Source organism: Drosophila teissieri, chromosome 2L (assembly GCF_016746235.2).
Source record: "Drosophila teissieri strain GT53w chromosome 2L, Prin_Dtei_1.1, whole genome shotgun sequence".
NCBI classification, from domain to species: Eukaryota; Metazoa; Arthropoda; class Insecta; order Diptera; family Drosophilidae; genus Drosophila; species Drosophila teissieri.
This window is the reverse complement of record NC_053029.1, coordinates 28131986-28204074: the sequence shown is the minus strand read 5'-3', so window position 1 is coordinate 28204074 and position 72089 is coordinate 28131986. Positions and strand designations below refer to the sequence as shown.

At 41.9% G+C, this 72089-nt stretch overlaps 1 protein-coding gene across 2 annotated transcripts; it reads left to right on the top strand.

Annotated features, from left to right (window-relative positions):
* Window positions 1-35556: 35556 nt before the first annotated feature.
* Window positions 35557-37572, top strand: LOC122616323 (splicing factor 45). Of its 2 annotated transcripts, none has more exons than XM_043791739.1 (3): window positions 35557-35813; window positions 35870-36863; window positions 36921-37572. In XM_043791739.1, exons 1-3 carry the CDS (start codon window positions 35697-35699, stop codon window positions 37013-37015), a joined length of 1206 nt encoding a protein of 401 aa, XP_043647674.1. In that variant the 5' UTR covers window positions 35557-35696; the 3' UTR covers window positions 37016-37572. The 2 variants fall into 2 exon arrangements, with proteins under 2 accessions (XP_043647674.1, XP_043647681.1); XM_043791746.1 differs by having other exon boundaries at window positions 35750-35813; window positions 35913-36863.
* Window positions 37573-72089: the final 34517 nt, after the last annotated feature.

Below are 72089 nucleotides of genomic sequence, written 5' to 3'. Positions count from 1 at the left end.
ACGGCTCAGACTCGGCCACCAGGACGCAGCCGGCGACCTCATCACATCCGCATCATGGTCGGGACGCAAACCCACCCCCGCGCCATAACCAAGGAGTCACCTCCACACGAACACCATGGGTTGACGAACCAACCGCCTCGAGCTGGGCCGACGTATTGCCAGCCCCGGACGCAGCCGTCGTTCGGCGGAACCCTTTTCGCAAGGCCGAAAAGAGAGTCCGATTACAGGACCCGGAATCGCCGACGCCCATGAGCAGCCCGTCCTGCGGAACCCCGGACGCCGAATACGATTCGAAGGAGGAGCCGCGACCAAGCGAAACCCCCGTGCGTTACCCGGAGCCGTGGATTGGATCCTTCCATTAGCGAGAACTACCTCGGTTCGACAACCTGGCCGGCGTGTCTTACATCGCAGAGAATTTCATAATCATGAGGAATGATAGGCCCCTCAAACAAAGGTATCATCCGAGGAGCCCCGCCATGAGGGCCGTCATCGATCGCCAGATTGACGAACAGGAACAAGTCTTTCAAGCCTTAAAGTACCTACTCACCGAAGCACCGGTTCTCCCATGTCCCGACTTCGAAGAGACATTTATATTGCAGACGGACGCCAGTGACTACGGCATTGGTGCCGTACTCACCCAAACCATAGAGAGACAGGAACGTGTCATCGCATACGCCATCCGCCGGCTGAATATGGCAATAGTTTGGGCAGTCCACAAAATGCGCTGTTACCTCGAAGGATATCGGTTCGAGGTCATCACTGACCACCACTCGCTCAAGTGGCTAAATTCTTTTAACAACCCCACGGGTCGGATCGCTCGGTGGGCCCTAGAGTTGCAGCAGTTCCAATATGACGTCAAGTACCGACGCGGGACGCAGAATCTGGTCGCCGACGCGCTGTCACGCCAACTGCTGGCCACTGTACGACAGGCACAGATGCAGGACAACTCCTGTAAAAGGATTAACAAGATGCTGCGGAAAATCCACCAGGAACCGACGAAGTATCTAGACTTTCGGGAAGAGAACGGACACCTGTACCGATGCATAGGACTCCGGCGGAGGAGGACTACACCCCGTGGAAGTTGTGCGTGGGCACCAACCATCGAGGACGGGTATTGGAAGAATGCAACATGTGTACGCGGGTGGCCCAAAAATACTACTGACCCGGATTGTTCCGGGAGGTAGCGCTCTACGTACGACGGTGCCGCAGCTGCCAGAGGTATAAGGTAAACCCAGAGAAGCCTTTCCAAATACTCTGCGCCGATTTCGTGGGACCCCTCCCAAGTTCGAAACAAGGGATCACAGTCCTCCTAGTGTTCCTTGACTCCTTCAGTAAATGGGTCGAACTCATCCCCATGCGTAGGGCCACCGTCCCCTACCTGGAACGACCCTTTCGGGAACGGATCCTCAGCCGATTCGGTGTCCCGAGAACGGAGCGCAATTCACGAGCCGCGGATTCCAGGCATTCTGCAAGTCTTTGGGGATGGAATTACAGCATACCGCGCCCTACACGCCTCGGCTGAATCCCACGGAGCGGGCCAACCGAACCGTGAAGACCATGATAGCGCAGTATCTTGGGGAAACGCCACATAACACGTGGGATCAGCTGTTACCGGAGATCTCGCTCGCGGTCAACAGTAGTGTATCGGACAAAACCGTGTTCAGCCCCGCCTTCCTTGTTCAAGGACGAGAGCCGCTCTTGCCCAACGCGCTCTATGACAAGGTAACGCCGGGACGAGGAACGGCCTTCGTTTCCCCTGAGGAGAAGAGCCGGCAGCTCCACAACATTTTTTAAGTCGCCCGCGACAACGCAGAACGCCCCACCGCCGAGCAAGGCCGGCACTATAATCTCAGGCGACGAGAATGGAGACCAGCGCTCGGCTTTTCAAATGCGGCCGAAGGATTCACCTCGAAGCTGGCCGCAAAATACGACGGACCCTATCGGGTCGTAAAATTCCTCTCGAAAATAGTCACACTACAGGACACTAGGTGCCGCCGCCGTGGCTCCACGGGCATGCATCATCTGAAGCCCTATCATCAGGACGGCGGCGAAGCCCAACCGATGGAACAGGAAGAGGCCGTCACAAGTGAGGAGTAGGATGACCACGGCGCTCGAACCGTGGTCGAAGGTACCAGAGTGTCACAGGGGCCACTTGATGCTGGGCGCGCTCAACCAACGTCCCCACCCCCCTTGGGGGGAAAGAACACTAACCTGGTTTCCCCTCGAGCAAGGGACCGCCACATCGGACTCCTTCCAACAACCATCGGGTCAGCAAGGAGCTACCGGAACAATGGGCGTCCCGCGCCGCCACCGTTCGTCTAAACATTGGCGCTCTCATAGTTCTCAGCTTGGGACAGGCGCCCTACGCCACCATCTGGCCTTACCAACGTTGGCACTATCGGCCTGTGACAGAGGCACGCACCGCTATCGATAAACCACCGCTGACACCAAGTCACAGCAGACAGCTTTTCAGTGTGACCGCGCGAGGTTACACGAACTATCGCGGTCGAAGCGATAGCCGTCATCGATAACTTATCGATCATTCGACTACTCGATCGCCGAGGGTGGTCCGATCGCGACGGTGGGTCATCACTTTGAATCTGATAGCCGAGCAGCGCGGACGTGAGAAACAAGAACAAAAAAATATATATAAAGATGGCCAATCGCAATGATCCCCGATGGCGGTCATCACTGCCACCCTTAGTGCGGATTGGAGCGCGCGCGTCCGCAGTCCCAACAACCCCACCGGGAGTAGCCCCAGCAACCCCACCGGGAGGACCCCCAGAAACCCCACCGGGAGTACCCCCAACCACCCCACCGGGAGTACCCCCAGCAACCCCACCGGGAGGACCATCAGCAGTAGACAGCATCTCTCCCATACTCAGCCCCTCATGGTGGGAGGGGATTGAGCTCGGGGACATCTTGGAGGCCATCCGGGAGGAAGAGGAGGTGCCGACCGACGCCCGGTTCGGCAGGATCCAGGCCGAGGCGACGCTATCACGCCCCGTTTTCGAGGACATCTCGGATGGGCGCTGGTGCCGGTCCGGGCGACGGTGGTGGCACCCATTGTCATTTCCGAGCGGCCTACCTCCGACACCACCTTGTCGTCATGCCGCTTCGCGCCGATCAACCCACCCCGGAGGGGGACGTGGCAGTCATCCCCCTGCGCACCATCGACCAGCGCACCTCTGGCGGCAACCAACCGGTCACCCCCGAAGGTCCGACAACTTTGGCCGCCGCAAGGGCACGAGCCTTGGCGCGTGCCGCCGTGGACGGACCCGCCCCTTCGAGCCCCGTTCGGGAGCCGCACGGACTCGCGCCGAAGGGCCCCGCCCGATCGCCGTCACCACCGGACACGCTGGCAGTCCTGGCCGAAAGGGTCGAAGTAGTGGAGCGCCCGGTGGCCAAAGTGAAGCCACTGCCCGAGGAGTCCCACTACCAACCCCAAACGAGGAAGGTCACCTGCCGGGCGCCAATCGCCACCCATCGGTTTCCCCATCTAGGACGACCTGGTCCCCGAGGAGGAAGAGGCCGCCGACGACCAGGACCAGGGCCAAATGGTGCCGGCCCGGAGGGATGGGTTAGCACGGAGGGGAGGATACCCGCAGCATTGGGACCCTTTTGGGCCCCTCACCCTATGGTCAATAGGATTAGTTGGTAGGATTAGTGCTAGGGTTAATTGATAGGGATAGTGTTAGGACTAATTGTTATGATAATTAGGATATGATTTGTGATTAAGGGTATCATATAAGCTAGAATAAGAAAATAGAGAAAGACCCATGAAGGGCACCTAGATGAAGAACCCCCAACACACACACACTGCGCAACCACATCAGGACCAGACCCACACACCCACACGCGCGCCCGCGCAACAACATCAGGACCTCACCGACACACCCACCTGCGCGCCAGCGCAATAACATCTCGGCAGAGCCCACAGCGCCAGAGCCACCCGACGCAACGCACGACATTATCGGCAGAGCCGGCAGCAGCTGAGCCAAAGCAACGCAACATTATCGGCAGAGCCCACAGCGGCAGACCCACAGCGAAGCAACCAGCCGAGCCACGATCGGCCGATGCACATGGTAGCCGGCAAGCCGAAGCCCGACGCCGCCGCGTGGTTTTCCACCTCGTGTCGGCCGAAGGCGACAACGCTTGTGCGGGCAGAGCGATCGGAGGCAGAGACGAGTTGCTACTCGGGGAGTTGATTTTTTATCGCCGAGCTAAACGGATGACCGCAGGACCTAACATTTTCGGAGATACCAGTGGCCACGTGAACAGGAGTGGACGCCGACCCCCCAGACAGGAAGATTACAGGAGGATCAGGACGAAGGACACCTGAGACTGGCAGCCATCATGGATAGGCTGGCCACCATCCCAGAGACCTCCTGGCGGGGAAATGTGAGTGTTGGGAAACTATCCGCGAATTAATTCTAGGAGTTAACAAGATAGAACGCTATAGTCGAGTTCCCCGACTATCTGATACCCGTTACTCAGATGGTGAAAGTGCGCAGGAGAGTCTTCAACACTGACAGTATTTGGCGGTTTGTGGGCGTTAGAGTGGGCGTGGCAAAAAGTTTTTTGACAAATCGATAGAAATTTACTAGACTAATATAAAAATGAAAAAATATCAAAACATTTTTCAAAAGTGTGGGCGTGGCAGCTTTGGGCGGTTTGTGGGCGTTAGAGTGGACGTGGCAAAAAGTTTTTTGGCAAATCGTTAGAAATTTACAAGACAAATACAAAAATTAAAAAATATCAAAACCTTTTTCAAAATTGTGGGCGTGGCAGTTTTAGGCGGTTTGTGGGCGTGGCAACATGAATCGACAAACTTGCGCTGCGTCTATGTCTCTGGAGTTTGTATGCTTATTCTCAACTTTCTAGCTTTTATAGTTCCTGAGATCTCGACGTTCATACGGACGGACAGACAGACGGACAGACAGACGGACAGACAGACGGCCAGACAGACAGACGGACGGACAGACGGACATGGTCAGATCGACTCGGCTACTGATCCTGATCAAGAATATATATACTTTATGTGGTCGGAAACGCTTCTTTCTGCCTGTTACATACTTTTCAACGAATCTAGTATACCCTTTTACTCTACGAGTAACGGGTATAAAAATATAAATAAAGTATTGTGAATTAATGAGACCGAAAACCGGACAGTTTCAATACTTTCTTTCCCAACTTTCCTTTCCCCTCGAGCACCGTTCGGGAGCGGCCCCGCGCATCGCAGCCGTTTTCCGGACGAGACTTCTTTTCCCCTCGAGCCCCGTTCGGGAGCGGCCCCGCGCATCGCAGCCGTTTTCCGGACGAGACTCCTTTCCCCCCTCGAGCCCTGTTCGGAAGAGGCCCCGCGCATCGCAGCCGTTTTCCGGACGAAACTCCTTTCCCCCCTTCGAGCCCCGAGAGACTGTTTCCTCTTCACCCCGTTCGGGAAAAGGCCCCGCGCATCGCAGCCGTTCTCCTGGGCGAGACTTTTCCCTCTTCGCCCCGTTCGATAAAAGGCCCCGCGTACCGCAGCCGTTTTCCTGGGTGGCACAACAACTTTGCAACGCCCCAGCGGCAACCGCATCTCCTACAATCTTCCCGATCTTTATATTAAAACCTTGGCCAGCAGGCCCCTTTTAGCCCGCCTGTCTCACAAATAAATATTTCTGTGAAGGATCCTAGGCTGCCTGGCTATATTTCCTTACACCATATTTTTGGAAAGTACCCTAATGAAATAAAGTTAATGAAGTTAAAAAGCAGCACTGTATGGCAGATCAATAATCACCTTAGGAGGTATAAGATCACAGCCTGGGGATTATTTCGGATGTGGTACTTCATCGTCGGTAATATAAACGAATTTGTAGCAGGGTTCGGCTAATTTTGAAGGTGCGTGGCAAATGTGGTAGCTCTGTCTTTGTCGTTTCTGGTCCATCCAGCTGCGAAATGTCCAAAAGGTATGATAGTTTCCGCTGATGTGGTTAAACTGGGATAAGCTTTCAATGGTGACTTTTTACTGCTTGACGATGATAGTTGCGATATAGCGACGTTGGCCGTTTCGGCGCATTTGATAGTGTACTAGAAGCACTTTTTAATCTTTGCTTTGCGATTGGCGATCTTTCGACTTGCCAGCTTAATGACGAGTCGCTCGATTTCTATGTTTGCCATCCTAGGGCTACGTGGTGCTCTTTCAATTTGTGGTTTAGATATGCGAGCAGCTGCAGCTAAGACAATCTCCAGTGTGTTTGCCGCAGATTCTATAATGGAATCAGAGTTGAACAGTTCAATGTGTAAGCATATATGTTTTCTATATTAGGCACAGTTTTTTCTCTTTGATGTTAATATTGTAGTTTGCATTGTAGTATCAGGACTGGCGAAAGGTCAGATGATAGACCCGCTAGAGATTCGACACTAATGATCTATTTATGATTTGGTGTCCTGCTTGTAGATGCTTGCATACTCGCTTTGATAGTGGTGCCTAATGCGATTTCTAATCAAGATACCTGTTCCACTGGATGATTTGTTCCGTAGATCATAACTGGGTGATTTGGAAGTTGTATCTAGCAGTAAGATGTATAATTGTCATAAATGAATATAGTTATTTCTTATTTTTAAATGTTTTTACCGTGAAACGCCGTTCTGCATAAGGCATGAACGACATGAATTCAATGATATGCCGCTGGAGAGTACGCATTATGGTTTCAATACTGCTTTGTTTTCGCGTCGATTAATTTGGGCAGCATGTAGAGCTGTTGTTGTAGAGCTAGTTTCTGTACGTCCCGATTGCAGGACATTTGCGAAAGTCAAATTTTGGGAGATTATCACAGGGCCAAATCAGGACCTCTCTGCGGTTGAAAAAAAGACTTCTGGAGTTGTTTCTAAGGGGATAAGTGTATTCTGCACATTTTGGGGACGTGCAGACGTTTGTAGGGGATGAATCCGCCTTTTGAGTTCTTTAATAACTGGACAGCCTCTATAGTTTGCTACACCACGGCCGCATTTGCGAGAATATAGACGCGATGTAGAAAAAAGTACAGAAACGGGGAAATGTGAAAATATTAGTAAGATCTAATTATAAGTGAACTACGTATTGTGCACTCCAAACAGGTGAATCGGACGGACTCACGAAATAAATAAGGTTTTGGTCATGTAATTATCATCAAATTCCTTTGATCAAGTCTTTATAATACATGGTCTGAAAATTTTAGTTTAGGGTGCAGAAGAACATTAAAATCATCAACCCGTGTTATTCTGTCCAAAATTCACGCACTCAGAGTATAAGTCGCATGTTTCGGGTTGACACAACAGAAGTTATTTACCCTTGGAGCCATTTAAGTTTAGTACGTTATTACGACACCATATTTGAAAGCTAACTAGATTGATTGCAAGTCCAATTGGCAAGAAATATCTTAAGACTGCAGGCATAATTTACCATCTTCTACGTAAATAAGTACACGCGAATATTTCATTACTAAGGAAAGGTCATTAATCAATAAGGTAAGAAGCAGTGGATCACGGTGGCTCCCTATTGGGACACCGGGTGGGACTCGGAGAATACAAGAACATTTTTAAAGAGGACCCGTTGGGTCCTGCCATTTAGATAACTTAAAATCCAATTTAGAAGATCAACAGGGAAATAAATCAAGTTTTCTTACTAGAAGGGAATAATTAACAGAGTCAAATGCTTTACTAAAGTCAGTGGATGACATCTGTTTGAAGATTATTTTTGAAGCCCTGTATTAGCAGGGTAGTTAGCTCCAAAAGATTAGTGGTATTTGATCTGCGTTTTATAAAATCATGCTGCCATGGTGATATAATTGACCTATAAAGTTGGTGCAAATGAGGAGTGAAACCATTTTAATTAAGCTTAGGGATAGTTGACCATTTAGAGATTCCTCTATAATTGCCTGCATCCAATTTGTTACCTTTTTTATGGAGATGGATCATAAAGGCCTCCTTCTATATATTGGGGAACTGCGAAGATTCCAGAAATAAGGTAAACAGATAAGGTAAGAGGCTTCCGCAATGAATCTAAGAACACAGCCAGGGATCCGTCGGAACCTATGCGAACACGCTGAAGATCGTAAAGCAGAGAGCTTTCGTTAGGAGGGTTACACCTTATTAAATTCGATTTTGATACCGCGTAAGAGTAGGGCAAGTGGCAAATGTTAGCTTAATAAAGCTAATGAAGATCAAAGCCGCGTAACAAATAAACCCAAATAAACCCAATTCACAAAAATTCAATTTCTGGATTTACTAAGGTAGACACTAACTATTTGATCGTGGATATCGTGGATATTGTGGGCGGACGTAGCTTTTTAAAAAAGGGTTGGCGGGCTAAACCGCCACACGAGTCCCTGATGGCTATATGCGTCCATCACAGGCTTTTTGATGGCTTGTAGGCAGTCCCTGGAAAGTAAATTTGCTGCCCCCACAAAGGTGTTTCCATTGTCCGAATGGACCCGCTGAGGACAACTGCGACTCGCTACGAAACAAGCAAAGGCCGCTAGGAATTTCACCGGATTCTTGACTTGAGGAATCCAATACTTCGATTCAATTTTTTCAAAATTTTGGGCAAACAAAAAAACAGCAGTTTAGCGACGGACGATATAAGTGAATGTGGATTTGTGGAGGTAATATATATATATATATACGCTTGGACACCAGCGGATCACAATGAGACGGAGTAGGGGGCCGATATTGGCAAAATGCTTATGGTTTAAAAAAAGGAAATACTTCACGGCGGCTGGGAATGTATATATGTATATATATAGTAACATATGCGATCAACACCAACAACTCCCCAACCACACACACAATTGTAAAAACTCACACACTCACATTAATGTCTAAACAAAAAATAATCAAAGATCGAGAGCCCGTCGATTAAGCTTAGTTGTTATTTACGCACAGCGTCATGTTCCAAAGTCTAGACTCTGTGCGACCCTCAGGATTCTCCAATTACTCATATTATTCGGGAGCTCCGCTCTCCACGGGAGAATGGACGTTTATAAATTTATTCTCTTAAACTTCCCTCTTCGCTATCCCAATCTGCCTATATAAAGGCAAACATGCCTCCATGGGTAAGTTGCAGTCGGTAAGATGAAAAGGAAAAATTGTGCGACTTGTTCACAAATATCAATCTAGTAATAAAAGTTCTTTGTACGACCAAGCGCATCTTTTAAGATTGAACCACGCGAATCGGCGCTAAAGTGAACATAAATCGTAATACAATTAACTCTATTTTATCCGCAAAAGAACTACGAATAATCGGTGGTTGACACCCAAGAGTCAAACCTACTGCATACGATCAATAAAAGTGTAAAAAGAAAAAACACAAAAATCAAATACTCTGCTACAACAACTAGACAACTACCTGCATTCAGTGGTAATACCCAAGAGCTCAGTGCCTTTATCCGAGGGATCGAGTTAAACTTCACCCATCAACCGACAGCATACAAAAACATGTGCTTTCTAGCGCAATTGAGATGCAACTTGCAGGAGATGCTCAACGAGTATCCCAGTTATCCGGAGCAACATCCTGGCCAACCCTAATAGCGCGTTCATTAGTGAATTTAAAACCCAAACACCATGTGAGGAACTATTCCGTCGCCCTTACAACACGCCTTTCGTCGAAGAATTAGAAATTAAATCATTCACATTATCAAATAAGCTTATGTTATCTTCTAGCTTCAAAGCGAACGGTCGTGTTTTTTTTCTGCGCTCCGAATTTATTTTTGTTTTGCTAAATCCAGCGGTGGAATTTAACAAATTATTTAATAATTCAATTTCATAATCCGTACTAGTTAAAGTGCCGTTCGCTTCGCGAGTGAATCTTTTGTGATATGTGTATTATTTTAATAAATTAATTCAATCTGTTCTCTTTCTGTCTTTGCGTTTTGTTTACTCTCTTTTTCGTGCGTTGTCCGTAGTGCTGTTTGGTGTTGTTTTTGTACTTAACTGCACGGTGCACCCGGTCTCTCGCTCTCCCACACAAAATCTTAAAGTGCACACTGCGCTCTTGCGGTACATTTTCTGATTTTGTCTTTTGGTACAGTGGTCAAATCCCAATTAAACATGGAAACCAATGTTGTCTGCTTCCATAACAAATGCCGTCAGGTAATAAAGCCTGATCAGTCAAAAATGACCTGTTGGCTATGTGATAGAATGGTGCACACTAAGTGCGCTGGTTTTAACGGCCGAACAAGTGATGACCTAGCTAAAGGCCCTAATCTAAAATACTGTTGTGATACTTGCCTAGGAGTTGCGAATGAAATGCAACTCTTTATGCGCCAAACTAAAGGTGGCTTGAAAGGACTGATCAGCAGTTTTGGCGTGGCTAGAGATAGTTTTCGTCGAGCTGATGATCTTCTTTTTGCGCTTGATTCACAATTTAATAGCCTCAAACTATTAGAAGAATCTCCAAAGCGCAAGAAAGCCGCTGGTGGTAGGCTGCCTAAGGGGAATGCCCCGCAACCTTCGGCGAGTGATCAACAGAACTCCACAGCTGATCAGTTGACGATCGCAGCAAACCCTCAAATGTTGCTTAGATCGGCAGCTAAAAAAGATTCGGTGCAATCCGATCAATCGGTTGTGGAGGGAGTCCAGCCTGGGATTGCTACAGATTCCGCTTTGTCCGCACTGGTTTCTCAACCGGTGATTCCACCCGTCCCGAATTGTTTACCACCACAAAGGAATATTGAGTCCGGACTACCGGCACAAGTTGGCACTTCAGAAATACAACCTGCAGTGCCAAAACCCCTCTCGGTGGTTCCACTAAAGAAACAAATTTTTGTTTCTCGGCTTTCCCCTGATCAAACATCATCTGATGTACTGTCTTATATACAAGACAAAACAAAAGCCGATAACATAAAAGTGGAAAAATTTAACTTTTCTTATGCTAGGGCCATCTCATCTTTCAAGATAACTGTCCCAAATGAGCTATTCTCAACCATATGTTCTGGTGATTTTTGGCCGGAAAGTATGATTGTGAAAGAGTTTGAAGCTAAGATTAAAAATAGGATAAAAAGACCCGTGGGAATTAAACTTCCCACAAGTAGCCAGATCACTGCCCTATCCTCCTCTACTACTTCTACTTCTTTATCTTCAAAAAACTAAAATCTAGTCTCACTATCTGTTATCAAAATGTAAGAGGCTTGTGTAGTAAGCTAACTAATTTGTATTCTAATAGTCTTTGCTTTGCATCCCATATTATTGTGTTTACAGAGACTTGGTTAAAACCGGAGATACTTAACTCCGAAGTTCTCCCAGGTATGTACACAGTATACAGGCATGATCGTCCCTCCAGGCGGGGAGGTGGAGTCCTAATTGCTGTTAGGTCTACCCTCACGTCAGAGGAGGTACTTTTTGACGAGTTCCGTAACATAGAATTCTTATGCGTAAAGCTGTCATTTTCTGATAGCTATGTTTATATTACGTGCTCGTACATTCCGCCGTCTTCTGAATTTCCTGAATATATTAACCATTTGTCCGCTATCCAATCCGTTACAAACAGACTGTCCGATAGGGACCAACTAGTTGTCCTAGGTGACTTTAATATACCAGGCACTAAGTGGTCCACAGAGGAACAGTCAAATATTCTCCTGCCTATAGCACAGCATGACTTTATTGACGGCTTGCTTGACATATCGTTGTCGCAAGTTAATTATATTCAAAATTCTCTTGGTCGTTTATTGGATCTATGTTTTGTTTCAAGTCCTGAAAGTGTGTTTCTGACTAGAGTAGCACCTCTTAGTCAACCAGAAGATCCATACCATCCTACTTTCGAGGTGACAATTGACACAGGTACCGTAATAAAAGAGAGGCCAGAAAAGTCAACCAAACGAATTCATTGTTTTCGTAAGGCAAACTTTCAGAGGTTAAATCTTTTTATATCTGGCTTTAATTGGTCCGATCTATATTCTTGCAACATAATGGCCGATGCCTTAGATATTTTTTATACTGCAATTAAATCATTTTTTAACTCTTGTGATCCGATGTACTATCCGTCTACTTCTAACAAACCTCCTTGGTTTAATAAAGAGTTGTCACACCTGTCCAGACTTTATATAAAATTTAAAAATACCGGTTCTCAATCTATATTTTCTAAATATGTAAGTGCTCGCTCGGTTAAATTTTACCGTGCCTAATGATCAGTGTTATAAGAATTATTTAAACCGTTGTAAGTTCCAGTTCGCACAGTTTTATAATTTCGTTAACACTAAGCGCAAAACAACTAGTTACCCTTCCTCGCTATTTTTTGAAAATACTTCAGTAACATCGGATCAGGCAATAGCCGATCTATTTGCCAAGTTTTTTCAAACCACATATTCTACGTTACCTCATTCCGAACGACCTTACTCTTACGCGGTATCAAAGTCAAATTTAATATTCTGTCCCACTTTAAACGAAAGCTCACTGCTTTATGATCTTCTGCGAATTAAGCCTGTCTATTCGCCAGGTCCCGACGGAATTCCTGGCTGTGTGCTTAGATTCTGTGCGGAAGCCTTGTGCAAACCTCTACTAAAACTGTTCACCTTATCTCTAGAATCTTCACAGTTCCCCCAAATATGGAAGGAGTCCTTTGTGATCCCTCTCCATAAAAAAGGTAGCAAATCGGATGCAAGCAATTACAGAGGAATCTCCAAATTGTCTGCTATCCCTAAGCTTTTTGAAAACGTTATCACTCCTCATTTGCAGCACCTTTGTAGGTCAATTATTTCACCATGTCAGCATGGTTTCATGAAACGCAGATCAACAACTACTAACCTTCTGGAGCTAACCTCCTTCGTAGTACAGGGTTTCAAAAATAGTCTTCAAACAGATGTCATTTATACGGATTTTAGTAAAGCATTCGACTCTGTTAATCATTTACTTTTAATAAAAAAACTTGATTTATTAGGTTTCCCTGTTGATCTCCTAAATTGGATTCTAAGTTATCTGAATGGCAGGACGCAACGGGTCCTCTTTAAAAATTCTCTTTCTTGTATTCTCCGAGTCACATCCGGCGTCCCACAAGGGAGCCACCTAGGTCCGCTCCTTTTTACCTTATTTATTAACGACCTTCCCTTAATAATAAATCATTCGCGTGTACTAATGTACGCTGATGATGTAAAATTATGCTTGCAATATAAGGACATTTCTCGCCATTTGGACTTACAATCCGATCTAGATTGCTTTCAAACATGGTGCCGTGATAACGTATTAAACTTAAATGGCTCTAAGTGTAAAGTTATGACCTTTTGTCGTGCCAACTCAATGCACGCAACTTACACTTTAAGTGGGTGCTCTTTGGACAGAATAACACATGTTGATGATCTTGGTGTTCTTCTGGACCCTAAACTTAAATTTTCAGACCATATTTCGTCTATTGTCAATAAGGCCAGGGGTGTGCTTGGTTTTATAAAACGGTGGTCAAAGGAATTTGATGATCCTTACATGACCAAAACATTATTTATTTCTCTAGTCCGTCCGATCCTCGAGTATGGATCACCTGTTTGGAGTCCACAATATGAAGTTTACTCGGACCGCATTGAATCGGTTCAAAAGAACTTCTTACTTTTTGCCTTACGGCGCCTTAATTGGGATGCAAACCGTAGATTACCTCCTTATTCGAGTAGATTAATGTTAATTAACTTACCCTCCTTAGCTAACCGTAGAACGATGCTTGGAACAGTCTTTATTTTTAACCTTATTCGTGGTGAGGTGGATAGTCCCGACTTGGTAAGTCGGCTAAACTTCACTGTTCCAAGCAGATTTACTAGAAATTACGTACCTCTAATTCTAAATCAGTGTAGATCTAACTATAAGTTGCATGATCCCTACAGAGTATTATGTTCTGACTATAATAGATTCTATCCTATTATCTCTAATTCTGACTCTCTGCCGTTTTTAAAGCGATCAATACTAACGTACTTAACGAATTCTTAGATATTACTACTAGCATACATATATTTCCTCGTCCTTTACTGTCTTCTATATCGCGTCTATCTTCCCGCGATTCGAGCCGTACGATACACGGCAGGGCCCAAATGCATTAAACAATACAGTTAAAGATGCAATCATGAGAAAATTGCCCGATAGGTTATTTATGACTCTGGCTAGACATGACATTATGACAGTATCTAAACTTAAACAAATAGCACAGCAAGAAGGTGTTTACGAAATAAATTTCAATGACCAAACAAAAACCCAAAATAAAAACCAACTCTAACACAACCTCACCCCAAACCTCTAAAAATTAAGGGAAACTATCACAATTTCGTGAACAATGCTATGCATAATACAAATAAATCAAATCAAAACACTAATTGAAATCCTGCCGAATCAAATCCGAAGTAAGCGAATGAATTCAAACAAAGCATAAATCAAGGTAGAGCACAATGGGGAAATGTGAAAATATTAGTAAGATCTAATTATAAGTGAACTACGTATTGTGCACTCCAAACAGGTGAATCGGACGGACTCACGAAATAAATAAGGTTTTGGTCATGTAATTATCATCAAATTCCTTTGATCAAGTCTTTATAATACATGGTCTGAAAATTTTAGTTTAGGGTGCAGAAGAACATTAAAATCATCAACCCGTGTTATTCTGTCCAAAATTCACGCACTCAGAGTATAAGTCGCATGTTTCGGGTTGACACAACAGAAGTTATTTACCCTTGGAGCCATTTAAGTTTAGTACGTTATTACGACACCATATTTGAAAGCTAACTAGATTGATTGCAAGTCCAATTGGCAAGAAATATCTTAAGACTGCAGGCATAATTTACCATCTTCTACGTAAATAAGTACACGCGAATATTTCATTACTAAGGAAAGGTCATTAATCAATAAGGTAAGAAGCAGTGGATCACGGTGGCTCCCTATTGGGACACCGGGTGGGACTCGGAGAATACAAGAACATTTTTAAAGAGGACCCGTTGCGTCCTGCCATTTAGATAACTTAAAATCCAATTTAGAAGATCAACAGGGAAATAAATCAAGTTTTCTTACTAGAAGGGAATAATTAACAGAGTCAAATGCTTTACTAAAGTCAGTGGATGACATCTGTTTGAAGATTATTTTTGAAGCCCTGTATTAGCAGGGTAGTTAGCTCCAAAAGATTAGTGGTATTTGATCTGCGTTTTATAAAATCATGCTGCCATGGTGATATAATTGACCTATAAAGTTGGTGCAAATGAGGAGTGAAACCATTTTAATTAAGCTTAGGGATAGTTGACCATTTAGAGATTCCTCTATAATTGCCTGCATCCAATTTGTTACCTTTTTTATGGAGATGGATCATAAAGGCCTCCTTCTATATATTGGGGAACTGCGAAGATTCCAGAAATAAGGTAAACAGATAAGGTAAGAGGCTTCCGCAATGAATCTAAGAACACAGCCAGGGATCCGTCGGAACCTATGCGAACACGCTGAAGATCGTAAAGCAGAGAGCTTTCGTTAGGAGGGTTACACCTTATTAAATTCGATTTTGATACCGCGTAAGAGTAGGGCAAGTGGCAAATGTTAGCTTAATAAAGCTAATGAAGATCAAAGCCGCGTAACAAATAAACCCAAATAAACCCAATTCACAAAAATTCAATTTCTGGATTTACTAAGGTAGACACTAACTATTTGATCGTGGATATCGTGGATATTGTGGGCGGACGTAGCTTTTTAAAAAAGGGTTGGCGGGCTAAACCGCCACACGAGTCCCTGATGGCTATATGCGTCCATCACAGGCTTTTTGATGGCTTGTAGGCAGTCCCTGGAAAGTAAATTTGCTGCCCCCACAAAGGTGTTTCCATTGTCCGAATGGACCCGCTGAGGACAACTGCGACTCGCTACGAAACAAGCAAAGGCCGCTAGGAATTTCACCGGATTCTTGACTTGAGGAATCCAATACTTCGATTCAATTTTTTCAAAATTTTGGGCAAACAAAAAAACAGCAGTTTAGCGACGGACGATATAAGTGAATGTGGATTTGTGGAGGTAATATATATATATATATATACGCTTGGACACCAGCGGATCACAATGAGACGGAGTAGGGGGCCGATATTGGCAAAATGCTTATGGTTTAAAAAAAGGAAATACTTCACGGCGGCTGGGCGAATGTATATATGTATATATATAGTAACATATGCGATCAACACCAACAACTCCCCAACCACACACACAATTGTAAAAACTCACACACTCACATTAATGTCTAAACAAAATGTAATCAAAGATCGAGAGCCCGTCGATTAAGCTTAGTTGTTATTTACGCACAGCGTCATGTTCCAAAGTCTAGACTCTGTGCGACCCTCAGGATTCTCCAATTACTCATATTATTCGGGAGCTCCGCTCTCCACGGGAGAATGGACGTTTATAAATTTATTCTCTTAAACTTCCCTCTTCGCTATCCCAATCTGCCTATATAAAGGCAAACATGCCTCCATGGGTAAGTTGCAGTCGGTAAGATGAAAAGGAAAAATTGTGCGACTTGTTCACAAATATCAATCTAGTAATAAAAGTTCTTTGTACGACCAAGCGCATCTTTTAAGATTGAACCACGCGAATCGGCGCTAAAGTGAACATAAATCGTAATACAATTAACTCTATTTTATCCGCAAAAGAACTACGAATAATCGGTGGTTGACACCCAAGAGTCAAACCTACTGCATACGATCAATAAAAGTGTAAAAAGAAAAAACACAAAAATCAAATACTCTGCTACAACAACTAGACAACTACCTGCATTCAGTGGTAATACCCAAGAGCTCAGTGCCTTTATCCGAGGGATCGAGTTAAACTTCACCCATCAACCGACACCATACAAAAACATGTGCTTTCTAGCGCAATTGAGATGCAACTTGCAGGAGATGCTCAACGAGTATCCCAGTTATCCGGAGCAACATCCTGGCCAACCCTAATAGCGCGTTCATTAGTGAATTTAAAACCCAAACACCATGTGAGGAACTATTCCGTCGCCCTTACAACACGCCTTTCGTCGAAGAATTAGAAATTAAATCATTCACATTATCAAATAAGCTTATGTTATCTTCTAGCTTCAAAGCGAACGGTCGTGTTTTTTTTCTGCGCTCCGAATTTATTTTTGTTTTGCTAAATCCAGCGGTGGAATTTAACAAATTATTTAATAATTCAATTTCATAATCCGTACTAGTTAAAGTGCCGTTCGCTTCGCGAGTGAATCTTTTGTGATATGTGCATTATTTTAATAAATTAATTCAATCTGTTCTCTTTCTGTCTTTGCGTTTTGTTTACTCTCTTTTTCGTGCGTTGTCCGTAGTGCTGTTTGGTGTTGTTTTTGTACTTAACTGCACGGTGCACCCGGTCTCTCGCTCTCCCACACAAAATCTTAAAGTGCACATTGCGCTCTTGCGGTACATTTTCTGATTTTGTCTTTTGGTACAGTGGTCAAATCCCAATTAAACATGGAAACCAATGTTGTCTGCTTCCATAACAAATGCCGTCAGGTAATAAAGCCTGATCAGTCAAAAATGACCTGTTGGCTATGTGATAGAATGGTGCACACTAAGTGCGCTGGTTTTAACGGCCGAACAAGTGATGACCTAGCTAAAGGCCCTAATCTAAAATACTGTTGTGATACTTGCCTAGGAGTTGCGAATGAAATGCACCTCTTTATGCGCCAAACTAAAGGTGGCTTGAAAGGACTGATCAGCAGTTTTGGCGTGGCTAGAGATAGTTTTCGTCGAGCTGATGATCTTCTTTTTGCGCTTGATTCACAATTTAATAGCCTCAAACTATTAGAAGAATCTCCAAAGCGCAAGAAAGCCGCTGGTGGTAGGCTGCCTAAGGGGAATGCCCCGCAACCTTCGGCGAGTGATCAACAGGACTCCACAGCTGATCAGTTGACGATCGCAGCAAACCCTCAAATGTTGCTTAGATCGGCAGCTAAAAAAGATTCGGTGCAATCCGATCAATCGGTTGTGGAGGTAGTCCAGCCTGGGATTGCTACAGATTCCGCTTTGTCCGCACTGGTTTCTCAACCGGTGATTCCACCCGTCCCAAATTGTTTACCACCACAAAGGAATATTGAGTCCGGACTACCGGCACAAGTTGGCACTTCAGAAATACAACCTGCAGTGCCAAAACCCCCCTCGGTGGTTCCACTAAAGAAACAAATTTTTGTTTCTCGGCTTTCCCCTGATCAAACATCATCTGATGTACTGTCTTATATACAAGACAAAACAAAAGCCGACAACATAAAAGTGGAAAAATTTAACTTTTCTTATGCTAGGGACATCTCATCTTTCAAGATAACTGTCCCAAATGAGCTATTCTCAACCATATGTTCTGGTGATTTTTGGCCGGAAAGTATGATTGTGAAAGAGTTTGAAGCTAAGATTAAAAATAGGATAAAAAGACCCGTGGGAATTAAACTTCCCACAAGTGGCCAGATCACTGCCCTATCCTCCTCTACTACTTCTACTTCTTTATCTTCAAAAAACTAAAATCTAGTCTCACTATCTGTTATCAAAATGTAAGAGGCTTGTGTAGTAAGCTAACTAATTTGTATTCTAATAGTCTTTGCTTTGCATCCCATATTATTGTGTTTACAGAGACTTGGTTAAAACCGGAGATACTTAACTCCGAAGTTCTCCCAGGTATGTACACAGTATACAGGCATGATCGTCCCTCCAGGCGGGGAGGTGGAGTCCTAATTGCTGTTAGGTCTACCCTCACGTCAGAGGAGGTACTTTTTGACGAGTTCCGTAACATAGAATTCTTATGCGTAAAGCTGTCATTTTCTGATAGCTATGTTTATATTACGTGCTCGTACATTCCGCCGTCTTCTGAATTTCCTGAATATATTAACCATTTGTCCGCTATCCAATCCGTTACAAACAGACTGTCCGATAGGGACCAACTAGTTTTCCTAGGTGACTTTAATATACCAGGCACTAAGTGGTCCACAGAGGAACAGTCAAATATTCTCCTGCCTATAGCACAGCATGACTTTATTGACGGCTTGCTTGACATATCGTTGTCGCAAGTTAATTATATTCAAAATTCTCTTGGTCGTTTATTGGATCTATGTTTTGTTTCAAGTCCTGAAAGTGTGTTTCTGACTAGAGTAGCACCTCTTAGTCAACCAGAAGATCCATACCATCCTACTTTCGAGGTGACAATTGACACAGGTACCGTAATAAAAGAGAGGCCAGAAAAGTCAACCAAACGAATTCATTGTTTTCGTAAGGCAAACTTTCAGAGGTTAAATCTTTTTATATCTGGCTTTAATTGGTCCGATCTATATTCTTGCAACATAATGGCCGATGCCTTAGATATTTTTTATACTGCAATTAAATCATTTTTCAACTCTTGTGATCCGATGTACTATCCGTCTACTTCTAACAAACCTCCTTGGTTTAATAAAGAGTTGTCACACCTGTCCAGACTTTATATAAAATTTAAAAATACCGGTTCTCAATCTATATTTTCTAAATATGTAAGTGCTCGGTTAAATTTTACCGTGCCTAATGATCAGTGTTATAAGAATTATTTAAACCGTTGTAAGTTCCAGTTCGCACAGTTTTATAATTTCGTTAACACTAAGCGCAAAACAACTAGTTACCCTTCCTCGCTATTTTTTGAAAATACTTCAGTAACATCGGATCAGGCAATAGCCGATCTATTTGCCAAGTTTTTTCAAACCACATATTCTACGTTACCTCATTCCGAACGACCTTACTCTTACGCGGTATCAAAGTCAAATTTAATATTCTGTCCCACTTTAAACGAAAGCTCACTGCTTTATGATCTTCTGCGAATTAAGCCTGTCTATTCGCCAGGTCCCGACGGAATTCCTGGCTGTGTGCTTAGATTCTGTGCGGAAGCCTTGTGCAAACCTCTACTAAAACTGTTCACCTTATCTCTAGAATCCTCACAGTTCCCCCAAATATGGAAGGAGTCCTTTGTGATCCCTCTCCATAAAAAAGGTAGCAAATCGGATGCAAGCAATTACAGAGGAATCTCCAAATTGTCTGCTATCCCTAAGCTTTTTGAAAACGTTATCACTCCTCATTTGCAGCACCTTTGTAGGTCAATTATTTCACCATGTCAGCATGGTTTCATGAAACGCAGATCAACAACTACTAACCTTCTGGAGCTAACCTCCTTCGTAGTACAGGGTTTCAAAAATAGTCTTCAAACAGATGTCATTTTAGTAAAGCATTCGACTCTGTTAATCATTTACTTTTAATAAAAAAAACTTGATTTATTAGGTTTCCCTGTTGATCTCCTAAATTGGATTCTAAGTTATCTGAATGGCAGGACGCAACGGGTCCTCTTTAAAAATTCTCTTTCTTGTATTCTCCGAGTCACATCCGGCGTCCCACAAGGGAGCCACCTAGGTCCGCTCCTTTTTACCTTATTTATTAACGACCTTCCCTTAATAATAAATCATTCGCGTGTACTAATGTACGCTGATGATGTAAAATTATGCTTGCAATATAAGGACATTTCTCGCCATTTGGACTTACAATCCGATCTAGATTGCTTTCAAACATGGTGCCGTGATAACGTATTAAACTTAAATGGCTCTAAGTGTAAAGTTATGACCTTTTGTCGTGCCAACTCAATGCACGCAACTTACACTTTAAGTGGGTGCTCTTTGGACAGAATAACACATGTTGATGATCTTGGTGTTCTTCTGGACCCTAAACTTAAATTTTCAGACCATATTTCGTCTATTGTCAATAAGGCCAGGGGTGTGCTTGGTTTTATAAAACGGTGGTCAAAGGAATTTGATGATCCTTACATGACCAAAACATTATTTATTTCTCTAGTCCGTCCGATCCTCGAGTATGGATCACCTGTTTGGAGTCCACAATATGAAGTTTACTCGGACCGCATTGAATCGGTTCAAAAGAACTTCTTACTTTTTGCCTTACGGCGCCTTAATTGGGATGCAAACCGTAGATTACCTCCTTATTCGAGTAGATTAATGTTAATTAACTTACCCTCCTTAGCTAACCGTAGAACGATGCTTGGAACAGTCTTTATTTTTAACCTTATTCGTGGTGAAGTGGATAGTCCCGACTTGGTAAGTCGGCTAAACTTCACTGTTCCAAGCAGATTTACTAGAAATTACGTACCTCTAATTCTAAATTAGTGTAGATCTAACTATAAGTTGCATGATCCCTACAGAGTATTATGTTCTGACTATAATAGATTCTATCCTATTATCTCTAATTCTGACTCTCTGCCGTTTTTAAAGCGATCAATACTAACGTACTTAACGAATTCTTAGATATTACTACTAGCATACATATATTTCCTCGTCCTTTACTGTCTTCTATATCGCGTCTATCTTCCCGCGATTCGAGCCGTACGATACACGGCAGGGCCCAAATGCATTAAACAATACAGTTAAAGATGCAATCATGAGAAAATTGCCCGATAGGTTATTTATGACTCTGGCTAGACATGACATTACGACAGTATCTAAACTTAAACAAATAGCACAGCAAGAAGGTGTTTACGAAATAAATTTCAATGACCAAACAAAAACCCAAAATAAAAACCAACTCTAACACAACCTCACCCCAAACCTCTAAAAATTAAGGGAAACTATCACAATTTCGTGAACAATGCTATGCATAATACAAATAAATCAAATCAAAACACTAATTGAAATCCTGCCGAATCAAATCCGAAGTTAGCGAATGAATTCAAACAAAGCATAAATCAAGGGTGAGCACAATATCTTTTAACTTATCAACAACAAAGTAGTAATGCACCAAACCCTCCCGTCAAACGACAGAGAGAAAGTGCCAGTGACCAATACAAATTGGACACAGTTGGACGCAGTCCAGCCAGAGGCGCTGGTGAATTTTTGTATCCGATGTGGATCGGTGTCGGATAGGTCGGACGTGTCTATCAGGAATCTGCTTCCTAATTGAGCAAGTCTTTTCGCTTGCAGTGCTGGACAGTGGCATAGTAGATGCTCTACCGTTTCTTCCACTTCTTCGTCCCTACAGCTACGGCAGAAATCGTTATACGGGGCATTTAGTCTTCTGGCATGGGTGCCTATCAACCAATGCCCTGTGATGATTCTCATAGCAGTGCTAAGGTTTGCTCTGGTCAATCTTAAAAGTTTTGACGTTCTTTTTGAGCTTCTTTTTGGCCATATTTGGCGTGTTAGGCGACAGTGTGTGGTATTTTCCCATATTGTCTGTTTGTTTCCGTTTTGGTTTTCCCTTAGTAGTAGTGCCTTCTCGACCTAGTTCATCTGCGATGGAATTGCCTTCTATGTCCCTGTGTCCGGGTACCCATATAAGGCTGATTACGAATTGTTGTGTCATCTCATGTAAAGATGATCGGCAATTCGATACTGTTTTTGAGTGGCTTGAGATTGAGCCAATCGATTTGACACCTGCTTGGCTATCACTGAAAATGTTTACGTGTGAGCTTTCCGGTTTCAGTGCTTTCAAGTGTTTTAGGGCCTCCCTTATTGCAGCTACTTCAGCTTGGAAGACGCTGCAACGATCGGGGATTCTAAACGAGATGCGTAGGCCTAGCTGTTCGGAGTAAACTCCTCCTCCTACTCTGTTCTGTAGTTTTGACCCGTCCGTATAGAAGCATATAGCGGTCTGGGGGCCAGGTGTCTGTGAGTTCCACTCGTCCCTTGCTGGGATAATTGTGTTGAACGGTGTTTGTATGTACTCCGTTGGAGTGCAGTAGTCTGTCCTGGAGGGGACTATTTGAATGTTTTTTAGGATACATGAGTGACCCGCTTCTTGTGGGTTCCACTGTTTGGTATCTCTAAGCCTGATGGCCGCTACTTTGGCCTGTTCCATGCCAGCTAGTTCTGGGCTTGGGAGGTTGAGTATGGCATTTAGGGCTTCGTTTGGGGTAGTGCGTAAAGCTCTGCTGATGCAGAGTGCAGCGGCTCTTTGCCTCTTTGCTAGCATTTTTATGCTGGATTTCTTTTTCAGGGCCGGCCACCATACCACGACCCCATACAGTAGTATTGGTCTGACGATAGCCGTATATAGCCAATTTTCTATATAGGGTGTCATGCCCCATTTGAGCCCTATTGCTTTCTTCCACGTGAAGAGTGCTATTGAAGCATTTCTGTATCTGTCTGTGAGGTTCATGTTCCAGTTCAGTTTCCTGTCAAGTATTACGCCCAGGTACCTCGCGCTGCTACTGAAGGAAAGTCTTTGATTGTTCAGGATAGGTGGGACTAAGTCTGGTATATTATAATTCCTAGTGAAGAGAGGGGTTAATTCCTAGTCCGTTATTTTTGGTCCAGCTGGACAAAACACTGAGTTTTTCGCTTATGAGATCGCATAGCGTTTGGGGGTATTTACCTATGAAGATAATAGCAACGTCGTCCGCATAGGCTATTATCCTGCAGCCCCCCCCCCCATTCCATGTCGCATAGTATCGAGTTGACTGCTATGTTCCATAGAAGTGGGGAGAGGACGCCTCCTTGCGGAGTTCCTCTGCTGACGTGCCTAGTGCGGATTGACGCGCCTAGTGAAGACATAACCTTCCTGCAGGTGAGCAGTTGTTTTATGAGTCCCACCAAGTGGCGGTCCACCCCAAGGTCTGTCAGGGCTCCGGTAATCGCCGTTGGGATGACGTTGTTAAAAGCTCCTTCTATATCCAGGAAAGCTACAAGTGCATATTCCTTTTGGGACATTGATTTTTCTATCTTGGAGACGAGAGAGTTTAGTGCTGTCTCTGTCGATTTCCCTTTCTTGTAGGCGTGTTGCGTGTCTGTGATGAGACTTGGATTGAGAGTTTATCTCAGATGCAGGCCGATGATTCTTTCAAGGGTCTTTAGTAGGAAGGATGGCAGACTAATTGGTCTGAAATCCTTGGGGGTCGTGTGTGATGGTTTCCCTGCTTTGGGGATGAAGACAATTCGGGACTCTAGCCACGATTGCGGTATATGTCCAAGAAGTAGGGACCTTTTAAAAATGTCTAGAAGCCAGTTTATGGCTATATTTCCCGCATGTTGGATTTGTGCGGGTATGATTTTGTCTGTACCTGCAGATTTGTATGGTTTAAAACTGTGTATGGCCCAATGGAGGACCTTTGGGTCTATGCACAGTTCGATACTTGCCAGTGTGGCGTTTGTTTGTTGGGAGGTGAGAGCGTTTTGGCTGTTTCCTGGGAAGTGAGTGTCTAGAAGTATCTCCAGAGATTCCTCACTCGTGCTGGTCCAGGAACCATCTGCTCTTTTAGTCGTAGTCCAGGGTTGTGGCCGATTGGGAGAGGATTTTTCTAAGTCTGGCTGCTTCAGTTGTATTTTAAATTTCTAAGCAGAAGGAATGCCACGAGGATCGCTTTGCCTTCCTAATGGCTTTTTTGTAGTTTGCAAGGGCTTTCTTGTATGCGGTCCACAGGGCCTCCTCAGGGTTCTGCAGTCCATTCGGAGGGGGTATAGTTCTGCTGACCAACCTCCCTGGTGGTTCTTTTTCTTTTGGGCTATGGCTATTTTTGCTATTGGGGCAGGCCTTTTTTAGTGCATAGTTAGTTGCAAGTTTCTGTGAAAGTTGAAACTGCTTCGTTTAGGCTATGAAGGGGGATCCATTGGGATATTTTCCCTTAAAATATTTTTGTATTTTTGCCAATCTGTTTTCCTTGGGTTTGAGAAAATTGCTGGTTTTGAGGGGTTGGTTGTGAGGGTCGTTTCCATATACCTGTGGTCCGAGAAAAAGTGCTTATCTAGCACCCTTCAGTGAGTTTATTTTCTTAAACTTCGTTCTAAGCTATCCCAATCTGCCTATATAAACGCAAACATGCCTCCATGAGTAAGTTCAGTACTGAGTACGCTTTACAATAAAAGTGTAAAAACAAAAAACACAAAAATCAAAAACTCTGCTACAACAACTAGAGAACTACTTGCATTCAGTGGTAATACCCAAGAGCTCAGTGCCTTTATCGGAGAGATCGAGTTAAACTTTACCCATCAACCGACACCATACAAAAACATGTGCTTTCTAGCGCAATTGAGATGCAACATGCAGGAGATGCTCAACGAGTATCCCAGTTATCCGGAGCAACATCCTGGCCAACCCTAATAGCGCGTTCATTAGTGAATTTAAAACCCAAACACCATGTGAGGAACTATTCCGTCGCCCTTACAACACGCCTTTCGTCGAAGAATTAGAAATTAAATCATTCACATTATCAAATAAGCTTATGTTAGAAAACAACATTAGCAACATCCTATTATACACAAATGCATTATACAATACAGTTAAAGATGCAATCATGAGAAAATTGCCCGATAGGTTATTTATGACTCTGGCTAGACATGACATTACGACAGTATCTAAACTTAAACAAATAGCACAGCAAGAAGGTGTTTACGAAATAAATTTCAATGACCAAACAAAAACCCAAAATAAATCCAACTCTAACACAACCTCACCCCAAACCTCTAAAAATTAAGGGAAACTATCACAATTTCGTGAACAATGCTATGCATAATACAAATAAATCAAATCTAAACATTAATTGAAATCCTGCCGAATCAAATCCGAAGTTAGCGAATGAATTCAAACAAAGCATAAATCAAGGTAGAGCACAGAATCTTTTAACTTATCAACAACAAAGTAGTAATGCACCAAACCCTCCCGTCAAACGACAGAGAGAAAGTGCCAGTGACCAATACAAATTGGACACAGTTGGACGCAGTCCAGCCAGAGGCGTTGGTGAATTTTTGTATCCGATGTGAATCGGTGTCGGATAGGTCGGACGTGTCTATCAGGAATCTGCTTCCTAATTGAGCAAGTCTTTTCGCTTGCAGTGCTGGACAGTGGCATAGTAGATGCTCTACCGTTTCTTCCACTTCTTCGTCCCTACAGCTACGGCAGAAATCGTTATACGGGGCATTTAGTCTTCTGGCATGGGTGCCTATCAACCAATGCCCTGTGATGATTCTCATAGCAGTGCTAAGGTTTGCTCTGGTCAATCTTAAAAGTTTTGACGTTCTTTTTGAGCTTCTTTTTGGCCATATTTGGCGTGTTAGGCGACAGTGTGTGGTATTTTCCCATATTGTCTGTTTGTTTCCGTTTTGGTTTTCCCTTAGTAGTAGTGCCTTCTCGACCTAGTTCATCTGCGATGGAATTGCCTTCTATGTCCCTGTGTCCGGGTACCCATATAAGGCTGATTACGAATTGTTGTGTCATCTCATGTAAAGATGATCGGCAATTCGATACTGTTTTTGAGTGGCTTGAGATTGAGCCAATCGATTTGACACCTGCTTGGCTATCACTGAAAATGTTTACGTGTGAGCTTTCCGGTTTCAGTGCTTTCAAGTGTTTTAGGGCCTCCCTTATTGCAGCTACTTCAGCTTGGAAGACGCTGCAACGATCGGGGATTCTAAACGAGATGCGTAGGCCTAGCTGTTCGGAGTAAACTCCTCCTCCTACTCTGTTCTGTAGTTTTGACCCGTCCGTATAGAAGCATATAGCGTTCTGGGGGCCAGGTGTCTGTGAGTTCCACTCGTCCCTTGCTGGGATAATTGTGTTGAACGGTGTTTGTATGTACTCCGTTGGAGTGCAGTAGTCTGTCCTGGAGGGGACTATTTGAATGTGACCCGCTTCTTGTGGGTTCCACTGTTTGGTATCTCTAAGCCTGATTGCCGCTACTTTGGCCTGTTCCATGCCAGCTAGTTTTGGGCTTGGGAGGTTGAGTATGGCATTTAGGGCTTCGTTTGGGGTAGTGCGTAAAGCTCTGCTGATGCAGAGTGCCGCGGCTCTTTGCATCTTTGCTAGCATTTTTATGCTGGATTTCCTTTTCAGGGCCGGCCACCATACCACGACCCCATACAGTAGTATTGGTCTGACGATAGCCGTATATATACAATTTTCTTTATAGGGTGCCCCATTTGAGCCCTATTGCTTTCTTCCACGTGAAGAGTGCTATTGAAGCATTTCTGTATCTGTCTGTGAGGTTCAAGTTCCAGTTCAGTTTCCTGTCAAGTATTACGCCCAGGTACCTCGCGCTGCTACTGAAGGAAAGTCTTTGATTGTTCAGGATAGGTGGGACTAAGTCTGGTATATTATAATTCCTAGTGAATAGAGGGGTTAATTCCTAGTCCGTTATTTTTGGTCCAGCTGGACAAAACACTGAGTTTTTCGCTTATGATCTCGCATAGCGTTTGGGGGTATTTACCTATGAAGATAATAGCAACGTCGTCCGCATAGGCTATTATCCTGCATCTCAGATCTACTAAGTTGATCTCAGATGCAGGCCGATGATTCTTTCAAGGGTCTTTAGTAGGAAGGATGGCAGACTAATTGGTCTGAAATCCTTGGGGGTCGTGTGTGATGGTTTCCCTGCTTTGGGGATGAAGACAATTCGGGACTCTAGCCACGATTGCGGTATATGTCCAAGAAGTAGGGACCTTTTAAAAATGTCTAGAAGCCAGTTTATGGCTATATTTCCCGCATGTTGGATTTGTGCGGGTATGATTTTGTCTGTACCTGCAGATTTGTATGGTTTAAAACTGTGTATGGCCCAATGGAGGACCTTTGGGTCTATGCACAGTTCGATACTTGCCAGTGTGGCGTTTGTTTGTTGGGAGGTGAGAGCGTTTTGGCTGTTTCCTGGGAAGTGAGTGTCTAGAAGTATCTCCAGAGATTCCTCACTCGTGCTGGTCCAGGAACCATCTGCTCTTTTAGTCGTAGTCCAGGGTTGTGGCCGATTGGGAGAGGATTTTTCTAAGTCTGGCTGCTTCAGTTGTATTTTAAATTTCTGAGCAGAAGGAATGCCACGAGGATCGCTTTGCCTTCCTAATGGCTTTTTTGTAGTTTGCAAGGGCTTTCTTGTAGGCGGTCCACAGGGCCTCCTCAGGGTTCTGCAGTCCATTCGGAGGGGGTATAGTTCTGCTGACCAACCTCCCTGGTGGTTCTTTTTCTTTTGGGCTATGGCTATTTTTGCTATTGGGGCAGGCCTTTTTTAGTGCATAGTTAGTTGCAAGTTTCTGTGAAAGTTGAAACTGGTTCGTTTAGGCTATGGAGGGGGATCCATTGGGATATTTTCCCTTAAAATATTTTTGTATTTTTGCCAATCTGTTTTCCTTGGGTTTGAGAAAACTGCTGGTTTTGAGGGGTTGGTTGTGAGGGTCGTTTCCATATACCTGTGGTCCGAGAAAGAGTGCTTATCTAGCACCCTTCAGTGAGTTACTGTCTCTAATAGTGGTTTGGAGACGAGAGTTAGGTCTATTACCTCTTTTCGGTTCTTAATGATAAAGGTGGGGTCATTACCTTTATTGCATATGACGAGATTTGAACTAAAGATAAAGTTGTAAAGAGACTCACCGCGGTCGTTTGTGTTTGTACTTTCCCATTGTGTGTGGTGGGCGTTTGCATCACAGCCTATTAGGAGGCCTATGTTCTGCTTTTCGCTGTCTTGTACCAGTCTCCTTACCAGCTCATCCGGCGGTTCTTGCCTTTCGTAGGCCATGTACGATGACAGCACTTGGAACGGAGATGGCTGACTCTCCACGGTGGCTCCGCGTTATCTGCATCGCTGTAATTATGGAGCAGAAAAATGCTATGGTGCTTTTTGGCGAATATGCAGGCCCCTACTTTACCTTCGCTGGAAGCTGTTAGAAGTTAAATTCCTTAGTCCCTAGTTCCTGGATAAGGACTATGTCGACTCCATCCTCAGCCAGATGGAGTTGAAGAGCAGCGGAAGCTGCAATCATCAGAGGCAATCTCCGCGATAACTTCTCCACCGCCTACCTGATCCTCCTTAGCGGAGTCCGATTTGTAGACCTTTATGGTCACTGAGCTGAAGCCGAAGTTTAGCTCCATATGAGCGGCCTCAATGGGAGCTATGGACTCCTTGTTCAGGATGAGGATGGCCTGGTTGGTTGGCCCTTCCATCTCGTCGACTTTCACCACTCGCCAGTTCGAGGTGGGAAGGTGTGGGTTGCAACGCTGCAGAATGGTGAGGATCTGGTCCGGCGCCTTGATGGATGCCGGGGTCCAGATCCATGCGCGGGGTCGGCAAGGTACGTCGAACCAGCTCAGCGCAACAAGTCCGGCGCCCTCATACACCTCCCCCCGCTCCTTTACTAAGGCGTTGTATAGCTCCGCAGAGCGCTCGTCGTCACAGGCGATCACCTTGACACTGCCTTGGAACCATCCCACGTCTTTGCAGACAGGAGGGGGGCCAAGTTCTTTGGCTAAAATTTCGAAACATTTTGTGGCTGCCTCCACCCACTTCCACTTGTTTCGTGGAATCCTGCCACTCGGCTCGTTTTTGTCGACCACGTCCAGGAGAATGCGGTTTTTCGCGATCTCCGCAAAAGATCGCCCTGGCTGTACGCGTTGCCGAGTTGCCGAGGGGTCGGAGTGAACGTCCTGGGAGCACTCCCTCTTAGGTGGAGTTCGCTTTTTGACCTCTGTGGCCTTGGATGGCTTGGGGGCTTCCTTGTCGAAGTTTGGCAAAACGGATCTTGCCCATTCCACCTTCATTATCCACTCAGCAGAAGGAGAAGTTTTCGATTTCTCCTGGCTGCGTAGGATTTGCCCAGCAGATCGTCTTTCTGCGTAGGTGAATTTGCCGTTACCAGTTGCCACTGAGTGCTTACCGTCCTTGGCTGCGCCTGAAGGGGGCATCATGGCACTAGGGCCTGGAGATGTTCCCATGGCGACGGCTTTGGGCGGCTTGCACTCAGTCGCCTCAGACTTGAGGCGGGGGTCACCCGAACCCGATCCTGTGGTGAAAGCCAGGCAGGTGGGCTCACTCGCCAACTTCGCTGCCTTGAGGGTTGTTCGGCCAGACTCAGTCGTCACTGCCGATTGGGTAGGCTTTTTGGGAGATCCTGACTCCTTATTTTTGTTTGTAGATACCTACGAGTTGCAGAGAAAAAGAGGGTCCACCCGGCCGGAGATCCGCCCGGGTAAGGCTTCTTAGAGCAGGGGGTCGCCAGGTACCCTGAGCTCTCCGTTTGAGACTGAGCTATTTTGTGACCCGGGCCCTCAGTCAGGCTGACTCTCGGCACGGGTCGAATGACACCTTAGTCCGGCCCGGGACACCATTTGCCAGCATCCTCTGGCAGGGACATAGCCTTGCCAGGGGACCTGTTTCCAGCCGCCCTCGCTTGGAGAGTATACTCGCACTTCCGGGTGTATGGACAATTACGGCGCGTTCTTCTAGCAAGCTTGAAACTACGCGTTAGTCCCCTTGTCCATCACCCGGCTGACGGCCAACACGATTAATTAATTCACGTCAATTCTAAAAAACTTCCTAATATCAAAACTTCTGCCTGGCTTAAATCTGATACGAACGAAATAATAACATACCAAAAAGTAATACCGAAACAATACATGCCATTTTTTTTTACACATTAATCAAACTTACACGGCAAGTTCTTAAAGCTAGGTTATAAGTATATTTATAACTGGTATACTATAGACTATACTAAACCAGAATTGTATCAATAGAGAAACTATAATAGAAGGCGATTACATGATAAAAGCATTTAATTGCATTTAATTAATATTAATGTTATACTCAAACTATCTATGTAAAAAATAATGTAACAAATACATTCAGACAAAAATAATAATAGAACAACACATCAGACGAATAATGTCTTTCAAATAAACACCCAACCACACACACTGTTGAAAAAACTCACACAGACACATTAATGTTTAAGTACAAAATGTAATCAAAGATCGAGAGCCCTTAGATTAACCTTGGTTGTTATTTACGAACAGCGTCATGTTCCAAAGTCTAGACTCTGTGGCGAGCCAACGTCCCCTAAACATTCGATCACTTGGCGAGCCAACTAAAATAACCAAAACTTCCGCCCACGCAATCGTCTCAGGATTCTCCAATCGGAAGTTCCGCTCTCCATGGGATTAGACGATTATAACTTTATTTTCTTAAACTTCGTTCTAAGCTATCCCAATCTGCCTATATAAACGCAAACATGAGTATGTTCAGTACTGAGTACGCTATCAATTGCGATAGCCCTGCTAAGCCAACTGCAACTTCGAAGTCCATTATCCAACTACGTGATAATCCAAGGACTCTAGTTCTTCCTTTATTGGAATAAATTAAAACGTTTAATATTACGTACAAAACCAGGTGTGTTCTTTTTTTATTAAACTTTCGGTCTGAATTCGTAAATATATATATCACTTTTCACTGAATTTAGGAATCGGAAGGAAAGAATAAACGCCGTCGGAAAAAGGAATAGGATAGATCCGGCTCGATGGACCATAAAATGGAGTGGGCGGATGAGGTCGACAATGTGGATCCGCTGCTCGCTGCTGGCGGAGTTATTTTAATTCCAAAAAGAATAAGACGTCAAGTCGTTGATGCACTAAACTTCACTTTATTTCGTCGCGGCTTGGATTGATACTAACTTAAACCTAATACAAAGAGTGCCGCGGGACCGCGGAGTGGAAGAAGAGTAGAAGAGAGGTAGAAAAGTGCGGAGCGAAATCTCGTGAGCTCACACTGCCGGTCGGAAGTTCGCACCCTTCTTGCGTGAACAGTGCGTATGCGTTGAACTTTTTCCGTCCGACCAACTAAAGTTTCGCGACTCAATTTAGTGGTAGCGGCACAATGAGGTCAATTTGGACTCGTGATTCTAAGGTATTAAACACAGCTTATATTAACAAAGAAAAGTAAAGCTAATAGATCTATAAATTTAAGTGCCAGGACTTGAGGTATATGGTGACGGTTGTTGGTAGCAACTGCGGTGGTCACGTCCTTATGAATAGCCCTTCGTGCGCACGGATACGGTTTGTTCGGAACGGCCTCACCAATAGAATCGGAATACCTTACTTGCAACTTTCAAGCTCATCAATATAGCTAGGATTTGCCTATCATGCCATTGGCTTATTATGCTCTTCAATGAATAATAATCTCTGAGCGAACCGGGATTAACTCAAAACGCCCAGCAGGTTTCCCAAAGGAGGCGCCACCAAAACCATCGTGCTACCTATCGATAAAGCCCCTTCATCATCAAATCCAACTGCAACAAGGGTACATATTTTAAAATTTATTTAATTAATATGTATTTTTTGATAATAATAATAGCGAATATAAATTGGCAAGGTTCTTTTTAGATAGATACCTATAACTATTGTTTTTAGCGGTATCAGCGACGCGAACAACGAAAATGGACTTAGTTTCCAGACGGCAAATGCGTGTAAAATATTTAAAACTAGGGTGCCGTCGATTGAAAGACAGATAATGATGCATGTCGTCTAAAGAGTTTAAAAGGTTGCTTTGATGGCTATCGACTTATGATATTGACAAATGGAATAGTAGGTATCTTGGGTATACAGGCTGTCGGCTTGGCTTGGTGTCCAGGTTATTTGCGTATACGTCACATACACACTTTATTGTTTATGTTTTTAATTTTAGAGGGAAATGCATAAAATTTTAAGATTTTTACGCTCTTAACTTAACGCGAGCAGAGAAAAAATAGTTTTTGTCGACACAAAAAATGAGCATATCTTATGTATAGCCATTACGCATTTTGCTATCGACTAATCGTAACTGCCTCGAAATATACACTTGAAGAATCTCCCCAAAGAGCGTGTGGTCGGATATAAAACTCTTTGCCGGAATCACCCTGGGGCCGATTCTGCTGGATTCTCGAATATACCCAAAAATGTCAGTTATTTAAATGTTGTGGGCATAGCCAACGACTTACCTTTTAGCAAGACAGCTTGAAACCAGATTAAACATTTTTAAATTCCTACCATGTACATTGCACTCTTTCATACACATTAAGAATCTCATTGAAATTTCTTTAATAATATTCAAAATCGACTATCCCCTACAAGACTACGGTTGTGTGATGAATTGCATATAAAGAAACTACAAACCCCTTACACATTTCCCATATTCCTTGTAGCATGTACATACATTGGCAGAATCCGGTCTATCGAGTATTTAATCACGCATTGAAGAATCTGCAAGTTACATACCAAGTCTAACCGCCTTCTTGTCTAAGACTTGGAAGACATTTTTAAACAAAAACGGAATTATAAATGCATATTCTCGCTTAGATATTGCACCAGCTACGTTCAACAGCTTGGCCTCGTAGAAAGAGACCAAATGACAGATGAAGACAGACTCTCAACTTTTTCCGCCCTACGCAACTGGTATCACAGCAAATACAGGAAGTTAGGCAAATTCTTATCTCATTCATCCTCTCCACACAGTTTAATGCCAAAAGTATACAAAACCGAGTCCGCATATACCTTGATGATACCACAGACAGGCTCTCCGCTATTTTCATTATACGCAACTGACTTCAGCAAAATCTCAGGAAATTAGGAAAATTCTGAGCCATCCCTCATCTTTGCCAAAAAAAATACCAAACCGAATCCAGATATACCTTGATGCTACCACAGATACCAAACATTAAACCCTAATTGCAACAATTGACCCACAGGCAGAAGAGACATTTCTCCGCCTTTGCATCGCGCACACACAATCCTCAAATCATTAAATACTGCCAACTATGCTGGAACAATATGACAGTGGATCATCTGCTGGACACCTGCAGCTTTTTACAGAGTATTAGATTATTTATACCATATACACATCACACAACAGATTGTTTAGGAACCCCATAAACAAAAATATTTACAAAATCAGTAAATTAGTTATAAAAAGTAAAAACCCAAAAGTATCGAATCGAAGGGCCAGTAAGCAATCCTTAAATTCACGTGGTTTTGTATTGTATACTACATTTAATTTGTTAAATAAACTAAATAAATATATAACTAAAATGTTTACTAACACATAAATACTAACACAAACACCTCTAAACGTCGATAACCCCTAACCACGAGAACGTACACAAAATATAACATATCCAAAAAGACTCCTTTAATATGCCTCTTATATATGCCACACAAAAAAAGGGGGAACCCTGTAATTAAAAATATATTATTACTTAGATTAAGAGATTATAATTAAGTCCAGCCAATACAGCCTAAGGCCTAAGAACCATCGCAATTCCAATTTGTTACTTTGATTGCAAAATGTTTTTTCTTCTTCGATAGGAATTCGATAGGATCGATAGGAATTTAAAATCCCAAATAAAGTTAATAATAATAATAAGAATAATAACACAATTTTAAAATAATTCGTGCCCGGACCTTTATATTTATATGTAATATACCAACCCTCTTCAACTGAATAAATCGAAAAAAATTAAATTGTCTACTGCAATACTCCATTCGCTGTAAGTGCATTCTTGTAAGGTACAAAAGTAAATTCTTAAGCAATATGGCAGTATTTATTTCCTTTACGTACTTACCACAGTTCCACAATTCATTGCTACTCAAAAACATCGAAAAATTAACGACTGATTCAACTAAACAACCGACCACCTCGAGCCCAAATTTTCTTAAAATAAAATGGGTGGTGCCTTTCTGTCTTTTATTAGTTATATGAAATTTGACGTAAGTTCTAAAACTTAAATAGAAACGCAAGTACTAGAAACTTTTGAAAAAATTGAATTTACTGCTGAGCTGATCGGCGAGCCAATTATCAAACTGATAAGCTCTCATCAGCGAGCTCTGCAGAACGTATCACAAGGTTATCCCTGGTGATATTTATTTCGGCTGCACAAAGTGTAAGAGCCTTTTTTTTTTACACTGGATTTAAATTTTTCGTGTCTTCGATTTGGGCAAAATTAGTTTTTTTTTACATAGAAATTGCATAGGTTCCTATTAAGGGTAATATCGTGTCTATTTAGTAGCGTTTACTTCATTGTTATTAGTATCGCATAGGTAAATGGACTGTCGTCCATAATACGCAATTCATTTTAGAAAATTAATTTTCTTCTTTCAAGTTTATTTTTTTTGTAAGGTAAAATGATAAAATACCCATACAATTTACTTAGGTATCAACCAAAAATAAATGTTTTTGTTTTAATAAAATATTTTTAAGTTTATTTATACGAGGGTCGTTTGATAAGTCCGAGACTTTTTGAATAAAATATATTTTTTTCGTCAAAGAAGCGTTTTATTTCTCAACATAATCTCCTTTTAGCTCTATACATTTAGTCCAGCGTTTTTCCAATTTTTTTATTCCTTCCAAATAATAGGTTTTCTCAAGGCCCTCAAAATAGTCGTTTGTTTCTGTGATGACCTCTTCATTTGACCCGAATCTCTTACCGCCGAGCCATTTCTTCATGTTTGGAAACAAAAAATAGTCACAGGGGGCTAAATCTGGAGAATATGCTGGATGGGGTAGCAGTTCGTAGCCCAATTTATGAAATTTTGCCATGCTGACTACACACGTGTGCACCCGTGCATTGTCCTGATGGACAAAAAAATTCACGAGATCGTCTGCTTTCAATGCCTATAAAACGCAAACCAAAAAACGCAGCTTTCTCAAAATTTTACAGTCAGCTGTTAATCGATAACTGCTGACAGGAGCAGTGTTGTATTTAGAGCAGGTGCGCGGCAAATACAAAAAGTCACGGACTTATCAAACGACCCTCGTAGTATTGCATATTTGCATGTGTGAACAGTATCAGTTCTTTATGTGTTTTTCTATGGTAGATTTTGTGTTCTTACCTGAAAAGATATGGCTCTGTGGGATTCGGATATTAGGTGGAACTATTGAAGTCATACAATTTATCGGGCTTTGAACATAAATTAATAAACGTTGATGAAGCTCGTAAACATCGATTTATAGAGCTAGCCTTGTTGATATTTTAGTAAATGGATCTGTATGATGGCATTGATACGAGGGCGCGATCAAGCCAGATTGATGGATGGTCCTCGGGCATAAAAATGTTGCAGACCCAGCTGGCAGTAAAAATGGCTGTCAAAAAACCAGTGAGTTTTAGCATTTTCTGATATAAATCTTATTTTTATAAATACACTCTATTCAGCTCATGACGCCAGTCGTCAATCTAAGGGCCAAACGACCCGCAGAGCCAGAAGTTACATGTTCAGCTCCAATGACTACGGTTGTATACAAAACTTTAATAACTGGCAAAGCCCTTCCGCCCATACCGGAAAGCGTTAAAAAGGGCGATTGGGACGCTACTGATGAATACGACCCGCAATGGCCAAATGAATATGAAAAACTCAAGGAGAAAACTAATGGCAGTGACAAAAACCGAGGTTTCGTTTGTGGAAGCGCGGCCGGAACTGATCGCGAAGAGAAAGAATTAGATCGGAAACGTGGACGCGTCGGTCGTCGAGAAGTCTCAGCCCCTAATCTGAAGATTACCGGGTTTGGTCAGCGGCAACTCGATGATGACGTATACTTGCCATCTGCGAGCTCTGTAGCTAAACAGGGAGGTGCAACAATTGCTCCCCCTCCGTCCCTCCAGGAAATATCAATTGATAGTGGTTGCGAAGTCACTAATTCAATACCATATTCTGCCAGTTCGGTAGCCGCCAAAATTATGGCTAAGTATGGGTTTAAGGATGGTCAGGGCCTCGGGAAATCGGAGCAGGGTATGGCCATAGCCCTTCAAGTGGAGAAAACCTCCAAGCGTGGTGGACGGATCATACACGAAAAAGACGTTTTTCTGCCACCTATGGCATTGTCGCCACCTGCGGTTAGCTCTCAAATAGGGCTAATACCCGGTCACAAGGCCATTCCTCCACCCCAGGTGGCGGGCACGGCGGATGAGAGTGGCGAGACCGGGTCCAGCATCACGGAGATTATGAAATCACCAAGCAAGGTGGTTCTTCTACGTAACATGGTAGGACCCGGGGACGTAGACGAAGAATTGGAGCCTGAGGTAAAAGACGAATGCAACACAAAGTACGGAGAAGTGAACAGCGTCATTATTCACGAATCGTTTGGAACTGTGCCAGAAGATGCGGTTAAAATATTCGTGGAATTTAGACGCATCGAAAGTGCCATTAAAGGTTGTTATACATATATGCCTTGTTTGGTAAATAATTAGCTAATGTTTTGCTTTGCAGCTGTAGTTGACCTGAATGGGCGCTTTTTTGGAGGACGTCAAGTACGAGCAGGGTTTTACAACTATGATAAGTTTAAACGTTTTCAATTGTATTAACACTAATACAAATAAGAAGAGACGTTGACACTGCCTGACTGTTTTTCAGAAATGAACTGGCAATCCGGTTTTACTGAAGCGTTTAAACAATTCGATCTCAATAATTTTCAAATGTCGACATGACCATGATGAGGGATTCGAGGATTGAACAGTAGTCACTAGAACATATTTTCTACACATATTTTCAGCGAGTAAACGGAGAAATACGGCATCATTGCGTTAAAGGGTGTTCAGACATAATCGTTAATTGTAGAGTAAAAGGATATACTAGACTCCTTGAAAAGTATGTAACAGGTAAAAGTAAACGCCAAGTCGATCTGGGCATTTCCGTATGACCGCCTCGATCTCAGAAAGCAAAAAAGAGATTAAGCATGCAGAGAAATAGAAGCAGCACCCACACTTTTGAAAAATTACCTTATATTTATTAGTTTTCGTATTCTTGTAAATTTTGATCGATTTGACAAAAAAATGTTACCGTGCCCACTATAATGCTCACGAGTCGTCCAAAATTTCCACGCCCACACTTTTGAAAAACTAAATTAAGTTTATTTTTAAAATTTCTTTCGACCAGAAAATGTTTACTTCTATGTGAAGATGAAGAAGGATGACCTTAAGGTGCGTCACGTCCGGCTATTTGGATGATCACATCTAGATAGTGATAAAAAATTTCTGTTGGAGCCGGTCACATTACAAACGTTCGATATAACGAATGACATGAGAATAAAAGTATGCGTGACGGCCATACAATAGTTTCGCACTATGCAGCTAGTGCTTTTTTCCACAGATATACGAAACAATTTGTTTCTTGCAACAAAAAAGCTTCCTTTTATAATGCATTTAGATGTACACTTTTAAATATGTTAAGGATAATAAAGAACAGAACATTGCCGATTGCTCATATTTTTACCTTTGTGCTGCTAAAATACTAGCAGCTTTTTCAATTTTGTTTCAATTTTACGATATACTCTTAGAATTTGTGAATATCAGCATACAATTTCTAACATACACATAGTGACGTATTTACGCCACCCAAACCGGCCAATTCTATTATTTTACGAAACAATAAACAATAAAGCACTTAATTAATTTCCATACTGCATGCCATATGCGCAGTAACCGTTCTTAAAAACAATTCTTTGGCAACGGCATTTAGCCATTCTTGTAAACAAATCCTAAAACCTGCCCTAAGCAGTTTTGCCTGCTCTGTCTGAACTCTCAGCTTTAGCATCCGAAGCAAATCTCTCCCGAAATACACTAACATATTCTTAAAGCACTGACTCTTCTCCTCAATTTTACTTACAGTTGATTTTTATTCTTAAGCTAAAAGTTGAAAAATTAAGTTTTAATAAAAACCTCGACAATAACGGGAAACCGTGTAACGCAGTGTAAGCAACGAACCTGAATCAGGAATACACTATTGAATTTGTGAGAGGTTGGAACTAAAAACTTACGAAAAAGCTATAGTGCATCCCTTGTAAAAATTCATATTTAAGAAAAATAATAATTAAACAATATTGAATAAAATAGATAAATAAGATACCAACTAAGATTCATAAATGCAGACCGACGACAAAGGTCAACTAAATAAACTTATTAAAACCAAATAACAACCAATAAATACATGAACTTGAAAACAACAACAAGAACATCCACAAAATGGCAAACGGGACACCCCTGTCGGATAGCAATATGACCCAAGTTGCCTACCATATTGGCAACGTGGAGAAACTTAACGGTGATCCGGACACGCCATACTGCTTTGTGAGCCGAATTGACTACCTGGCCCCAGCTTAGAATACAATTGGTACTCAACTATAAACCTCAGACCCCTAACCCCGTTATTTTGGAGGACTTTCGAAAGAACCCATTTCTCCATTCCTGGACGAAGCAGATATCCGCAAACAAACGCTTACCAGTAAGCTTGAATTACTCTCTCTTGTTTGAAAGTGGTATTCCTCACATAGAAAGGCGCATTTATTATCTGCCTTAGTAGTTCATTCTCGGCTCTATCCAACCTTTTGATGTTTGTGTATGAAGCTGCCCCCAACAGCTTAATGCCGTATTTCCACGATGGTTTAATTATTGCCTTGTACAGAAGGAGCTTGTTTTTGGTGGAAAGTTTACTTATTCTTTGAAGCAAACATCGGGATATCAGCAGTGTACATGGAGTACAATATTGGTTCCAAAACACTGCCCTGAGCCACCCCAGATGCACTTTCTGTATAGCAGATTATGCTTGGTTGCATCTTACATAGAAGGATTCTGTTGAGGTCTTTGCATATATGCAGTCTTGTCACACCGGCGTCTGCTTATCTGCCAGACCCTCCTCAGTCTTCTCCTCTCTCTTACCATAGTAGCTTAATCTGTTGACCAGAGGTGGTTATCTCTGCGGGATAGTTAAGTGGACACTGCAACCCATATCCGTAATACATTTAAAAGGTATGCTTTCCTTCGGGTTAACAATCCTTGAGCCCCACCATGTGTGCTTGGCTTTGAAGTCTCCGCCTATAATAAACTTGGGTCCCAAGTTGTTCCTCCGCTACGACAGAACCGAATAGCTTATACCGTATACCATGGCGGCAAGTCTGCTGCTGTGATACAAACCCTCATGACTTCGTCAACAAATGAATCCTTGCAATTTGAAATCAGTCCAGCTGCACAGGATCCAGCTCCTCATATATTTTACCACTCCTTACAATTACTGAGGCTCCTCCTCGGATGCTGTCAGCGTGGTGCATTGCAGATATTACGTCATATCCATATATCATACGACCTGGTGGTAAAGTCGGTCTTCCAAACCCACCAGGTTTGTTTTGCTCCTCTTCGGGCTTGTTCCTCGACAAGCCTTTAGTATTACTATTTGAGTGTTTACTGACATTGTGTGCTTCTCTAGCAGGAGCATGGCCATCATCCTCTCCTTGAGCTGGCCGAATATAAAGCTTATCATCTGCTCCATGCACTTTATCAGCCTTTTCTCCATCTCTGCCTCCCAAGCACTAGGGCCTTGTTGAACTGGCGGCTGTGGGGCTTCTGCTGGCTACGTCAGCATAGTCGAAACCAGAATGTTTGCCGTTATTACCAGGCATATATGATGAATTTTGTGTCTCGAATACTTGCCAAGGTGGGATCATTGGCTTCATTTTTGGTTTTGGCCCAGCTCTCTTTTTGGCTTTAATGTAGACTCAACAGCCTTGATATGACGCTGTATGCGCTCCTCCACAGTTGCCACAGCAACATTGAACTGCAGTCTGCAATAAATCATGGTATGCCCGAATGCCCGGCATCGGTAGCATTGCACCAGGTCATGAAGCTTCCTCTTCTATAGTAACCACAGCGTAGCACAGCCTGGTTACCTAGAACACCGTCTTGTTATTGGCGGCTGGCTCCAGGTTAACAAAAATCATTGCCATTGAACACTTGTTGGTTCTAGATACCGCGTTCTTTAAGTCTCGGGCAGTGTGTCCTAGAACTTTTATTTACTCCGTCAAGAACCCAGCTCCCGTTGCGTAGTGTAGTCTTTTAATCGCAACACGAAAGGTCCGATTCTCCGTAAGCTGACACGTGCGGAAAGCCATTTGGAGCTTGTCCATGTAATCCACAATTTTGCGGTAGGTCGGACTATTTTTGGGCATGATCCGGACACACCCACCTCCAGTGGCCTTGTATGAGAAGCTGTCAGCTGCAACATCATACAGCATCAGGGCAATGTTCTTCACCCCCGGAATTATAATTGAGGGAGGTTTGGGGGTAGTCTTTTGTTCTTCAGATTCATACATTTTCTATTTGCCACTCTCAACAGGCAGTGTGGCAAATCGATTTGACTCCTAGTCTTCTCCCCGTCTTCTTCGGGAAAATAAATCACCGTCGACCTCACCGTTCTGAATCCTCTGGTTCGGAATCGCTGCTGTACAAGAAAGAACCCGAAGATATTCCTTTTTTGTCTAAAGCATGAACTGTTTTGGGTGCTCTTTCAGGTTCCGGTGATGCGGCAGGGTGACACCTTTTAACTGGTGAGACTTCGGGTTTTAGCGGCAGGGTGACACCTTTTAACTGGTGAGACTTCGGGTTTTAGCGTTTGCCACTCAGACATTTTGCTTTTCCCACTTCGTCTACCTCCATACTGTTATTCTTCCTAATGCAGTTGCGTCCATCCAACATGGGCACATGATTTTCTTAATCTATATGCAGTCTTTTTGTTAATATGCATTTCATTGTACACATTTTTAGTTGTAGGGCATGCTCCCTTTCATCGGGTAGGGGCACCCAACAAGCGGAAATTGTGGGACAATGCCGCCCTGCGGTGATAGTTGGCACTGCAATCAGTCGGTTAGCAGATCGCTTGTCAAAATATTAGGCTTTTCGAATTGATTTTATTGTGCAATTTTTAGTTATAAGACAATTCACGCTCACTTGCGTCCATACACGTGCCGTGAAGGTTCACCGATGGTCTACCCGTTTCTCGATCTATAAAAATGTATAGTTTTGCAGAGCACTCCGAAAACACCTTCGTACACTGCCAGGAATCTCTTGCCAATACTAACCAGACTAAAACAACATCAGAAGATATCCAACACCTTTCCAACATTACCACCAGTGCCAAAGCCAGCCCCACAAGTTTGTCAAACACGACTAATTAATAATCCATATCCAGCCACATTAGTTTATTAAACACCATTAATTAATCATTACCATTCAACACCTTATCAGCCCAATACAAACACTAATTTTCAACCAAGCCTACATGCAAACTTTAGACCTCGACCAATTTTTAACATCCGTCGAAACAAAGCATTTGATCAAAATAGATTTCGATAACAACCCAATATCAAAACAAGAGAGAACGCTATAGTCGAGTTCCCCGACTATCTGATACCCGTTACTCAGCTAGTGGAAGTGCGAAGGCGAGTCTTCAACACTGACAGTTTTTTTCGGTTTGAGGGCGTTAGAGTGGGCGTGGCAAAAAGTTGTTTGGCAAATCGATAGAAATTTATAAGACTAATACAAAAATGAAAAAATATCAAAACATTTTTCAACAGTGTGGGTGTGGCAGTTTTATGCGGTTTGTGGGCGTTAGATTGGGCGTGGCAACATGAATCAACAAACTTGCACTGCGTCTATGTCTCTGGAGTCCGTATGTTTAATCTCAACTTTCTAGCTTTTGTGGTTCCTGAGATCTCGACGTTCATACGGACAGACGGACGGACAGACGGACGGACAGCGGACATGGCCAGATCGACTCGGCTACTGATCCTGATCAAGAATATATATACTTTATATGGTCGGAAACGCTTCCTTCTGCCTGTTACATACTTTTCAACGAATCTAGTATACCCTTTTACTCTACGAGTAACGGGTATAATTAGCAATCTAATTTGAGTTCCCATGTTAATAATTAATAATAGTTGAACCCTCCTTTGGCATCTAATACTTTTTGCAAACGTGTGGGAACGGATTTGATTAAGTTATGCAATAGGCATTTAGCCGTTCAAGTAAACAAATCTTAAAGCCTTAAAGCTTTTCTCAACTAAAGAATACCGAAATACATAAGCATATTTTTAATGCAATGAAGCTTCTCCTTAATATTACTTTCATAGGCTGAAAAAATAGTAAACGTATACGTATACACATACGTCGTACATATACTTATACAAAATAACAAAACCGTATACATACATATATTTTATATATGAATTACTTTCTCTAAAAGAATGTACGTTTATGTTTTCTTACATAGCCCGACGCACAACGGCGCATTAGATACAAATGTTAAATTAAATTCAAATTTTTAATGACAACGGAGCGTTGCGTATCGCATTCGACAGGTAATAGTTCAAAAGGGTTGAATACAACAAATAATTCAAATCGGTTTAGTATTTTAGAAGTTACACGTGTTCAAAGCTGAACCTTTTTTGGGTTGCAAAAGAAACAGGTGTTTTTTATAGAAAATTCTGACTTTGCGGTCGATTTTTAGGTAAAATATGTAACCCACCGGCTTGGTTATGGTCTCTATGGAAAGGGTCATCTAATCGCGGTAAAACCAAGATACCTGTTTTACCGAAGTACTAATTTTCACATATTTTTCAACTTTGATGGAGTATATAAATCGATTTCCTACCATTCCCTGGGTTTGGAGTATGAGGTGTTGTTGAATTTCTCAGGCAAAAGATACTTTGAACTCAGCGTAAAAAACGCGCGGCTTAGTGCAAATTCTGCTACAAGCGCAATCGCTGCGCAGTACGAAATTGTATGGCGGGCATACATTTTTTCCTGTATTGGCGGCTTGTTTTTCAATCCCTGACTTTGTAATGATTTTAAATCAATGTATAATGATTAATTATTCTTCAAAAAAATTTAATTAAGTAAAATTTAATGATTATTTCGAACAAAAAGGTAAAAAAAGGAAAAATAGATGAAAAATAAAAAAAAAAAAATTTTTTTTAATAAAAATTTGTTTCTTTAAAATTTATTTATTTTTTGTTTTTAAAAAATTAAATATGTACCATATTAGCATTTTCAGAGAATTTGGATAAAAATTGAGAAAACTGTCTCCAAAAACATTAATTTTCGAGTAAATCTACTATTTATCACACCATATTAAATGACCACTTAATCGATAGGTACTAAAATTACCTTTCATTAAAAAAAAGCAAATAACGAAAGCGATAAAAATAGATATAGAAGCGGGAAGCGTTTTTGTTGTCTGCTTGCGTTTCTATTCAGTTGCATTTTCAATTTTGAATCGTCAAGATCGTGTTCTCTGGTGCCTTATGCGTTATGCGTTTTTTTTTTGTTTCGTTTGTTTTCATTTTAGTTTCTTTTTTCTTGATTAACAGCATTGTTGAAGATGTTTGCCTTTCCGGTACCAGGACAAATCAGCCCGGCTATTGATACGGACATTTCTACAGAAATTAAGTATTTATTAAACCGGGACTTGAATTGTTATATTCTTTGGGAACACTTCGTCTTTTTTAGTTATAAAACATATAAAATATATAAATAGAAATTTTCCTAAAAATCGCGTCTGGAAATTATACAGAAACAATCCTAACGTTAACAAAAGTATAGTAATATTAATATTCTGGAATGGTTGTTCAGGGAAAAAGGACGTGTTCCCGAATAATTCAACTTCCGACTGCGATAAACAAGAAAGTGTGTATACATATGTGCTTGAAGTCGAAAACATTTTTGATCTCAGAGAGGAATTCATTTAGAGTTTTGAGCAATTTGAGTACTTATATGTTTATTATTAATAATATATGTCGCAGATTTATTTTTAATTTCAAATATAACGAAATTTTTTGTTACTTTGTACTTGCTTATTTTGTTTTGCATATTCTTTGAATACGCATTCTCTACCTTTTGGAAGCGTGGCAGATAACTGTAAAAGTTTTTGTCGAACGTAGTCTGGCCGCGGTCGGGAGCGGGAGAGAGATAGATATATTCCCGTTAAGAATGGGACTAACCAGGAATTGGGAAAAAAGCCATTATGTGTGTTGGTATTGATGTGTGTGGAGTAAAATAACCCTTCAGTACCACTACCAAAGAATTACCAAAGGAATCCCAAGGTTTTCTCCAGGAATCCTCGAGGAGTCCCTAGAAAATTTCCACGAGGAATTTTCATACAAGGCGTTCGTGGCGGGGAATTCGAAGTACCCGAGGAATACCCTAGGAATGCAAATGCAAAAGAAAAGGGGTGACCGAAAATGAAACCGAAAATTCTAACAGGCCGTAATGATCCCGTGTAATTAGAATTTCATAGGCAAATAATTAAACACGGACGCATTGGCGTTCCCTATAGCGACAGTTTAATTTCTATCATAATTTAAAATCCTTAAATCAACAAATATAAATTAAATATACACTTAAAAATATACAAATATCCCACCAATCATTAGCACGGTATCCAGAGGATTATACATAGCGAGGAATTTTGGCGAGGAATTTTGGTACTGCAGGGAAGTCTCCAAGGTGCGTTGGTATTGCGGGTAGACTTAGGTTCTACGCATTTTTGCAACTCTGGTACTGCTCACTGAGTTTTTAATCGCAAAGGAAGATATACATGCCTCGCTCCCGTGCCAGAAAACGTTGCGCCGACTAGGTAGAAAGTGACGTAGACTATCTGACTATAGACTATCTGATCCGATTCCGACATCAGAAGTCGTATTGCCAAAGTTTAATCCTAAACGCACAGGTTCAGACGCTCAATCCTGGTGCTCTACGGTGGATTACATATTGTCCGAAAACCAACTGGACGGTAGCGCTCTTGTGATGACCCTCAGCAAGTCGCTGGAAGGGAGCGCGTCTCATTGGCTGTCTCAGACGTGCTTTCCTGGCATAACATGGACTCAGTTCCGAGAATTGTTTCTGCAACATTTTGCGGGAACAGAGACATTAGCTGCAGCAGTTATGAATCTGCTAAATGGATGCCCTGCAGAAGGAGAGTGCTTGTCATTATATGGAAGCCGAATGGTTACTTCGCTGGCATAACATGGACTCAGTTCCGAGAATTGTTTCTGCAACATTTTGCGGGAACAGAGACATTAAGCTGCAGCAGTTATGAATCTGCTAAATGGATGCCCTGCAGAAGGAGAGTGCTTGTCATTATATGGAAGCCGAATAGTTACTTCGCTTATGGCCAGGTGGAAGTCGCTAAGTGTAGAACAAATTGCAGTCTCCGTTGCGCTAGCGCATGCAGCTGGAATTGACAGGCGTTTGAGGCGTTTAGTTTTTACAACAAATATCAACACTTGAAACGAGTTGCACCAAGAACTAAAAGCTTATTCGTTTGACGCTAAACCGTGCCAGCATCCCAACGACAATACATCAGCGCCGCCAGGAAAACGAGTTAAGGTCTATTCTCATATCAAGTGTCATAATTGCGGAAAAGCTGGCCTCAAAAAGGTGGAATGTCGCTCAAAAATAGTGACAGCTCATACCCAGCAGCCCGGCAAACAAAACTCTGGTTACATGGGAGGAAAAGACCGGTCTACTGTGACCTGCTACAAGTGCGGAAAAGATGGAAATGTTTCTACAGTGTGTCCTGATCGTCAGGAGCGTTCTTCATCTAACAAAACCAACATTGTAAAAGAAGTCAACATTTGTACCGTCCTTGAGCCCGTTGGAACTTTATTGCAATCTGGTGAGTCGTTCCAATGTTGTTTCGATTCCGGAGCTGAATGCTCACTCATCAAGGAAGCCGCCTCGCAGAGACTATCTGGAACTAGGATAAGCAGCGTAGTCATTTTAAAGGGTATCTGTAGTAATACTGTTTGTAGCACATTACAGATATTGACGAATGTTGTGATTTGTGAACGTTCATTTGAAATATTGTTTTATGTAGTGTTAGACGATTACATCAGGTATGACGCTCTGATTGGTAGAGATATTTTGAGCCATGGAATCGGCATGACAATGACATCAAAGGCTCTTACTATGTTTAACGAAAAATATATATTACCTATTGAAGTTTCTGAATGCAATCCTGATCTGGCTAATTTTGACACCGACGGCATGTCAATTGTTATCAATATTGCAAGAGTATGCAGGTTCACTTATTAGTGGCATACCACAAAGCCGTGTGACTACAGGATAGCTAGAAATTCGCTTGATCGACCAAAATAAGACGGTTCAAAGGCGCCCGTATAGGTGGAGTGTAGAGGAAAAAGTTTGGCATCTAATTCAACAGCTGTTAGAATCAAAAATTATAAGACCTAGTTACTCCCCCTTTGCGAGCCCTATGTTGCTTGTTCGAAAAAAAATGGTACAGACCGTCTCTGTGTGGATTATAGGGAGCTTAATGCTAATACAGTCTCTGAGAAATATCCATTGCCGCTTATTGCTAGGCTGAGTGGTGCCAGGTTTTTCAATTGTATAGACATGGCAAGCGGGTTTCACCAGATCCCAATTCACCCAAATTCAATTGAGCGCATGGCGTTCGTTATCCCAGAAGGCCAATTTGAATATTTGACTTTGCCATTCGAACTTAAAAAGTCCCTGCTTTGTTCCAAAGAGCTATTAATCGTGCCTTATGTGATCTTACCCATTCATTCGCCATAATCGACATGGACGACGTAATGATAGTTGCACATACTTACTCATGCAGGATTTTCTTTTAATGTTGCGAAATGCTCATTTCTCAAGTCTTGTGTAGAGTATTTGGGTTTTGAAGTTAGAGAAGGTGAGATTCGACCAAACCCTAAAAACATTCAGCCCTTGTTAATTTGCCACTCCCGCGGTCCGTCACTCAATTGAGACAATTTATTGGACTTGCCTCGTATTTTCGCCAATTTGTACCAAAGTTGTGAAAAACTGCTGAACCTTCTTTACGCCCTTACTTCAAAAAGCAAATCATTTTTTTGGGAATTGGAGCATGAGCAAATACGGCAAAAAGTAATATCGACTTTGACTAATGAACCTGTTCTCACTATATTCGCTGATGCTAGTGCCGATGGCTATGGCGCTATTTTGTTGCACCGAATTGAAAAGAAGCCCCGAGCTATCGAATATTTTAGCAAGACGACATCATCAGCAGAATCGCGTTACCATTCATACGAACTGGGGACTCTTGCCGTATACAACTCTATAAAACACTTCCGTCATTACCTGCAGGCCGTCATTTCGTTGTGTTCATCGACTGCAATTTGCTTAAAGCTTCACATGCAAAAATAGAGTTAACTCTCAGGGTCCATAGGTGGTGGTCGTACATGCAAAGTTTCGATTTTGATATTTAGTATAGACATGGCACATGTTGACTTTCTGTCTCGGAATCCAGTTCCAGAAAGTGTTAGGAATTCTGCAGGTATAGTTGAAAAGCATATCAATCTGACAGAAATATCTGATGGCTGGTTGTTAGCAAAGAGACGAAGAAACTGCTTCTATTGTTTCTAAATTACGTAATGACGAATTGCCCGGAGATTTGGATAAAAGCTACGAACTACGGTCTAGGACTCTGTATAGTAAAATCCAAAGAAACGGAAAGTCTCGTTGTCTGTCTATAAAGCCACAGCCATTTGGGTGGTCCGCTGTCAACAATGTCCATGTTAAGCTTGGGCGCTGCATTTCGGCTGTCTGTCCCGCCAATTGTCACTTCTTCGTTTTTCGGCAAAAACTCAACTTGTGTATTCGATATAGCTCTTTGTCGGCCCTAGCTGCTGTAAACAATTCGCAAAATAAACAGTATCGGAAAATAAACAAACTTTCTTCGGTTATTTATTATTCGCAACAGCTATTGAAAAAGCTCAATAGCTAAACATTGGTGACCCCGACGTGATCGTGTTAATTTGCATGCATTAATTAATGCACTTATCCCGTTTATAAATAAATATAAATACATTAAATCGCAATCGGTTGGACAAGTGAGTGGTGATTTCGGTGATAGTGGCTGTGTTTAAGCGAGCTAGCATTACATATATACATACATACATTGCTACATATATCGTTACGTGCATTGACTCCGCTTGCATTTTCGGCATTTGTTTTGTGCTCATCTTCCCGCTGAACCGAATTAAAAGCGATTTGTTGCTATGCCCGCTGAAAGTGACAAAAACAGGGTGACCTTTTTAAAGCGCAAAGCCAACGCTCTGTTTAGCAGGTTGCAGAGGCTACAAACGTCGCTGTCTAATGAGACGCTGAGCGGATACGACGAACCCACTCTTACGGTGAGGCTGGAGCAAATTGATGAGCTGCAAAGTGCCTTCAATGTTCTGCATACAGAACTGGAGGAATTGGATTTCGACGAAATTGGCAGTGAAATGAGCGAGAGTTTCGATGAATTCATCGTTGAATTCAAGGCTAGTGTGCGCGAGTTATGATGTATCCGCGGGGAATACGGGAGTTGCTGAATTTATTGGAATGGTTGCCCACCCAAATCAATAGACCGTCTCGGTTGCTTTTCAAAATCAGAATGAATTATGCTTCTTTATTTGGTTCTTTAGAATGCAATGTGTTAGCTCTAAACTGCTGACTGGCTGTAAAGTGGAATTGGAGCGGATGCGACCGGCAACTTTGTTGGTGTGGTGTTTGTTGGTCTGGTGTTTGTTGATTCAACACTCCGGGTCATCCGATCCGACGACTCTGCATTCCAAGTGGGTCGTCCAACTTATTCTCCGGGTCTCTCGCTCTCCGGTTGTCGAGGCGGCTTTGGTGGGGGACCGCCGAGGGTAGCTTCTGAGGCGGTAACTCCTCCCCCCCCAGTCTGAACTACCGACCATAGCGGGGCTATTGATGCTATAGTAGCCGCTGGAGCGATGGTGGGTGTGAAGGTGCCAAGGGGTGTGGTACTCGGCGAGAATATCTTTGTCTTCTTGGGGAACCAGGTCATGGTGAGTATCAACACCATTAATACCCCGAGCATCGTGTATGTCGTGGTATTGTGGATTGTGGTTCCCCAATGTATCCTGTTGATTTGGATCTTGGTTTCCAGATCCTCCATTTTTAGCTCGTGGATTCCCAGTTCTTGGGTCGTCTTGTTTTTCCTGATCTTTTGTATGTGGGGTATGTCCAGTTGCAAGCTGGCTGTACCCAGTCTCTCCGCTGCTTCGTACTGCACGTTGTTTATCAGCGTCTTGCAGTGGTTGAATCTGATCAGTACCGATCCATTTATTGTTTTCTCAAATCCGCAGTCCGTATGTACCTTGATGTTTTCCCCGTTGAAGATGGCGATGTAACCGGCCTCTGGTTCGAATATTGTTGTGATGAATCCAATGTCTCCTTTCCACTCAACAACCTAATTATACATTTCTCATTCTCCTGACTTACACTTTTATCATATTTACATATAAAAATGTTTCTTAAAAATAGACATTTGTTCTTATAATAATGAATTTCATTCCCATGAATCGCCACATAATTTGGAGTTATCACAAATTCTGTGTTATTCATGGGGAGTGGAATTAATCTTGTTAGAGAGAAAATTTCTTTCTTGAATAAAGGTAACCTAATTGAAAATAATATATCTGTATTGTTCATTATCGCATTTAATTCTAAAAATTCATACATATGTTCGTCTGATACTAATTGTATTTCCTGTCTTTCCAATTCTTTAACGCATCTATCTGTTTCCTGTTTGTTGAATTAGAATTTTGAAATTATTCTTAGCTTTGCCAGTAATAAACTTTCTGCGACGTTGTTTAAGTTTATCCCTAGTATATCTATCGTGAGGGAGATTCTATTTATGTATTCTAATCTGTAAATTCTCCTGTCTTCTTCTACCAATGACTTACTAACGCCATTGTTGTAATTATTAATGAACGTATTTACCCTACTCTGCTCTTCATTAATATATTTAGTTAAATTCCTGAACATAACATTGATTTTGTTACCTGTTCTTTCTTGTGCATTTATATTTTCCCTCAAGTTTTCTTCCTCTTCTCTCATTTTTCTTATCTCCTCTTCTAACTTTTCTGCGTCGTTCGCATCCAAGTTTCCTGTTATTGCCTTGACTATTGACCCTAATCCGTTGATCAGTCCCCTCGCTCTCCTGTGTCTGGGCCATATGCTCTCTTGCCTATTTCGTGTCATCTGTAGTTTATTTTGTAATGACTTAACTAGGTCCCTAGTTTCGGGCTCGTCAACTATCTCTTTAAGTGTTATTTCTATTCCTTCTATTATTTGTTTATATTCTTGTAGCCTCACGATGTGCACCAAGGTTTTGTGTGTTTGAATTATTCTCGCCGCTCCCATTTGTATTTGGGCTAGCGGTTCATTTCCCTTCAAGTTTATTACCTCGAACTTGCTCTCCTCGGCCATGGTATTTGACCACCTGTAAGTAATATTATTATTGGTTGGGCTTGTTAATTCTTTTGATCTTTTCTTTATGGATTTTCTGTGGTTTAGTAGATGTTATGGTAAGAACATTATCCACCATCACCTTGTGCTTTGAGAATCTAGGGGTGAGCTTATCCCTTCTATTCTCTTTCCTAAATATCGTGTTCGGGACTCCCATGTTCCTAATAGTTACCCCAATCGACCCTTTCAAGGCGGAGACGAAGGCGTTTAATGCCATTTCTTCGTACCATTTGCTCTTTTCTCCCTTCAACAGTATGTTGCTTTCGCTTGACTTGGCTAAGCTCATCAATGCCTTCTTCAAGGTCATAACCTTGGTGTATAGCGGCTCTAATTCTAACTTCTTCTCCTTTATGTGCGTTAACTCCATTATCAGGTCCTGTTCTGATCTCTTGTCCTTGAAATGGGTTTTCAGAATCCTTTTAATTTGGTCCCAATTCAGTTCCGACTCATCTAGATCTAAGACTCTATCTGCCGCTCCTACTATCTTACTCCTAATTGCTCGGAGTGCTATGACTCCTATATTGGATCTCTCCTCTCCTTTAATTAGACCCAGTATTTGCTCAACTGCTGCTATAAATCCATCTAGCTTCCCTCCTTCACCGTCATACTTGGGAATGATCTCTACCAGATCTACTATCTTGATGGCTTCTAATACGCTTGTCGTCGCCATACCTGTTTCTTGGACTGACATTCCTATCTCACGTGTATATTCTGTGTAATAATGTCGTTTCTTATCACTATTAGAGAGATGTGTTTAATTCTAAATGGTAGGTTGTTGTACTTAATTCGATCTTATAAGTTAGTAAGCAGTGTTAAGATGCCGTACTCTGTGTAGCTCGTTAAGTGTGAGTTAATCCTCGAGTTTCCGTGTGTGGAATGGAGTTTGTCGCCTTTCGTTGTATGCATCTTATTATGTTTTCCTTTCTTTATTTCTCAACACCTCAAATTTCGCTCAACACCTCGCATGCTGAAGCTAGCCCCTTAGCTGTGCGATACAGCTTTGGAACCAAATGCGGACAGTCATTGCTCGGTGTCCCCTCTGACTTGTAATATTGTGTGCGATCTACGCCAACCATCCCTACGCTAGGCGGCCGCCCTGTGCGTTACAGTGCGCCGTCTAATACATGTGGATGGCCACGACGTTAGTTAATAATAATATTTTATTTTTCTCATTTTCCGGGCCCTGTCGAGCGAACGAACGTCAGCCGATGCCATGCCGAACGACACGGTCGGTCGCAGTTGGAGTTCGCGGTCTCGTTGGGAAACCGCCATCGAACCACGACCGATCGTTCGACGTGCCGACCCAACTTCTTTGTGCTCACTATTTTCTTTGCCACTGTCACTTTGATTTAATTTTATTTAATTGCAATCATGGCAATTCTGGCAATTATTTATCCGTTTCGTTTCTTTGCTAACCGTTAGCTCCTAGTTTCATTTGATTTTATTTAAACTGTTCATTTCGACTTGCACCCAACTCTGGCAATTATTTATGTGTTTCGTTTCTTTGCTAACCGTTAGTTTCTATTTTTACTTTGGTTTTCTTTCTCATGCCATTGTTTTACAATTATTTGCGACGTTTCTTATCGGCACCTCCATTCCACTCACTTCACTCTACTCACTTTGTTGCTTACATCAATAGTATGATTAATGCTATCTTTAACATTCTTGGTTTGTATAATTCCTTAGTTCTCCTCGGTCTTCACGAGTCCCTCGATGACTCGTCCTTCGGCCTGAGGTGTACCGACTGCGCCAGTTATGATGTATCCGCGGGGAATACGGGAGTTGCTGAATTTATTGGAATGGTTGCCCACACAAATCAATAGACCGTCTCGGTTGCTTTTCAAAATCAGAATGAATTATGCTTCTTTATTTGGTTCTTTAGAATGCAATGTGTTAGCCCTAAACTGCTGACTGGCTGTAAAGTGGAATTGGAGCGGATGCGACCGGCAACTTTGTTGGTGTGGTGTTTGTTGGTCTGGTGTTTGTTGATTCAACACTCCGGGTCATCCGATCCGACGACTCTGCATTCCAAGTGGGTCGTCCAACTTATTCTCCGGGTCTCTCGCTCTCCGGTTGTCGAGGCGGCTTTGGTGGGGGACCGCCGAGGGTAGCTTCTGAGGCGGTAACTCGCGCGGAAATAGCCAACCGCAATGTGCATTTCGCGCCGCACTCAACGCTTGCGGAAGGTGTTGTGCCCCACCAGTGTAGTGGTCATCAGACGCAGCCGCGGCCGAGGCCGATGCCGTTGCCGCCTGTGCAGCTGCCAACGTTTGGCGGAGGCTACGCAAACTGGGCGGATTTTTACTCCGTGTTCACGAGCATAATCGACAGCCATCCGGACCTCTCCAACATTGAGAAATTTCAACATCTGCGGTCATGTTTGAGGGATTCGGCGTTGGAAACTATCCGATCATTGGAGATCTCAAATGGCAATTATGAAGCGGCTTTAGAGTTGCTTCAAAAAAGATTTGATAATCGGCGTCTCGTTTTGCAGGCGCACATCACCTTTAAACCCAGAATCTGTTTAAAGGTAGTACGGAATGGTTCAGTGGCATCGCTTCGGGAATTGTCGGACAAGTTTAACGCTCACATTCGTGCGTTGAAGGGTTTGGACACCACTGAGCAAATCGCTAGCTGCATCATAGTGCAAGTGCTGCTGCAAAAGCTGGATGCGGCGAGCCAAGCTAAGTGGGAGGAGCGCTTGGAGGATCCGGTCTTTGTCAACCTTATTCCGTCGTGGGAATCGATGGCTGCATTCCTGGAGCAGCGATGTAGGACTTTGGAGGCCTTGGATTGCGCCATGGCAACCTATGCACCAGGCGTTCGGGTGGGCAGAAATCGTTCGACGCTAGTTGCTACCACCCAAAATTCTGTTGGTTGCATGCTTTGCCATAGTGCAGAGCATGCCATATATTATTGCCCGCAATTAAAAGACTTAGCGCCAGTAGATCGTCTGCGCGAGGCAACAAGACTAGCACTTTGCCTAAATTGCCTAAAGGCAGGTCATCAGCTACGCCAGAGCAGCTCGAGCCGCTCCATCTAGATGGTCCGCCTTCCTCGCAGCCACATGTTCCGGTGTCTTCAAGCTCCCACACTGAGCCTTCTGCCCCGCTTTCGACTTCTTCTACTCTAATTGCCCAGGATCTCGGTAGTGACCTTGTGCTACTAGCCACTGCAACCGTTCTAGTGCAGAATCGGTCGGGACTGTTCGTTCCCTGCAGGGCCTTGTTAGATTCTGGCTCTCAACTGCAGTTGGTCACCTCTTGGTTTGCAAATCAACTGCAACTTAAGAGGTCGAGGTCGTTCGGCTCATTGCCATTGCTTCAAAAAACTCGTCTGGGCTGGGTTGTGTCTGGAGGCTGCGCGCGCCCTTGTGGTAGCGCCTTAATTGCTTCACGCGTTCCTTCTTCAGCCAGCAAGGAAAACAGCATTGATGTTGTACTTGATTCAATTCTGCAGCGCTTTTGGGAGGTAGAAAATTGTCCCGGCCCAATAGTTCAAGCCACTAAGGAGGAGCTAGATTGCGAGGCCCACTTTGTTAAAAATTACACCCGATTGCCAGCTGGCGATTACTCGGTACGGTTGCCGCTAAAACTCCATTTGGATTCTTTAGGAGATTCGTATCCTCAGGCTTTGCGGAGATTCCTATCGCTGGAGAGGAAGCTTACAAAGCACCCGGGCTTGAGGGTTAAATATGCGGCGTTCATGAAGGAATATCGTGATCTGGGACATATGTCGCCTGTGCCTGCCTCTGAGGTCAGCTCGTGCCGATATTTTTTACCACATCACTGCGTCATGAAGGAGGATAGCACTACCACCAAGCTTCGCGTTGTCTTTGACGGATCAGCTGCCACTTCCACTGGTTACTCGCTTAACGATGTGTTAATGGCTGGCCCGGTCATCCAGCCCAAGCTATTTCACATCCTAATTCGATTTCGCTCACACCCAGTTGCCGTTACAGGAGACATATGTAAAATGTACCGATGTGTAAGAGTCTCGCAAGAAGATAGCTATTTGCAGTGCATTGTATGGAGGGACTCCCCAATAGATGACCTTCAAGTATACAAACTCGACACAGTTACGTACGGCACCAAACCAGCCTCCTTCTTGTCCGTAAGGGCTATGCAGCAGTTGTCAATCGATGAGCAGGCATCTTTTCCCATTGGATCAGAAATCCTTCGGCGCGATTTTTACGTGGATGATCTTAACTCCGGCTCCGGCACGGTAAAGGATGCTATCAGCATAATGCAGCAGACGGCTGGCATTCTTGCGAAGGGCAAGCTCAAGCTAAGGAAATGGTGCTCTAGCATTCCGCTTGTGCTGGAGGGTGTGCCCGCCGAGGACAAGGAGTCGTTCATGAAGTTTGACCCTGCAGGCGCTCTGTTTTGTCTGCGATTGCTTAATTTTACGATCCTCTCGGCCTGGTCGGTCCTGTAATCACAAGGTGTAAAATCTTTTTGCAGCAGCTCTGCAAGGAAAAGCTGTCCTGGGATGAAAGCCTCCCGGAAACTCATAACACGAAATGGCTTGATATATGTCGCAGTTTTGAAATAATAAGTCATGTTAGTTTCCCTCGGTTCGTGTTTAGCGCAGAGTCTGGTCTTGAGGTGCATGGTTTTTGTGATGCAAGCATTGATGCCTATGGAGCCTGCGTTTATGTGGTTTCTAAAGGGAATCAAAGTTTTAGCCATTTGCTTTGTTCGAAGTCGCGCATAGCTCCTTTGAAGACCATAACAGTACCAAAGCTGGAGCTTTGTGGTGCGGATCTTCTGGCTAAAATCATGAGGGAAATAGTTAGCTTGAAAGTATTTAAAGGACACTACTATTGTTGGTGCGACTCGACGGTGGCACTTTCCTGGATCCGAGATTAGCCCGCCAGGTTCAACATATTTGTGGCAAATAGGATTGCTGCCATTCAGGAGCTGACAGATGTCACGGCTTGGCGTTATGATCCAACAGCGTTGGAATTTGCAAATTTGCAAATTCGTACCCCTCACTGCAACGAGTGTTTGCATACATTTACAAATTTTGTAATGGAATTCGTCATCCTGGGCTCACAGTCGCACAGTCAAGAGGGTACTCAGATGATGCTGCGGTTGGTGCAGCGCGCGCAGTTATGGGAGGACATGCAGTCCCTAAAAACGCTGGGAAGAGTTTCCTCGTCTAGTCCCATATCCTCGCTGTCGCCGTTCCTGGATCAGTTTGGACTTCTTAGAGTAGGCGGTCGCCTCCGGAATTCGTCATTGGACTTTGATGGCCGCCACCCAAAAATCCTTCCAAGGTCCCATCCGGTGACTCTGGCAATTATTTCGCATTACCATGAAAGCAATCTTCATGCCGGACCTCGAGCTCTTCTGGGTGCAATTCGATCCCAATATTGGCCTATTGGGGGGAGGAAGACGGTTACCAAGGCCGTGAACAGATGCGTTAGATGTTTTCGGATGAAGCCGCGGCTGATAGAGCACATAATGGCGGACCTTCCCAAGGAGCGCTTGGAAGGATCTCACGCTTTTGAGGTTGCTGGCATAGACTTCTGTGGACCCTTCTTTCTCAAGTCGGATACTCGCAACAAGCCCGCGGTTTAATGCTACGTCTGCGTATTTATATGCTTTGCAACCAAGGCAGTGCACCTGGAGCTGATCAAGGATCTCTCGACAGTTGCGTTTCTGTGCGGACTCAAGAGGTTCATATGCACCCGGCGGAAGCCGAAGCAAATTTGGTCAGACAACGCCACCAACTTTGTCGGCGCCAAGAATGAACTTCTGGAACTTCGAAGGTTATTTCTCAGCAGCGAGCATCAAGGCTCCGTTCAGAATTTTTGCCTTTCGGAGACGATTGACTGGCGGTTCATCCCTTCACGGTCGCCCCCTTTCGCTGGACTTTGGGAAGCGGCGGTGAAAACGGCCAAACATCATTTCTACCGCGCTGTGGGTACGGCGGTTCTGACCTTCGACGAGCTGAGGACGCTGGTGTGCCACATCTCGGCAGTTATTAACTCCAGACCTTTAGTTCCCATTTCAGAGAACCCTGCCGATCTGGACGTCCTCACTCCGGCGCATTTTCTCAATGGTGGTCCGCCTTCGTCGTTTGACGAGCCAGATATAACGGGCCTAAACTATAATCGGCTTGACTCTTGGCAGCGCATCTCCTATCTTCAGCAAATCTTTTGGTCGCGATGGAAGGAAGAGTACTTGACGTTGCTCCAGCAGCGCTCCAAGTGGTGCACCCCAAAGCCTGGCGTAGCCGTGGACAACGTCATTTATCTGTACGGCGCTCAGTCCTTGTTCTCTTTGTTATCTGCCTACGTTAAGCTTGGGCTTGGGCATTTCGGCTGTCTGTCCCGCCAATTGTCACTTCTTCGTTTTTCGGCAAAGACTCAACTTGTGTATTCGATATAGCTCTTTGTCGGCCCTAGCTGCTGTAAACAATTCGCAAAATAAACAGTATCGGAAAATAAACAAACTTTCTTCGGCTATTTATTATTCGCAACAGCTATTGAAAAAGCTCAATAGCTAAACAGTCTTTAATATCTTTATTTGGTGTTCCTTCTCGATTGATCGCTGATCAAGGTAGTTTAGCTAGTACAGCGTTTCGTGATTTCTGCTCAGCACAGAAAATAGGGTTGCGTTTAATCGCCACAGGTGCTAGTCGTGCCAATGGCCAAGTAGAGCGAGTAATGATTACTCTCAAGTCCATGCTAACTGCGGTTGAAACTGGCCAGGGATCTTGGGAGGATTCTTTATGTGAAATTCAACTGGCTCTTAATAGCACGCCCAATAGAGTGACTAAAGTTAGCCCACTAGAAATACTTATTGGCAAAGAAGCGAGGCCGTTTGGTCCTACACCTATCGAGACAATGAAAATAATGTGGATATTAAAAAAGTTAGGGAAATAGCAAAATGTAACATGGAAAAAATTTTTAAAATTGATAAAGAAAGATTTGACAAGAATAAGGCTACTGTTTTGAGACACAAGGTTGGTGACCATGATTGCGTCAACTGTGTGCCATGTATGTTGGCAAGTTTGTCGAATTGTAAGCTGTGTGCTAGGCAAATAAGAAAATGGACTGGCCGGTTTGATAAACTGAGCGCTAGTGGAAGAAATGAATGTATTGGATTAAGGATGTAAACGCTTTCAGAAAAATATGATATGATTATGGTATGTCTTGAATAAAACTTGGTGGTAATCCGGATCTCATGGTTTGAAATTCAATGATAAACTAAGAAACGAAACATGAAAGAAATGTATCAATTTGCTTTTATAATGAATAGATAAATAATAATGTTAATGAATTATGGAAAGAAAACGTGTTATGAATTGTAAACACACGAGGACGTGCGCAAGGTCAGGAAGGCCGTGTCGCATATTTATTTTTAATTTCAAATATAACGACATTTTCTGTTACTTTGTACTTGCTTATTTCGTGTTGCATATTTTTTGAATACGCATTCTCTACTTCTTGGAAGCGTGGCAGATAACTGTAAAAGTTTCTGTCGAACGTACTCTGGCCGCGGTTGGGAGCGAGAGAGAGATAGATATATTCCCGTTAAGAATGGGACTGTTTTAACCAAATTGCATATGTTGCATTCGTTTGTTATATTCTGAATTAGTAGTTGACTATTTGGAAAGAAGTGATTTTCTTTAAATAATTTTGTCATTTTCTGAATACCTGGATGAAAAAGTTTTTCATGTGATTGAAGTATGATTTCTTTAAATTCGGCGTATAAACCAACATTCTTTAATAGGAAGAGACTGCGAATTACTTTAGTGTAGGTGGTATTAATAATTTCTCTGTGTGTTTTTTGGATAATTTCAAAATCTACATCGCTCTCAATATAAATGGTTATGTTTCTATGAATAAAATGATCAAGTAAAATTTGTTTAGCCTTTTCGAATGTCATTAAATCATATTGAATTGTGGTAATGGAGTTACCGAATATTGTTGAATTCTCTTTTTTTTTTTATCGGATTTAATAAAAATGATTTGTTTTTTGAAATAGTTAATTGGGTTTTCTGTTAAATGAATGAGCTTGCTATTGTCTTCTTCTGCACTATGTTGAGTTACTTCGCTATGATGATTTTCTTCCATTTTAATTCTTGATAATGCGTCAGCAACTGAATTTTCCTTCCCTTTAATATAATCGATTTAAAATTGGTATTCGTTTAATTTAGCTCTCCATCTTTGTAACTTAGCATTCGGTTCCTTTAAGGTATGTAGCCATCTAAGAGGTTGATGATCACTAGCAATGAGAAAGTGTCGTCCTAGTAGATAATGTCGAAAAGTTTTAGTTGCCCAAACTATGGCTAGTAATTCCTTTTCGATAACACTTTAATTTAATTCGTGTTCATTAAGTGTTCTGCTAATGAAGGATATAGGATGACCATTTTGAATTAAATTTAAAACTAAATTACTGGCATCTGTGGTTAAAATAAATTTTTTTTCGAAATCGGGAAGTTGGAGAATTGGTTCTCTAATTATTAGAGCTTTAAGTTTTTTGAATGCTTCTATGTAGTCAATTTTTGCTCCTTTTTTTAAACATTTGGTCATTGGGTTTGCTATGTCTGCGTAATTTGGGATAAATTTACGGTAATAACCGGTTAATCCCAGGAAAGCTCTGATCTCTTTTACTTTTGTTGGATACGAATCTATGGCTTTAACTTTTAGAGGGTTTGGTTTTATACCGTTAGGTGTAACGACCAAGAAAATTAGCTTCTTTTTTTAAAAATTCGCATTAATCTAATTGCAATTTTAAATTGGCTTCAGCAAGTTTTGAAAAAACTAATTGTATTGAATTTAAATGCTCGGTAAGAGATGTTGAAAAAATTATAATATCATCCAGATACACTAAGCAGTGTTCGTTAAGCAACGGTCGAAGGATGTTATTCATGCACCTTTGAAAAGTAGCGGGTGCATTTCTAAGGCCAAATGGCATTCGAAGGTATTCGTAATGACCGCTTTTGGTGGAAAATGCAGTTTTAGATATTGATTCTGGGTCCATTTCGATTTGATGAAACCATTTTGCCAAATCTATAGTTGTAAAATATTGACATTTTCCTAATTTACCAAGGATTTCGTCCATGTTCGGTATTGGGTATCTGTCGGGAATAGTTATTTTATTGATTTTTCTGTAATCAATTACTACTCTATATTTAATTTTGCCAGAAGCATCCGTTTTTTTTGGTACTACCCAGGTAGGACTATTGTATGGTGAACTACTTTCTCTAATTAAACCCTGATTAAGCATTACCTGTACTTGGGTTTCGAATTCAATTTCGTGCGTTTGAGCAAGTGGGTACTGTTTTGAATAAATTGGGGAGTTGTGTGTTGTGTTTAATACGTGTTTAATGGTATTTGTAAATGTTAGCTTGTCTTCTTCTTTATATTGAAGACTTTTAAATTTATTTAATAAACCTTTCAACTTTAAGGTTTCCTCCTGATTTAAATGGTCTAATCGATACAGTGAAAGTGGTGAGTTTCTGCAGTCCTTCATTCACAAATTTTACATCATTTAATTTATGAACTTGAATTGAATTTTCTGCAATTAGATCTATTTTTTTGTTAATTTTTACTCTATCATTTTCATCAAGTGTGCCAAAAAGAAATTTAAAAGATGAACCTATTATGTCGAATAGTCCACGTTTTTGCCTAATTTGTTGATGAATAGTTAAACCATTTAATTCTTTCAATAGTTTGTTGTACAAACATTTCATTTTAGGTGAGTCTGAGATTTTGTTACCAAAAGATTTTGTGATTGCATTGATTTCCGTTAAATTAATTCTTAGACAGTGATGTTCATATGCTAGCGGTATTTGAATTGGATTACTTGAAAAGAGTAAATAGCCAAGGTCGGAATCTGGGTTGGTTATTTGAATTTGTTGAGTATGGCCCGTGGTGAATAATAGAAGCAACATCATTATACACAAGGTTCCTGTGGAAGTTTGACGGTATTAGTTTTTTTTTGTTTCTTAAATTGTGTTTTGTAGTATTTGATTTCTCTATTTCGATTAGTAATTTTGTAATGGTCATCATCTATTTTTTCTACATTTTTATTTTCTTTAAATGGATTTTCTAATTTACCCTTTTGAATTGGACCTTTTCTGTATTTAGTGTCAATATTAAATTCCTGTCGATTGTTATTTATTTTATTTATTTTTATTTCTTTAATTTTTTGAGTGTCTAATATCGGATGACCAGCGTATAAGAAAATTTGAGCAGGTGTTTGTCCAGTTGTGTCATGTTTAATTTTATGGTTGTATGTGTAAAGGATTGTTTCTATCTTGCTTAATTTTACTTCTTCATCATCAGATGAATTGATTATACGGATTTTTGTAGAAAATAGAGGCCCTGTATATGCAATGCACGCTTGTATTTCGTTATCATATCGATCATAGATTTATCCCGCTCTAACGAATTAGGAATAAGAAAATATGTATAACCATTTTGTCATCTCCTTTATTCATCATTCAGTCGCAAATAAAATTCCGCAGCGAACACACGGTGTTTCTCTCATTGAATTCTGCCGCTCAATAGGTTATGGGCCCAGGCATTAGTGAATTTAATAAAGTTTTGGTTAAGCGGTGTGTGACTCACGATCAAGAACAATGAGTGCTCTTTATCAAATTGAAAAGTTAGAGGAGAAAAACTATGACACGTGGAAAATACAGATGCGATCTGTATTGGTGCATTCCGGGTTATGGAGTGTGACGTCAGGAGAGTTAACAGCAACGAACATTCCAGAGGGAGACAGCTTTGTGGCTTTGGACAATAAGGCGTTAGCAACAATAACACTGAGTGTAAAGACATCTCAGTTGGCCTACATCAAGAATTGCTCGACTGCTGTGGAGGCATGGAACTTACATCAGCCAAGCGGGCCTGTACGAAAGGTACAGTTGTACAAGAAGCTGCTTAACAAACGGATGGAGCAGGGGCAGAGCATGTCGACATATATAAGCGAGTTTGTGGAAATTCTGGATGGTCTAGCTGGAGTTGGAATAGACCTAAACGATGAGTTCCGAACTATCGTTTTGCTGTCGAGCCTTCCTGAACAATTCGAACATTTCGTGGTGGCATTGGAAACACGAGATCAGTTGCCTACTTTCGAGATTCTGACCATAAAGTTGAAGGAAGAGAGCGAACGAAAAGGAATAGCAGAAGAGCGAATTGACAATACTAAGGCATTCGCTGCAACACAGAGGCAAAATTGGCAGACAAAGACGTATGGGCAGAAGAAACGAAAAAATATCGTTTGCTATAGGTGCGGTGAGCAAGGGCACATTAAGTCCCAGTGTCGGAGTGCGAGCGAAGGAGATAGCAATCGCACGGTGCCAAAAAATTTGGTGAATCGACAAAGCAGTCTGCTGCATGCTTGTGACGTCAACAACTTACAGAGCTCGATGTGGTGCTTAGATAGCGGTGCAACAAGCCATATGTGTTGTGCACGGGAGCTTTTCATAAAGTTTGAGAAGCACACAGAGCAGATCGGACTGGCCGATGCTGGTTTTTTTTCAAGCAGAAGGTATAGGCGACGTCAAGATTCAGACAGGCCTGTGCATGTTGACTCTCAAGAATGTTCTCTACGTCCCGAAAATGACAGGAAACTTCATGTCCGTGAGCAGTGCTGTGCAGAACAGATGCAAGGTGACATTTGACCTAGAGAAGGCCATGGTGGTGCAAGATGGAGAATGCATCGTGAAAGCCAAAAAGATTGGCAATTTGTATTTGTTTGAAGGTGGTCGAAGCGGGTGTTTCGCCATGTCAGCAGTTGATGGGATTTTATTGCACAAGAGATACGGACACATTAATTTCTCAAGCATGAAAGAACTTATTTCCAAAGGGATGGTGCGCGGCATAGAAAATATTGTTTTGCCAGAAAATATAAACTGCAAAACTTGTATGGTTAGCAAGATCCATGTTCAACCATTCCCAAGAACAACGTGTAATCGGGCGAAGGAGATTTTGGAGCTGATACACGCGGATGTGTGCGGACCCTTCCCAACACTTTCTCTGGGAGGTTCAAAGTATTTTCTTACTTTCATTGACGACAAATCCAGGAGGATTTTTGTTTATTTTCTGCGTGGGAAGAACGAGGTGCTGTCAAAGTTCATGGAGTTCAAGAATCTGGTGGAACGGCAGACAGGCAAACAGCTGAAATGCCTGCGGAGGGACAACGGCGGAGAGTTTGTCAATAAGCAGTTTGACGAATACCTCAGGAAGTATGGGATTGCCAGGCAGCTAACAATACCGCATACGCCGCAGCAAAATGGCGTGGCGGAAAGGGCAAATCGGACGCTGGTGGAAATGTCAAGATGTCTTCTGGTCCAGGCGGGGCTAGGAGATAGTTTTTGGGCAGAAGCTGTCAACACTTCGGTTTATCTGCGTAACCGATCTCCGACCAGCGCGGTAAAGAGTATGACTCCTATGGAAGCGTGGACTGGTAAGAAGCCTTGCGTGAAACATCTAAAAGTATTTGGATCTCTTGCAGTTGCTCTGGACAAAGGTCCGAGGAAGGGCAGCAAGTTTCAACCCAAAGGCAAGGAGTATATAATGGTTGGGTACTCTGTGGCAGCCAAAGGTTATCGGCTGTATGACCCAGCAGCTCGACAACTGGTCGAGAAACGGGATGTTTTATTTGATGAACATCATGCTGCGGCATCCAAAGATGATGTTGTGCTGATCAACCTGGAGGAACTTGACGAGCCCTGCCAGCGAGATGGGGCCGAAGACGATGAAACCGTATCTGACATATCCGTCGATACTGGCAGCGCGGATGAGAGCAGAGAGAGTGCTGACGATAATGAAGAGCAGGTCCTAGAAGAGGCACGCAGAGGTCCTGGTCGCCCCAAGATTGTCCGAACTGGAAAACCTGGACGTCCGAAGAAACAATATAACATCTTGGGCGCTCTTGTTTCGGAAAATGTTCCGATCCCTTTGACCTGCAAAGAGGCGGTGGAAAGTTCGCATGCCATGGAATGGCGCGAAGCTATGGCTAAGGAATATGATTCCCTGGTTGCCAATCAAACCTGGCAGATTACTGATTTACCGAAGAATCAGAGAGCAATTGGTTGCAAATGGGTTTTCAACGTTAAACGAGATAAGGATGGGCAAATAGAACGTTTCAAAGCTCGTCTGGTAGCAAAGGGATGCTCCCAGCAGTTTGGCGTAAATTACCTGGAAACTTTTTCGCCGATATGCCGACTGGAGAGTGTGCGTCTAATGATAGCACTGGCGGCGGAGCTTAAGCTATATCTTCATCAGATGGATGTATGTATCTCAACAGCGATCTAAGAGAGACGGTTTACATGAAGCAGCCGGAGGGATATATTGACGAGAACAATCCTGACAAGGTATTGGTGCTGAGGAAAGCAATATACGGATTAAAACAGTCAGGAAGGGCCTGGAACGAAAAGCTAAATGGCGTTTTGGTGGATATGGGATTTATCTCCTGCAACAACGAGCTATGTTTATACAAACAGAACGGACAAGGTAACCTTTCACTAATTCTTGTATATGTTGACGATATACTTATAGCTTGCCAATTGCACGAGGATTTGCTGGAAATTAAAAACAGCATTTCACAATCGTTTGAGTGCGTTGACAAGGGCCCGTTGAGCCATTTCCTGGGAATGGAAATCGAGCGAGAAGGCGACCTTGGAGCCATTACTTTGGGACATTCGCAATATATAAAGGATTTATTGCGAACCTATGGAAGCGAATTATGCAAGTCAGCGAAAACTCCCATGGATGCAGGTGCAAAAAGGTGGATCCCACCGTCTATCAATCTGTGGTGGGAGAGCTTATGTGGCTAGCTCTGACAACAAGACCGGACATACTGCATTCAGTGTCCAAGTTGGCTCAACGAAACCAAAATCCGCATGCTGAGCACATGGCTGGCATAAAGCACATCCTAAGGTATCTCTCGTCCACAGTTGACGTGAAATTACATTATCAGCAATGTGGTCAATCGTTCTGTGGATACGTGGATGCGGATTGGGCAGGAGATAGGCTTGACAGGAAGTCTTACACTGGCTACATCTACTTGTTGGCCGGTGGTCCAATTTCTTGGCGTTCAGAAAAGCAGCGAAGCGTGGCGTTAAGCAGTACCGAGGCGGAGTACATGGCACTGTCAGCGGCTTTTAAGGAGGCGATAGTCATGCGAAGGCTAATTTTGGAAATTGGCTGCGGAGACGACAACACCCCGATCGTCGTGTATGGCGATAATCTGAGCGCGCAGGCGTTAACCAAGAATCCTGTTAACCATTCCAGAACGAAGCATATTGACATACGTTATCATTTTGTTAGAGATGTCGTAAAGGAAGGGAAAGTTTTGTTAAAATATAAATGTACAACCGAAATGATAGCAGATATTTTGACCAAGAACCTTCCGAAGACCAAACACGAATTGTTTACAGAAATGCTAAATTTATATTAAATATAATTTGTAAACATGCATGCATTGAGGAAGGGTGTAGAAAATAGAGGCCCTGTATATGCAATGCACGCTTGTATTTCGTTATCATATCGATCATAGATTTATCCCGCTCTAACGAATTAGGAATAAGAAAATATGTATAACCATTTTGTCATCTCCTTTATTCATCATTCAGTCGCAAATAAAATTCCGCAGCGAACACACGGTGTTTCTCTCATTGAATTCTGCCGCTCAATAATTTTTTCATTTATTGTCTTATGTAATCTTTCGACGTCTGCTACTCCGTTTTTTGCCGTATTGAGTTGCAATTCGATTCCTTCGGATTCGAGCCATCGCTTTGGGTTTACCTAACTGATTAAAAATGCGCCTTAATGCGTTTCTGCATTCTATCCAGTCCTTTGTTTTAATTTGCTCGAGTGTAGCGAATTTAGAATAAATATCAATGCAACTGATGTAATGTTTTCCCTCAGATGAATAAATATCTACCATAAATTTTTCTCGACAATGTTCAGGATTAGGTGTAATTTTAAAAGGCATTTTAGTGTTTCTATGTTCTGTTTTAGCCAAATTGCATATGTTGCATTCGTTTATTATATTCTGAATTAGTAGTTGACTATTTGGAAAGAAGTGATTTTCTTTAAATAATTTTGTCATTTTCTGAATACCTGGATGAAAAAGTTTTTCATGTGATTTCTTTAAATTCGGCGTATAAACCAACATTCTTTAATAGGAAGAGACTGCGAATTACTTTAGTGTAGGTGGTATTAATAATTTCTCTGTGTGTTTTTTGGATAATTTCAAAATCTACATCGTCTGGTAGCAAAGGGATGCTCCCAGCAGTTTGGCGTAAATTACCTGGAAACTTTTTCGCCGATATGCCGACTGGAGAGTGTGCGTCTAATGATAGCACTGGCGGCGGAGCTTAAGCTATATCTTCATCAGATGGATGTATGTATCTCAACAGCGATCTAAGAGAGACGGTTTACATGAAGCAGCCGGAGGGATATATTGACGAGAACAATCCTGACAAGGTATTGGTGCTGAGGAAAGCAATATACGGATTAAAACAGTCAGGAAGGGCCTGGAACGAAAAGCTAAATGGCGTTTTGGTGGATATGGGATTTATCTCCTGCAACAACGAGCTATGTTTATACAAACAGAACGGACAAGGTAACCTTTCACTAATTCTTGTATATGTTGACGATATACTTATAGCTTGCCAATTGCACGAGGATTTGCTGGAAATTAAAAACAGCATTTCACAATCGTTTGAGTGCGTTGACAAGGGCCCGTTGAGCCATTTCCTGGGAATGGAAATCGAGCGAGAAGGCGACCTTGGAGCCATTACTTTGGGACATTCGCAATATATAAAGGATTTATTGCGAACCTATGGAAGCGAATTATGCAAGTCAGCGAAAACTCCCATGGATGCAGGTGCAAAAAGGTGGATCCCACCGTCTATCAATCTGTGGTGGGAGAGCTTATGTGGCTAGCTCTGACAACAAGACCGGACATACTGCATTCAGTGTCCAAGTTGGCTCAACGAAACCAAAATCCGCATGCTGAGCACATGGCTGGCATAAAGCACATCCTAAGGTATCTCTCGTCCACAGTTGACGTGAAATTACATTATCAGCAATGTGGTCAATCGTTCTGTGGATACGTGGATGCGGATTGGGCAGGAGATAGGCTTGACAGGAAGTCTTACACTGGCTACATCTACTTGTTGGCCGGTGGTCCAATTTCTTGGCGTTCAGAAAAGCAGCGAAGCGTGGCGTTAAGCAGTACCGAGGCGGAGTACATGGCACTGTCAGCGGCTTTTAAGGAGGCGATAGTCATGCGAAGGCTAATTTTGGAAATTGGCTGCGGAGACGACAACACCCCGATCGTCGTGTATGGCGATAATCTGAGCGCGCAGGCGTTAACCAAGAATCCTGTTAACCATTCCAGAACGAAGCATATTGACATACGTTATCATTTTGTTAGAGATGTCGTAAAGGAAGGGAAAGTTTTGTTAAAATATAAATGTACAACCGAAATGATAGCAGATATTTTGACCAAGAACCTTCCGAAGACCAAACACGAATTGTTTACAGAAATGCTAAATTTATATTAAATATAATTTGTAAACATGCATGCATTGAGGAAGGGTGTAGAAAATAGAGGCCCTGTATATGCAATGCACGCTTGTATTTCGTTATCATATCGATCATAGATTTATCCCGCTCTAACGAATTAGGAATAAGAAAATATGTATAACCATTTTGTCATCTCCTTTATTCATCATTCAGTCGCAAATAAAATTCCGCAGCGAACACACGGTGTTTCTCTCATTGAATTCTGCCGCTCAATAATTTTTTCATTTATTGTCTTATGTAATCTTTCGACGTCTGCTACTCCGTTTTTTGCCGTATTGAGTTGCAATTCGATTCCTTCGGATTCGAGCCATCGCTTTGGGTTTACCTAACTGATTAAAAATGCGCCTTAATGCGTTTCTGCATTCTATCCAGTCCTTTGTTTTAATTTGCTCGAGTGTAGCGAATTTAGAATAAATATCAATGCAACTGATGTAATGTTTTCCCTCAGATGAATAAATATCTACCATAAATTTTTCTCGACAATGTTCAGGATTAGGTGTAATTTTAAAAGGCATTTTAGTGTTTCTATGTTCTGTTTTAGCCAAATTGCATATGTTGCATTCGTTTATTATATTCTGAATTAGTAGTTGACTATTTGGAAAGAAGTGATTTTCTTTAAATAATTTTGTCATTTTCTGAATACCTGGATGAAAAAGTTTTTCATGTGATTTCTTTAAATTCGGCGTATAAACCAACATTCTTTAATAGGAAGAGACTGCGAATTACTTTAGTGTAGGTGGTATTAATAATTTCTCTGTGTGTTTTTTGGATAATTTCAAAATCTACATCGCTCTCAATATAAATGGTTATGTTTCTATGAATAAAATGATCAAGTAAAATTTGTTTAGCCTTTTCGAATGTCATTAAATCATATTGAATTGTGGTAATGGAGTTACCGAATATTGTTCAGTTCTCTTTTTTTTTATCGGATTTAATAAAAATGATTTGTTTTTTTGAAATAGTTAATTGGTTTTTCTGTTAAATGAATGAGCTTGCTATTGTCTTCTTCTGCACTATGTTGAGTTACTTCGCTATGATGATTTTCTTCCATTTTAATTCTTGATAATGCGTCAGCAACTGAATTTTCCTTCCCTTTAATATAATCGATTTAAAATTGGTATTCGTTTAATTTAGCTCTCCATCTTTGTAACTTAGCATTCGGTTCCTTTAAGGTATGTAGCCATCTAAGAGGTTGATGATCACTAGCAATGAGAAAGTGTCGTCCTAGTAGATAATGTCGAAAAGTTTTAGTTGCCCAAACTATGGCTAGTAATTCCTTTTCGATAGCACTTTAATTTAATTCGTGTTCATTAAGTGTTCTGCTAATGAAGGATATAGGATGACCATTTTGAGAAAGTACTGCCCAAGGGCTAAATTACTGGCATCTGTGGTTAAAATAATTTTTTTTTCGAAATCGGGAAGTTGGAGAATTGGTTCTCTAATTATTAGAGCTTTAAGTTTTTTGAATGCTTCTATGTAGTCAAGATCTTGTACGTCTATTTTTGCTCCTTTTTTTAAGCATTTGGTCATTGGTTTTGCTATGTCTGCGTAATTTGGGATAAATTTACGGTAATAACCGGTTAATCCAAGGAAAGCTCTGATCTCTTTTACTTTTGTTGGATACGAATCTATGGCTTTAACTTTTAGAGGGTTTGGTTTTATACCGTTAGGTGTAACGATATGACCAAGAAAATTAGCTTCTTTTTTTAAAAATTCGCATTAATCTAATTGCAATTTTAAATTGGCTTCAGCAAGTTTTGAAAAAACTAATTGTATTGAATTTAAATGCTCGGTAAGAGATGTTAAAAAAATTATAATATCATCCAGATACACTAAGCAGTGTTCGTTAAGCAACGGTCGAAGGATGTTATTCATGCACCTTTGAAAAGTAGCGGGTGCATTTCTAAGGCCAAATGGCATTCGAAGGTATTCGTAATGACCGCTTTTGGTGGAAAATGCAGTTTTAGATATTGATTCTGGGTCCATTTCGATTTGATGAAACCATTTTGCCAAATCTATAGTTGTAAAATATTGACATTTTCCTAATTTACCAAGGATTTCGTCCATGTTCGGTATTGGGTATCTGTCGGGAACAGTTATTTCATTGATTTTTCTGTAATCAATCACTACTCTATATTTAATTTTGCCAGAAGCATCCGTTTTTTTGGTACTACCCAGGTAGGATTATTGTATGGTGAACTACTTTCTCTAATTAAACCCTGATTAAGCATTACCTGTACTTGGGTTTCGACTTCAATTTCGTGCGTTTGAGCAAGTGGGTACTGTTTTGAAAAAATTGGGGAGTTGTGTGTTGTGTTTAATACGTGTTTAATGGTATTCGTAAATGTTAGCTTTTCTCCTTCTTTATATTGAAGACTTTTAAATTTATTTAATAAACCTTTCAACTTTAAGGTTTCCTCCTGATTTAAATGGTCAAATCGAAACAGTGAAAAATCTATTTTATTGATTGATTCCTGACCTAAATTTTTAATTGGTTCTGGTGTCTTTTGAATGTAAAAATTTTGGTTTCTTCCTGATTCTGAAGTAATTAATTTGTATGTTTTATCGAAAAGGGTAACTGTAGCATATTTGTAATTACTAAATGATTGCGCATTTTTCAACAATTTTCTGCCAATTAACATATCGTAATTATTAGAAAAATGGTGTACATAAAATGGTTCATTTGTTTTAAAAATACTATTTTTGGGTAACATAACCAAATTGTTCAACGTAATTGAGCCATTTGATGTTACAACTTCACATCTAGTATTTTGAATAGGAATATTCGTGTTGTCCGGGGCTGTTACTCGAAAATTTTCGTTTTGATTTTGTTCGTCATTAATTTGGACGGGTTGTACATATTTTTGGTCTTCATTAACGAACCCATGGTATTGATTGAGGTCATAATACTGCTGTTCATAATAATTTGGTTGAAACTGTTCGTATTCGTGCGCGTCTTGAAATCTCGATTCGTCAATCGACATTTTGGTTTGTTCGCTGTCCGATGGTCTTAGTCGTTTGGTAATTGGGTAGTAAGTATTATTAGATGTGGAGGGTTGTTGTAGTTGAGGGTTTGTGTTTCCTCTAAAATTTGCTGTTTGAGGATTTTGGGTTTTATTGGAATGTTGTGGAAAAGGGGTTTTGTGAATAATTGGTTGTGGGTTCATGTATGGGTTCGGTCCAAAATAATTAGGTGCGTGCCACATAGGTTGGTTGTTGGGTATCTGCTGGGTATAGGTGGGTCTAAATTGTTGTATGTATTGATTAAAATTAGGTTGGAAGGGTTGAGGATATTGTGGATGCCTTGGTCGATATTGAGTTTGGGTATTATTAGTATTAAATTTGTGTGTTTTAGAATTCTGATTAGGATTTGAGTTTTTATTCCGATTTTCAGGATTTTTATTCAGTTCAAAATTAATATGTTATTCATAAATTCCCTCATTTTGTGCAATAGTAATTAAAGATCTTAAGTCTGCAATATCATGATGAACCAAAAGAGTAAATAATTGTATTGGTAGTTTTCTTATTAGTATTTTTATTTTTGTTTAAGTACACAACAAAAAAATATTTATTTGGTTTTATTTATTTATTTATTTTTTGTTTTGTTTTTACTTATTGAAGAGTAAAAGGTTGTTTAAATTAAATTTAAATTTGTTTGTTGTAACTTTTTAAGTTTGTTTCAGCACACAAAAATAATATTTATTTGGTTTATTTTTATTTTTATTATTTTTGTTTTTAATTATATAAGAGTCAAAGTTTGTTTAAATTAAATTTAAATTTGTTTATTGTAACTTTTTAAGTTTGTTTCAGCACACAAAAATAATATTTATTTGGTGTATTTTTATTTTTATTATTTTTGTTTTTAATTATTTAAGAGTCAAAGTTTGCGTTGCCTATAGCGACAGTTTAATTTCTTAAAAAGCTTAAAATCCTTAAATCAACAAATATAAATTATATATACACTTAAAACAATAAAAATATCCCACCAATTATTAGATCGGTATTTAGAAGCTATACATTGCGTTTTTTCTCGACTCTGATTTTGTCTCCACTCATCTCTCACTCTCATTTTCGGTCACTGCTCCAAACTACTTCGAAAAAAAACCAACAAATATGAACTGCGGGCAGAGGAAGCGGCAGAGCCACGACAGAATTCGGCTTGACTTTGGTGTTTGAAACTTTGCTAGAAAAAGCCTGTGAGATTTGTTTTGGTTTTTCGAACTCTGACGAGGAAAAATACGGGCAAGGAATTTTGGTACTGAAGGGTTACTCCGGGTGCAAGTGTTTATATCGTGGGATCTTCATATTCAGCATATTCACATGTACTGGCTATGTGAATATGTCACTATATTAAATTTGGAATTCGTGGGATCTGATATTCAGCATATTCTTAAATGCTGGCTATGTGAATATGTCACTATATATATATATATATATATATATATACGGGGAAATCTGGAGCCCCTTTGTGTCCTTCTTTTCTATTAATTCATCCCATTTTCACAATTGTAGAAACATGGTGTTGAGCTATTAAGAATTTTTATTAGCCTTTTTTGCAAATTAAAGACGATTTTTATTTTAGCGAATTTAAACGAATTTTTTTTTCTTCGAAAAATTTGGCAGCGATGCGGATGCATGGGGTAAGAATACGAAAATGAGTATATTACAAAGCGAACAGCATAACGCAACGACAAAGATGCAGGCGAGAGAACAAGATAGCGC

What these genes read in the sequence shown, in the direction of transcription:
- LOC122616323 (XM_043791739.1), top strand. Translation starts at nt 35,697, where the DNA reads ATGGATCTGTATGATGGCATTGATACGAGGGCGCGATCAAGCCAGATT. An exon ending in AAATGGCTGTCAAAAAACCA is followed by an intron (nt 35,814 to 35,869) that starts GTGAGTTTTAGC and finishes CACTCTATTCAG; the next exon opens with CTCATGACGCCAGTCGTCAA. An exon ending in CATCGAAAGTGCCATTAAAG is followed by an intron (nt 36,864 to 36,920) that starts GTTGTTATACAT and finishes TTTGCTTTGCAG; the next exon opens with CTGTAGTTGACCTGAATGGG.